At 41.7% G+C, this 71,370-nt stretch overlaps 1 protein-coding gene, 2 non-coding genes and 2 pseudogenes across 5 annotated transcripts; 2 read left to right on the top strand and 3 right to left on the bottom strand.

Moving 5' to 3' along the window:
• Positions 1 to 3,339: 3,339 nt before the first annotated feature.
• On the top strand, positions 3,340 to 4,754 carry LOC138083060 (elongation factor 1-alpha 1 pseudogene; annotated as a pseudogene).
• Positions 4,755 to 31,649: 26,895 nt separating this feature from the next.
• Positions 31,650 to 57,334, top strand: MFSD1 (major facilitator superfamily domain containing 1). Of its 3 annotated transcripts, XM_068970154.1 has the most exons (16): positions 31,650 to 31,881; positions 33,944 to 33,996; positions 34,896 to 35,008; positions 36,608 to 36,650; positions 36,954 to 37,021; positions 39,234 to 39,342; positions 44,654 to 44,756; positions 46,880 to 46,978; positions 47,505 to 47,616; positions 48,962 to 49,018; positions 49,351 to 49,507; positions 50,710 to 50,807; positions 51,402 to 51,514; positions 53,131 to 53,178; positions 54,150 to 54,207; positions 56,649 to 57,334. In XM_068970154.1, the coding sequence occupies exons 1-16, from the start codon at positions 31,710 to 31,712 to the stop codon at positions 56,650 to 56,652; spliced, it is 1,407 nt and encodes a 468-aa protein (XP_068826255.1). In that variant the 5' UTR covers positions 31,650 to 31,709; the 3' UTR covers positions 56,653 to 57,334. The 3 variants fall into 3 exon arrangements, with proteins under 3 accessions (XP_068826255.1, XP_068826263.1, XP_068826273.1); XM_068970162.1 differs by lacking the exon at positions 56,649 to 57,334 and having other exon boundaries at positions 54,150 to 54,211; XM_068970172.1 differs by lacking the exons at positions 34,896 to 35,008; positions 56,649 to 57,334 and having other exon boundaries at positions 33,948 to 33,996; positions 54,150 to 54,211.
• Positions 39,877 to 39,949, bottom strand: TRNAW-CCA (transfer RNA tryptophan (anticodon CCA)). Its single transcript has one exon. It is a non-coding gene; the product is annotated as a tRNA-Trp (tRNA).
• Positions 57,335 to 62,351: 5,017 nt separating the features above from the next.
• Positions 62,352 to 62,424, bottom strand: TRNAG-CCC (transfer RNA glycine (anticodon CCC)). Its single transcript has one exon. It is a non-coding gene; the product is annotated as a tRNA-Gly (tRNA).
• A 4,608-nt stretch (positions 62,425 to 67,032) lies between these two features.
• Positions 67,033 to 68,110, bottom strand: LOC138076715 (P2Y purinoceptor 3-like; annotated as a pseudogene).
• Between the last annotated feature and the right edge of the window lie 3,260 nt (positions 68,111 to 71,370).

Here is a 71,370-nt window from a genome sequence, read left to right as displayed (position 1 = left end):
TTCAGTCAGTGTATCCTCCTTCACTCCCCTGGCTTCCTTTTCTGTACTCTATCTCAGCAATAGTGCCACCTCCTACCAGGTTGCCAAGCCGAGAACCTGGGCATCAGCTTCAGCTTCCCCCATTTCTCATCTCTTTTTATCAGCAACTCTGACTGCCCTGCATCTTGAAGGCCCCTCACATCCATCCACACCTCTCCACACTGTCTCCACCCCTCCCCCGGTCTTTTGTATCACCCAGCCGCAGAACACTGCCTAATGACTGAATTTGCTACATGAATGCTCACAGAAGCAACAGTTTAGGACAAACAGCTACCACCCTTTTGCCATATCAATTAGCCTCTTTTCAGATAGGAAAGAGCCCACCAGGGGCTGAGGGCTACGGGAAGACCTGCTAGGCAGGAAGGACTACTAACAAAGAGCACTACAAAGGATCTATGATTTCACTCCCAGTGAGTCCCATACTAGCCAGTAAGTGCTTCTCTCCTCACATTGGGAAATAGAAATGCTCTCCCTGGAGGTCATGGCGACCTAAGTGAGTAAAACTCTGAAAGCCAGTTTTCAATTCCCAAGTGTACTGACTATCTGGAATTTTCAGGGGACTTGATGGATCAGAGTAATGCAAAAAAGCAAGACCTCCAGCCCCAGGGTTTTATGGCATCTATAAAACATGTTTTACAGTTTCTGCTCAATTTTATGCTGTTAAGCTAAACATTTGATATCATATGGCACTTTAAGCACATTGATTTATTGTAAGTCAGCAATTGCATCTGTAATAAAAAACCCAAAGTATGGGTTTAAAAAGTAATCTACTGTATTTATTATTGACATAAACGGTTACCTGCAGTCCATTTGAACATCATCTTAGATTTAACTCGTGTATTAAAGATATTATGTTTCCCACTCAGCAAGGTCATTGCCAAGGTGAAAACTATATATGGTTGGAAATGAAAAAGATCAAATGCGTAATGATAAATATTTTTCAAATAAATGATATATAGGACTTCATCTCTCTATATTCCTGATTAATAATCACATTCTGTTTATTTTTTATACTCACCTCTTTCCCCCAGCCCCCAAGTCCAGCAGCCACTAATCTTTTCTTCATCTCTATAGTTTTTTTATTTCAAGAATGCTGTGTGTAAATGAAATCAGGCAGTTTGTAAACATTTGAGACTGGCTTTTTTCCCCATTCAATATAACTCCCTTAAGGTCTGTTTAGTTTTATGTGGGTTGTCTGGTGCTTATTTTGGCAGCATGGATACAACAAGGGTGGCATAATTCAGTTAATTTGAAAACTACTTCAATACAAACCAAAGTAAAAGTGTCTAAGTTCAAAGTACTTTCATAACAGGGAAATAATTTTGTCCATTTTAATGAAGGAAAAATGTTAATTTCTAGACAGTGTTAGAGCAAGTTTGGACTAAAATGCATTTAGTTCATTTAAGAGGTGGCTGGCAGCATATTAAAACAAAACAAAACAACACTGATATCCCTAAGGCTAATTTAAGAGATGTTTTAAACATCACACTGTATACTTTAAATAAATACAATTTCAATTTGTCAATCACATCAAAATTAAGCTGGGAAGAAAAATAAGGAAACTGAAGCACAAGGAGGTGAAGCTGACTTTTCCAAGGTGACAGAGAAGTCTGTGGTAGTGTTAGCTGCTCAGTCATGTCCAACTCTGCGACCCCATGGACTGCAGCCCATCAGTCTCCTCTGTCCATGGGATAATCCAGGCAAGTATACTGGAGTAGGTACCATTCCCTTCTCCAGGGGATCTTTCCAACCCGGGTTTCCTTCATTGCAGGCAGATTCTTTACCATCTGAGCCACCAGGGAAACCCACATAAGTGGTAGGATTAGGCTAGAAACAGCTTCATCTGTGAGCCAAGCAGGAGTGTCTGACGAGATCTAGCAGGCCTGGGAGTCACAGTTCTTTTGGAGGAAACAGTGAATGAGCTACGTTTCTCCTTATCTCTGTTTCTCCTGTGTCATCTTGCCCTGGTAGCTTCTTTTGAATTTTCTTCTTAAGAGAACTGGGCTGCCATAGCTTGCTTCATTCATCTGGAGAGGGGTTGGGAACTATACCCGGTCCCTCCTCTGGTAGGTGACTTTACCTTACACGGGACACTGGTTAGACATTGGCCAGGATTACAACTGCTCAGAACTGTGTCATTAGTGCATTATTAGGCATTCTTTTACTCCTTTCCAGGTTAGCTGACTGGAATTGAGAAGAACTAAAATTAGTCAGGAGCATCAGTAGTAATAATCCCTTATAACCCTTATAATAATAGCTTCCCCAGCTATTAAATTATATTCCTCCACACAGTATCAACTGGTTATTGCTTAAAACCACTAAATTTGGGGTAGTTTCTATAACCAGAAAAAAAATAGATAAAACTATTAATTTTGTCCAATAATAAAAAGAGAATCCAATTAAAAATGAGCAAAGGATCTGAGTAGATATTTCTCTAGAGAAGATTTACAAAGTCTAATCAGCACATGAGAAGATTTCCAATATCATCAGCCATCAGAAAACACAAAGCAAAGAAATATGACTTCACACACACCTACTAGGATGGCTATCATAAAAAAGACAAGACAATAACAAGTATTGGCAAGGATGTGGAGAATGAAATCCCTAGTGAGAACTAAAAACATACATCCACAAGAACTTGTATAAGAGTGCTCATAGCAGTTTCATTCATAATCGCCAAAAAGTAGAAACAATTCCAGTGTCCATCAAGTGATGAAGAGATAAAAAAAAATGTATATTCACACAGTGGATTATTATTTGACATTTACAAGGAATGAAATACTGATACACGCTACAACATAGATGAAACTTGAAAACATTTTATGAAATGAAAGGAGCTAATCATAATATACCACATGTGTAACTCCTTTTAAATGAAATGTTCCAAATAGGCAAATCTACAGAGAAAAATCTTGGGAAAGATTGAAGGCAAAAGGAGAAGGGGGTGACAGAGGATAAGATTGTCAGATAGCATCACTGACTCAGTGAACATGAATCTCAGCAAACTCTGGGAGATAATGAAGGACAGGGAAGCCTGGCATGCAACAGTCCATGGAGCCTCAAAGAGTCGGACATGACTAAGCGACTGAACAATAACAGCAGGGGCTGAAAATATAGTAGTGGTTTCTGAAGCCTGGGTGGATGGGGGATTCTAGGGGGTAAAGAAGAGTGAAAGGTAATGGGTATAGGGTTTCCTTCTGGAGTGTGGAAATGTGCTAAAATTAGATGGTGGTCCTTTTTCGCAACGGTTTGCCGCCAGGACACAGGTGTCGTGAAAACCACCGTTAAACCTAAGCCAAAATGGGAAAGGAGAAGACCCACATCAACATCGTTGTCATTGGGCACGTAGATTCAGGGAAGTCTACCACGACTGGCCATCTGATCTACAAATGTGGTGGGATCGACAAGAGAACAATTGAAAAGTTCGAGAAGGAGGCTGCCGAGATGGGAAAGGGCTCCTTCAAATATGCTGAAAGCATAAACTGGAAGCTAAACGTGAGCGTGGTATTACCATTGATATCTCCCTGTGGAAATTTGAGACCAGCAAGTACTATGTTACCATCACTGATGCCCCAGGACACAGAGACTTCATCAAAAACATGATTACAGGCACATCCCAGGCTGACTGTGCTGTCCTGATTGTTGCTGCTGGTGTTGGCGAATTTGAAGCCGGTATCTCCAAGAATGGGCAGACCCGTGAGCATGCCCTTCTGGCTTACACCCTGGGTGTGAAACAACTAATTGTTGGCGTTAACAAAATGGATTCTACTGAGCCACCCTATAGCCAGAAGAGATACGAGGAAATTGTTAAGGAAGTCAGCATCTACATTAAGAAAATTGGCTACAACCCTGACACAGTAGCATTTGTGCCAATTTCTGGCTGGAATGGTGACAACATGCTGGAGCCAAGTGCTAATATGCCATGGTTCAAGGGATGGAAAGTCACCCGTAAGGACGGCAATGCCAGTGGGACCACCCTGCTTGAAGCTCAGGATTGCATCCTGCCACCAACTCGCCCAACTGACAAACCCTTGCGTTTGCCTCTCCAGGATGTCTATAAAATTGGTGGTATTGGTACTGTCCCTGTGGGTCGTGTGGAGACTGGTGTTCTCAAACCTGGCATGGTGGTCACCTTTGCTCCAGTCAATGTAACAACTGAGGTGAAGTCTGTAGAAATGCACCATGAAGCACTGAGTGAAGCCCTTCCTGGGGACAATGTGGGCTTCAATGTCAAGAACGTGTCTGTCAAAGATGTCTGTCGTGGCAATGTGGCTGGTGACAGCAAAAATGATCCACCCATGGAAGCTGCTGGCTTCACAGCTCAGGTGATTGTTTTGAACCATCCAGGCCAAATCAGTGCTGGATATGCACCTCTGCTGGATTGTCACACAGCTCACATTGCTTGCAAGTTTGCTGAGCTGAAGGAGAAGATTGATCGTCGTTCTGGGAAAAAGCTGGAAGATGGCCCTAAATTCTTGAAATCTGGTGACGCTGCCATCGTTGATATGGTTCCTGGCAAGCCTATGTGTGTCGAGAGCTTTTCTGATTATCCTCCCCTGGGCCGTTTTGCTGTGCGTGACATGAGACAGACAGTTGCTGTGGGTGTCATCAAAGCAGTGGACAAGAAGGCAGCTGGAGCTGGCAAGGTCACCAAGTCTGCCCAGAAAGCTCAGAAGGCTAAATGAATATTATCCCCGATACCTGCCACCCCAGTCTTAATCAGTGGTGGAAGAACGGTCTCAGAACTGTTTGTCTCAATTGGCCACTTAAGTTTAATAGTAAAAGACTGGTTAATGATAACAATGCATTGTAAAACCTTCAGAAGGAAAGGAGAATGTTTTTGTGGACCATATGTTTCGTGTGTGGCAGTTTAAGTTATTAGTTTTTAAAATCAGTACTTTTTAATGAAAAAACTTGACCAAAAATCTGTCACAGAATTTGAGACCCATTAAAAAAAGTTTAATGAGAAAATAAATAAATAAATAAAATTAGATGGTGGTGATAGTCGCACAACTCTATGAATATACTGGGGTGGCCAAAAAGTCTGGGCTTTTCTGAAAAGCCCTGATGTTACAGAAAGACCTGAACTTTTTGGCCAACCCAATACTGAAATGCATTGAATTGTACATATTAAATGGTTTAATTGATGGGATATGAGTGGTATCTCAATAAAGAAAATAAAAATGAAAGCCATAGGCTGGGAAACATTATTTACAAAATATAATCTGATTTAAAAAGTAACAACTCAAATATATATTACAACTAAATATTGGGAACACAAACAAAAAAATAGGGCAAAGATCTGAATAGACAGTTCACCAAAGAAGATACATGAATGCTAAATAAACATAAAAAGTTGTTCAATCAACATCATTAGTCATCAGGGAAATGTAAACTGAAACTAGCCAGAGCTATTACTACATATCCATTAGAACGGCTAAAATCAAAGAAAAAAACTTGACAATATATAGTGTCCATGAGCATGTGGTAATACTGGATCCTTCATACATTTCTGTGGGAATGCAAAACGGCACAGCCAGTTTGCATAGTAGTTTGGCAGTTTCTTAAAAACTTAGGTATATACTTAAACCATTCCACTGACCAAGCCTACACATAGGTATTCACTCAAGAGAAATAAACAATTTATGTTTTTACAAAGACTTATGCATGATTGTCTTTAGCAATTTTATTCATAATAGCTCAAACTGGAAGGAACTCAAGGTTTCATCAACAAGCAACTACACAGACAAACCATTCTAAATCCCTTCAGTGCAAGAAAAGAACTAACTACCAGTGCATACAATATGGATGCGGGGCAGATGGTTTATGTTATATGAAAGGAGAGAGACCACAATGACTATATATTCTCTGATTCCACTTATATCCCAGGGATTGAACCTGCCTTGCAGGCAGACACTTTAGCCTCTGAGCCACCAGGGAAACCCATATAAAAGTCTAGAGAAGGAAAACTGTAATGAAGGGAATCAGATCAGGGGGTATCTGGGGATAAGGGGAGAGGAAAGGATTAACTGTAATGGACCAAGAAGGAATTTGGGGGGGCAATGTCTATTTTATGTTTTGATTTGGGTGGTGGTTACATAATAATATACATTTCTCATGAATTACTGACTTGTACAATGACAAAGTACACATTTTACTGAATGTAAGCCATACCTCTATAAAGGTGACTACATTTTTTAGACAAATAATCAAAGAAACATGTGGTTTATGGAAGTAGGGAATTACTACAGGCTGAAATGTTTGTTTTCCCCCTCAAATTCAAGGTTAAAACCTAATCCCCAACATGATTATTAGAAGGTGGAGCCTTTGGGAGGTGGAGTTAGTGCCCTTAGAAGCCAGAGAGCTCCCTCATCCCTTCTGCCACATATGATGCAGGAAAAAATGAACAAACCAGAAAGCAGGTTCTCACCAGATACAACCCCAGCTGGCACCCAGATCTTGCACTGATCAGCCTCCAGAACTGTGAGAAATACATTTCTGTCATTTATAAGCGACTCAGGCTATGGCGCTCTGTTTTAGCAGTCTGAATGGACTAAAACAGGAATAACAAGGGATTATTGTTGATAACAAACTGAAATCTACCATGTGAGTCAGTCCTTAAGTGAGGCATGTACAGATAGAAGTTAGGGTTCTTAATTCCTAGAACAGGGATCGAGCCACTCTACCATGTGTTCAGTTCTTTTCAGTTTGTATAGTATCACCTGATATGAATCCAAAGCACTGTGAAAATGGGAGAAACATGAAGGAGTTTTAAAACCAAATATGTTGACTTTGTGACACAATTCCTGGATGGTGCCCTCCGAGGAGGGGCATGTTCCAGGATTAGATTGGGTTAAGTGAACCCGGAGGCAGGGATCTTGGGGGTGGAGAAAAGCACATGAAGGTCTGGGACTGCTATCCTGGGGCCCTTGGCTGGCATCTGAGAACCTGGATTTGGAGAAGGATCCTAAAACCCTTCTGAGAATGGCACACTGTGCCTAAACTGTGCAAATAATGTGGGTCGTGCTTTCCTTCTAGAATTAGGGCACAGGCCAGGGAGAGGGTATCTCTGTGAACACCTCTCCAGAAAGACACTGGTGAGACTTTCCTGGTGGTTCAGAGGCTAAGACTCTGTGCTCCCAATGCAGGGAGCCCAGGTTTGATCCCTGGCCAAGGAACTAGATCCCACATGCCGCAACTAAGAGTTAGAATGCCACAACGAAGATCAAAGATCCTGTGTGCTGCAACTAAGACCCAGTGCAGCCAAAAAAAAAAAAAAGAGAGAGAGAGACAGAGACAGAGACACTGGGCACTGAGTTTCTCAAGAGCTCCCTGGCAGATGGCATTTCTCACAGGCTTTAACAACTTGTTGCGGGGGGAAGGAACAACATCCCGTTTGACTCACTGGGAAAGAATTCTTAGGAGCATGTTCCTGGTCCTCTGGACTTCATCCTATGTGCCTGTTCCCTTTGCTGAGTTGGCTCTGTGTTCTCTAGCTATAATCAGTCATGCCCACAAGTACGACTATATGCTGAGTTGTACGAATCCTTCTACAGAATCATTGAACATGGGGGTGATCCCAGGAGACACAAAGAAGGGCATATGATGGCCTTAAAGGCATATACTGTCAAATAAGTTACCTAAGTGTGTAAATGGGGCAAAATTATTCTGGGGAAATTGGAACAAGTGCAGAACATGTACATGTGTGGCAAAGGGGATATAATATTTATCCACCAACTCCTGAGTTGGTATTAATTGTCTGTAACTTCCAGCCTACCCTGTGCATGGGCCCAGTGGGCACAGGAGGAGGGCCACAGCCAGCCCTGAAGGCAAGAGCTGCAGCTGGAAGCTGGGCTTGCACGTGCAGAAATGCTATGTGCCTGCAGAGGATAAGGGGGCCGCTTCTGCCACAGCCCCTGAAAGGCATTAAATGAAACATGAAGTAGGACTATTGCCCAGTCTTTCCCAAGCTGCTCATCGCCTTCTCTAGGAACACAGGGAGGATGGATTACTTGTGCCTCATTCCCACCAGGAAGCCCCTGCCTCCCAGGAGAGGCCACCCCAGGGCACCATGGACACAGGGGGAGGTTGTCTTATAACTGAAGACAGAGGTGTGGGCCTTCTCCTTCCCTCTCTGCCCTCAAGTCCTGGGCGTAGGAAGCCCTGCTTTGGTTTACTGTTCTGTGTCTCACCTCTTTACTCAGTCTGATAAAAAGGTCAGCAAGAGGCTGTCCCACTCACAGAAGGGGCAGCTCCCCGATCAGGCTACACACTGACTGATGCTCTCTCTGTCTGGGTATTGTGCGCATCCACTGGGGCTGATCCGCCCTGCTTGCCCTTGGTGGAGTTCCCACACTCCCCAGAACTCTCTGGCTTACTTAACAGTTTCCTCATTTTGTCTTTTTCTACTTAGATGGCTAGAAGTTCATCACGCATAACATGGGGATATTAGGAGTACCTACCTCAGAGAGTTGCTATGAGTATTATGTCAGATATCACAAGTAAAGTGCTTCAAACAGTGCCTGGTACACAGGAAACACACAATAAAGTTAACTATTATTATTAGGTGTTTATAACCAGGGGCTTCCAGGTGGTAAAGAACCCACCTGCCAATGCAGGAGACCTAAGAGATGCTGGTTTGATTCTTGGGTCAGGAAGATCTCTGGAGGAGGGCATGGGAACCCACTCCGGTATTCTCGCCTGGTGAATCCCACAGAGAGAGGAGCCTGGTAGGCTCTAATTTAGAGGGTTGCAAACAGTCGGAAACGACTGAAGCGACTGAGCACACACACCTATAACTAATTGGCAGATGCATATTTATTGGAAGAAATAGAATGCCCAGATTGCTTCAACCTGCTGATTGCAATGCATCAGCAGACTCGAATGATGATGGATTCTTCAGGAATGCTTAGCCAATTTTCAATTTCAGCTTTTGCAAAACTGTCAGAAATTCTAGGTAAAACACTATCCCTCTCAAACAGCAGTGAGTGATTTACATGTTCAGCTCCTAAAATCAAGGTTGCTAGGCAGACTGAGTGAAATTCCTGCTCAAGGAATGGAAGGTAATAAAGTGGGAACTCTCTTAAATTCACCATCACCCTCTACTATCCACATAGTTTAATCTATCCTTAAAAAAAAAAAAAAGCCCAATATTTACAGAACTGATTTGCAAACTCTTTCCCTAACAATTTGTGGGAAGAACAGAGAGGCCATGGCCAGAAAATTTAGAATGCTCAAATGAGAAACACACAGAAGCCACAGGGCCTCATGAGCAGAATGAGACAGACAGCCCCGTGGTCACACGTGGTGAACAACGAATGCTTAGCAAGCACAGTGGAAGGAAGAGGGCGATTCTGAGAACTCCCTCATGAAGACTGCACTTCTGGCGACCTTGGAAGAAGAGTCTAAGCAAGAACCCCAGATGGCCCGGCAACTGGAACCAAGGCCCAAACTGGACGAAGCCAGCAGGTGACAACCTGTGGCAGGACTTGCCCTGTGTGGAGGGAGAGATTCAGAATGGAGGCAACCTGTCGGCCACACCTGGCTAAGGTCTGTCATCCTGAGGGATCTAACTATGGATGTCAGAACTCAGTGTGCGTCATCTGTTGTCAGTTTCATTAACCGTAATTATGTTTTCTGAATACTGAGCTTATGCTAGAAATGAGGAGTTGGGCTAAACCAACGAGAGGTTGTGGTCTTTAAGACTCTCAGAACATTTTGTGAGGTATCCTAATTTGTGTATGCTACCATTTTTCTGCTGGGACTCTCCTGATAAAATATCTATTTAAAAATAACAAGTACATTTAATTAATTTTGATAACAAATATGTCTGATTGATGATGATTAACACAGCTCTAACCTCTGAGGTTAACTTTTTCTTTCTCTTGGATTTGAAAATTACCTGGTTTTCTGAAGTAAACAATGATGAATATTAAAGAAGAATGATAATGAATATTAAAGAGAAACAATAATTAATATTAAACTGCCACAGGCTAGATAAGATTTTTCTTTCCCTTTAATGAAAAAAGTAACCAGTTCAAGGATGCCCCAGTTTTTAAGATCAATCTTCAGTTCAGTCAGTTCAGTTCAGTCGCTCAGTCATGTCCAACTCTTTTCGACCCCATGGACTGTAGCACGCCAGGCTTCCCTGTCCATCACTAACTCCCGAAGTTTGTTCAAACTCGTCCATCGAGTTGGTGATGCCATCCAACCATCTTATCCTCTGTTGTCCCCATTCTCCTCCCACCTTCAATCTTTCCCAGCATCAGAGTCTTTTCCAACGAATCAGTTCTTCACATCAGGTGGCCAAAGTATTAGAGCTTCAGCATCAGTATCAGTCCTTCCAATGAATATTCAGGACTGATTTCCTTTAGGATTGACTGGTTGGATCTCCTTGCAGTCCAAGGGACTCTCAAGAGTCTTCTCCAACACCACAGTTCAAAAGCATCAATTCTTCAGCGCTCAACTTTCTTTATGGTCCAACCCTCACAACCATATATGACTACTGGAAAAACCATAGCTTTGACTAGACAGACCTTTGTTGGCAAAGTAATGTCTCAGCTTTTTAATATGCTGTCTAGGTTGGTCATAGCTTTTCTCCCAAGGAGCAAGTGTCTTTTATTTACATGGCTGAAGTTACCATCTGCAGTGATTTTGGAGCCCAAGAAAATAGTCTATCACTGTTTCCATTGTTTCCCCATCTGTTTGCCATGAAATGATGAGACCAGATGCCGTGATATGATGAGACCAGATGCCATGATCTTAGTTTTTTAAATGTTGGGTTTTAAGCCAGCTTTTTCACTCTTCTCTTTCACCTCCATCAAGTGGCTGTTCAGTTCCTCTTCACTTTCTGCCATAAAGGTGGTGTCATCTGTGTATCTGAGGTTATTGATACTTCCCCTGGCAATCTTGATTCCAGCTTGTGCTTCATCCAGTCTGGCATTTCACATGATGTACTCTGCATAGAAGTTAAATTAGCAGGGTGACAATAGACTGCCTTGACATACTCCTTTCCCAAATTGGAACCAGTCTGTTGTTCCATGTCCAATTCTAATTGGTGATTCTTGACCTGCATACAGATTTCTCAAGAGGCAGCTCAGGTGGTCTGGTATTCCCATCTCTTGAAGAATTTTCCACAGTTTGTTGTGATCCACACAGTCAAGGCTTTAGCATAATCAATGAAGCAGAAGTAGATATTTTTCTGGAATTCTCTTGCTTTTTCTATGATCCAGTGGATTTTGGCAATTTGATCTCTGGTTCATCCGCCTTTTCTAAATACAGCTTGAACATCTGGAAGTTCTCAGTTCACAAAGTGTTGAAGCCTAGGTTGGAGAATTTTGAGCATTACTTTGCTAGTATGTGATATGAGTGCAAATGTGTGGTAGTTTGAACATTCTTTGGCATTGCCTTTCTTTGAGATTGGAATGAAAACTGGTCTTTCCAATTAAAAAATGCATAAATGCTTTAGGAATTAATTTAAAGATGGATTTTATGAAGGTAGTGTTAGGAGAGAGACTGCAAGAGTTAAAAGATTTTCATTTCATGTTTAGAGATTGTCCATTGCCCTGGGCTGGAGAGGGGTCTGTAGAAGTGCAGGTAAACACCCTCCCTCTAGTTCTCTGATCCCTCACAGGACATTTCACCAAGGACAAAAATACCAAACTGTTAATGTTTACATACACCAAAGAGCCATACGATCAAGGTTTAGTTCTCACTGCTCATTAATTTTGTCCTTACTTTGGCTGATTTTAGGTATCAGCTCACATCTATTATACAGTTTAAATCAGAACATGCTGATTTTAGCCCTTCAAAAAGTTCCCTCCCATTAAGCATATTAATCTTAGGCTTTTCAAAAATAACTTGTTCCTTGGAAACTCTTGCATTGTTTATCTAATGAACACATGGAGTGGATTTTTAAAGAGAGCTATTGTCCTATTCCTTAAAGTAGTACAAGGGTGACATCCACTGGTCAAATAGCTTTAGTGACAAGTGACAAAAAAAGAGAACATGCCAAAACAGATGCTCTACATAGCTGAATGTGCTCAGTTGCTAAGTCATGTCGACTCTTTTGTGAGCCCATGGACTGTAGCCCTCCAGTCTCCTCTGTACTTGGGATTTTCCAGGCAAGAACATTAGAGTAGGTTGCCATTTCCTTCTCCAGAAGATATTCCCTACCCAGGGATTGAAACTGCGTCTCCTGCATTGGCAGGCAGTTTCTTTACTCCTGAGCCACATAGGTGAATGCTGCTGCTGCTGCTGCTAAGTCGCTTCAGTCATGTCCGACTCTGTGCAACCCCATAGACAGAAGCCCACCAGGCTCCCGCATCCCTGGGATTCTCCAGGCAAGAACACTGGAGTGGATTGCCATTTCCTTCTCCAATGCATGAAAGTGAAATTGAAAAGTGAAAGTGAAGTCACTCAGTTGTGTCCTACTCTTAGCGACCCCATGGACTGCAGCCCACCAGCCTCCTCCGTTCATGGGATTTTCCAGGCAAGAGTACTGGAGTGGGGTGCCATTGCCTTCTCCGGCATAGGTGAATACATCTATCCTAAAGCAAATATATTTAAATTTAAAAAATTATATCCACTATTGTATACACTTCTTAACATTAGTTTTACAAATTTATGCTGCATATGCCAAACCACGCTGGCAAAAATTCAAAAGCTTGACAATGTACTCCCTTGGTCAGGCTGAGGGAAAACAGGTATTTTCTTTTTTTTCCTACTTTACAATATTGTATTAGTTTTGCCATACATTGACATGAATCAGCCATGGGTGTACATGTGTTCTCCATCCTGAACCCCCCTCCCACCTCCCTCCCCATACCATCCCTCTGGGTCATCCCAGGGCACCAGCCCCGAATGCACTGTATCATGCATCGAACCTGGACTGGTGATTCATTTCACATATGATATTATACATGTTTCAATGCCATTCTCCCAAGTCATCCCACCCTTGCCCTCTCCCAAAGAGTCCAAAAGACTTCTATACATCTGTGTATTTTTTTCTGTCTCACATACAGGGTTATTGTTACCATCTTTTTAAAATTCCATATACATGTGTTATTATACTGTATTGGTGTTTTTTCTTTCTGGCTTACTTCACTCTGTATAATAGGCTCCAGTTTCATCCACCTCATTAGAACTGATCCACATGTATTCTTTTCAATGGCTGAGTAATACTCCATTGTGTATATGTACCACAGCTTTCTTATACATTCATCTGCTGATGGACATCTAGGTTGCTTCCATGTTCTGGCTATTATAAACAGTGCTGTGATGAACATTGGGGTACACGTGTCTCTTTCAATTCTGGTTTCCTCGGTGTGTATGCCCAGTAGTGGGATTGCTGGGTCTATGGCAATTCTATTTCCAGTTTTTAAAGGACTCTCCACATTGTTCTCCATAGTGGCTGTACTAGTTTGCATTCCCACCAACAGCGTAAGAGGCTTCCCTTTTCTCCACACCATCTCCAGCATTTATTGCTTGTAGACTTTTGGATAGCAGCCATTCTGACTGGCATGAAATAATACCTCATTGTGATTTTGATTTGCATTTCTCTGATAATGAGTGATGTTGAGCATCTTTTCATGTGTTTGTTAGCCATCTGTATGTCTTCTTTGGAGAAATGTCTGTTAGTTCTTTGGCCCATTTTTTGATTGGGTCGTTTATTTTTCTGGAATGGAGCTGCAGGGGTTGCTTGTATATTTTTGAGATTAATTCTTTATCAGTTGCTTCATTTGCTATTATTTTCTCCCTTTCTGAAGGCTGTCTTTTCACCTTACTTATAGTTTCCTTTGTTGTGCAAAAGCTTTTAAGTTTAATTAGGTGCCATTTGTTTATTTTTGCTTTTATTTCCAATATTCTGGGAGGTGGGTCATAGAGGATCCTGCTGTGATTTATGTGAGAGAGTGTTTTGCCTATGTTCTCCTCTAGGAGTTTTATAGTTTCTGGTCTTACATTTAGATCTTTAATCTATTTTAAGTTTATTTTTCTGTATTGTGCCAGAAAGTGTTCTAGTTTCATTCTTTTACAAGTGGTTGACCAGTTTTCCCAGCACCACTTGTTAAAGAGATTGTCTTTTCTCCATTGTATATTCTTGCCTCCTTTGTCAAAGATAAGGTGTCCATATGTGTGTGGACTTATCTCTGGGCTTTCTATTTTGTTCCATTGGTCTATATTTCTGTCTTTGTGCCAGTACCATACTGTCTTGATGACTGTGGCTTTGTAGTAGAGCCTGAAGTCAGGCAGGTTGATTCCTCCAGTTCCATTCTTCTTTCTCAAGATTGCTTTGGCTATTCGAGGTTCTTTGTATTTCCATACAAATTGTGAAATTATATGTTCTAGCTCTGTGAAAAATACCTTTGGTAGCTTGATAGGGATTGCCCTGAATCTATAGATTGCTTTGGGTAGTATACTCATTTTCACTATATTGATTCTTCTGATCCATGAACATGGTATATTTCTCCATCTATTATTGTCCTCTGATTTCTTTCACCAGTGTTTTATAGGTTTCTATATATAGGTCTTCAGTTTCTTTCAGTCAGTTCAGTTCAGTCACTCAGTTGTGTCCGACTCTTTGCAACCCCATGAATTGCAGCATGCCAGGCCTCCCTGTCCATGACCATCTCCCGGAGTTCACTCAGACTCATGTCCATCAAGTCCATGATGCCATCCAGCCATGTCATCCTCTGTCGTCCCCTTCTCCTCCTGCCCCCAATCCCTCCCAGCATCAGAGTCTTTTCCAATGAGTCAACTCTTCGCATGAGGTGGCCAAAGTACTGGAGTTTCAGCTTTAGCATCATTCCTTCCAAAGAAATCCCAGGGCTGATCTCCTTCAAAATGGACTGGTTGGATCTCCTTGCAGTCCAAGGGACTCTCAAGAGTCTTCTCCAACACCACAGTTCAAAAGCATCAATTCTTTGGCGCTCAGCCTTCTTCACAGTCCAACTCTCACATCCATACATGACCACAGGGAAAACCATCGCCTTGACTAGACAGACCTTAGTTGGCAAAGTAATGTCTCTGTTTTTGAATATACTATCTAGGTTGGTCATAACTTTTCTTCCAAGGAGTAAGTGTCTTTTAATTTCATGGCTGCAGTCATCATCTGCAGTGATTTTGGAGCCCCCAAAATTGTCACCCTGCTTATTTAACTTCTATGCAGAGTACATCATGAGAAATGCTGGACTGGAAGAAACCCAAGCTGGAATCAAGATTGCTGGGAGAAATATCAATAACCTCAGATATGCAGATGACACCACCCTTATGGCAGAAAGTGAAGAGGAGCTAAAAAGCCTCTTGATGAAAGTGAAAGAGGAGAGTGAAAAAGTTGGCTTAAAGCTCAACATTCAGAAAACGAAGATCATGGCCTCTGGTCCCATCACTTCATGGGAAATAGATGGGGAAACAGTGGAAACAGTTTCTTTAGGTAGATCTATTTGTAAGTATTTTATTCTTTTCGTTGCGATGGTGAATGGAATTGTTTCCTTAATTTCTCTATTTTCTCATTATTAGTGTATAGGAATGCAAGGGATTTCTGTGTGTTGATTTTATATCCTGCTACTTTACTATATTCATTGATTAGCTCTAGTAATTTTCTGTGGAGTCTTTAGGGTTTTCTATGTAGAGGATCATGTCATCTGCAAACAGAGAGTTTTACTTCTTTTCCAATCTGGATTCCTTTTCTTTTTCTGCTCTGATTGCTGTGGCCCAAACTTGCAAAACTATGTTGAATAGTAGTGGTGAGAGTGGGCACCCTTGTCTTGTTCCTGACTTTAGGGGAAATGCTTTCAATTTTTCACCATTGAGGATCATGTTTGCTGTGGGTTTATCATATATAGCTTTTATTATGTTGAGGTATGTTCCTTCTATGCCTGCTTTCTGGAGGGTTTTTATCATAAATGGATGTTGAATTTTGTCAAAGGCTTTCTCTGCATCTATTTAGATAATCATATGGTTTTATTTTTCAATTTGTTAATGTGGTATATTACAGTGATTGATTTGCAGATATTGAAGAATCCTTGCGTCCCTGGGATAAAGCCCACTTGGTCATGATGTATGATCTTTTTAATGTGTTGTTGGATTCTGATTGCTAGAATTTTGTTGAGGATTTTTACATCTATGTTCATCAGTGATATTGGCCAGTAGTTTTCTTTTTTTGTGGCATCTTTGTCAGGTTTTGGTAGTAGGGTGATGGTGGCCTCATAGAATGAGTTTGGAAGTTTATCTTCCTCTGCAATTTTCTGGAAGAGTTTGAGTAGGATAGGTGTTAGCTCTTCTCTAAATTTTTGGTAGAATTCAGCTGTGAAGCCATCTGGACCTGGGCTTTTGTTTGCTGGAAGATTGCTGATTAAAATTTCAATTTCCATGCTTGTGATGGGTCTGTTAAGATTTTCCATTTCTTCCTGGTTTAGTTTTGGAAAGTTGTACTTTTCTAAGAATTTGTCCATTTCTTCCAAATTGTTCATTTTATTGGCATATAGTTGCTGATAGTAGTCTCTTATGATCCTTTGTATTTCTGTGTTGTCTGCTGTGATCTCCCCGTTTTCATTTCTAATTTTATTGATTTGATTTTTCTCCCTTTGTTTCTTGATGAGTCTGGCTAATGGTTTGTCAATTTTATTTATCCTCTCAAAGAACCAGCTTTTGGCTTTGTTGATTGACTGATTTTGGCTTTTGTTGATTTTTGCTATGGTCTCTTTTGTTTCTTTTGCATTTATTTCTGCCTTAATTTTTAAGATTTCTTTCCTTCTACTAACCCTGGAGTTTTTCATTTCTTCCTTTTCCAGTTGCTTTAGGTGTACAGTTAGGTTATTTATTTGACTTTTTTCTTGTTTCATGAGGTATGCCTGTATTGCTATGAACCTTCCTCTTAGCACTGCTTTTACAGTGTCCCACAGGTTTTGGGTTGTTGTTTTCATTTTCATTCATTTCTATGCATATTTTGATTTCTTTTTTGATTTCTTCTGTGATTTGTTGGTTATTCAGCAGTGTGTTTTTCAGCTTCCATATGTTGGAACTTTTAATAATTTTTCTCCTGTAATTGAGATTTAATCTTACTGCCTTGTGGTCAGAAAAGATGCTTGGAATGATTTCAATTTTTTTGAATTTACCAAGGCTAGATTTATGGCCCAGGGTGTGATCTATCCTGGAGAAGGTTCCGTGTGTGCTTGAGAAAAAGGTGAAATTCATTGTTTTGGGTTGAAATGCCCTATAGATATCAATTAGGTCTAACTGGTCTATCATATCATTTAAAGTTTGTATTTCCTTGTTAATTTTCTGTTTAGTTGATCTATCCACAGGTGTGAGTGGGGTATTAAAGTCTCCTACTATTATTGTGTTATTGTTAATTTCCCTGTTCATACTTGTTAGCATTTGTCTTACATATTGCAGTGCTCCTATGTTGGGTGCATATATATTTATAATTGTTATATCTTCTTCTTGGATTTATCCTTTGATCATTATGTAGTGTCCTTCTTTGTCTCTTTTCACAGCCTTTGTTTTAAAGTCTATTTTATCTGCTATGAGTATTGCTACTCCTGGTTTCTTTTGGTCTCTATCTGCATGGAATATCTTATTCCAGCCCTTCACTTTCAGTCTGTATGTGTCCCTTGTTTTGAGGTGGGTCTCTTGTAGACAACATATGTAGGGGTCTTGTTTTTGTATCCATTCAGCCAGTCTTTGTCTTTTGGTTGGGGCATTCAACCCATTTACATTTAAGGTAATTATTGGTAAGTAATAATTGATAAGTATGATCCTGTTGCCATTTACTTTATGTTTTGGGTTTGAGTTTATACACCCTTTCTGTGTTTCCTGTCTAGAGAAGATCCTTTAGCATGTGTTGGAGAGCTGGTTTGATGGTGTGCTGAATTCTCTCAGTGTTTGCTTGTCTGTAAAGCTTTTGATTTCTCCTTCATATTTGAATGAGATCCTTGCTGGGTACAGTAATCTGGGCTTTAGCTTATTTTCTTTCATCACTTTAAGTATGTCCTGTCATTCCCTCCTGGCCTGAAGAGTTTCTATTGAAAGATCAGCTGTTATCCTTATGGGAATCCCATTGTGTGTTATTTGTTGTTTTTCCCTTGCTGCTTTTAATATTTGTTCTTTGTGTTTGATCTTTGTTAATTTGATTAATATGTGTCTTGGGGTGTTTCGCCTTTGGTTTATCCTGTCTTTAGGGAAGTTTTCAACTATTATCTCAAGTATTTTCTCATGGTCTTTCTTTTTGTCTTCTTCTTCTGGGACCCCTATGATTCGAATGTTGGGACATTTAACATTGTCCCAGAGGTCTCTGAGATTGTCCTCATTTCTTTTAATTCGTTTTTCTTTTTTCCTCTCTGTTTCACTTATTTCTAGTATTCTATCTTCTATCTCACTTATCCTATCTTCTCCCTCCGTTATTCTACTGTTGGTTCCCTCCAGAGTGTTTTTGATCTCATTTATTGAATTATTCATTATATATTGATTCTTTTTTTTTCTTCTGAAGTGAAGTGAAGTGAAGTTGCTCAGTTGTGTCTGGCTCTTTGCGACCCCATGGACTGTAGCCTACCAGGCTCCTCCGTCCATGGGATTTTCCAGGCAAGAGTACTGGAGTGGGTTGCCATTTCCTTCTCCTAGGTCCTTGTTAAACCTTTCTTGCGTCTTCTCGATCCTTGTCTCCAGGCTATTTATCTGTAACTCCATTTTGTTTTCAAGATTTTGGATCATTTTCACTATCATTATTCAGAATTCTTTATCAGGTACATTCCCTATCTCTTCTTCTTTTGTTTGGTTTGGTGGGCATTTATCCTGTTCGTTTACCTGTTGGGTATTTCTCTGCCTTTTCATCTTGTTTATATTGCTGTGTTTGGGGTGGCTTTTCTGTAGTCTGGCAGTTTGTGGTTCCTCTTTATTGTGGAGGTTCCTCACTGTGGGTGGGGTTGGACGGGTTGGCTTGTCAAGGTTTCCTGGTTAGGGAAGTTTGTGTCAGTGTTCTGGTGGGTGGAGCTGGTTTCTTCTCTCTGGAGTGCTATGAAGTGTCCAGTAATGAGTTATGAGATGTCAATGGGTTTAGAATGACTTTGGGCAGCCTATATATTGAAGCTCAGGGCTATGTTCCTGTGTTGCTAGAGAATCTGCGTGGTATGTCTTGCTCTGGAGCTTGTTGGCCCTTGGGTGGTACTTGGTTTCAGTGTAGGTATGGAGGCATTTGATGAGCTCCTATCAATTAATGTTCCCTGGAGTCAGGAGTTTTCTGATGTTCTCAGGATTTGGACTTAAGCCTCCTACCTCTAGTTTTCAGTCTTATTCTTACAGTAGCCTCAAGACTTCACCATCTGTCACTTCCAAGATGGTCCCCTCTGTTTTAGCTTCTTCTGTTTGCTGGTCTCTCAAGGGTGTGGTGGTGGACACTTTTTTAGGCTCACTTGTTCAGTTGTGCTATGGGGAGGGAGAGACGCTGCAAACAAGTAACACTGGTGTGTGTGCGCAGTTTCTCATCCACACTGGGTTTTCCCCCACTCACGGCATGTGTGCTTTCCCTCTCTACACTGCTTAGGCTGTAGGTTGCTCTGCCTGGAACTGTCTGAGGCCAGCCCTGGGTTGTATGCACTTCCCAGGTCTAAGCCCCTCAGGTTCAGGTATTTGGCTAGTCCTCAGAGGTGCAGACTAGGTTGGGCCTGCGTTTTGTGCCCTTCCCAGGTCCGAGCAGCTCAGGTGACCAGGTGTTTGGCGAGCGTGGTCACTGTGACCTATTGCCTCCCCCGTCCCTGCCACTCGGTTTTCTGGGTGTATAACCAGTGCACCTTCTCAGGCGGATGTCGACCATTCAGAATCCCAAGAAGTCTTGGTTAGCAACGAAGCCTGCTTGCAGTTTGGTAGATGATGCCTCTCTGGGGCCGCGATTGCCCCCTTCCGGCTCTGGCTGCCCTCACCTGCGTGTCTCCAGCTGGGGATGGCCTGGTCCACAGCCGGCTAGCTCTACTCAGTCCTTTGGTCTGTGAGCAGGCCTGGCGGTGTCTTAAATTAGGGCTTTTCGGGGGTAGCTATCCCACAGTCTGGTTTGCTATCTCAAGTTACCTCAGATTGTTGAAGCGACTTAGCAGCAGCAGCAGCAGCAGCCCTCGCGGTATTCAGGCCTGTTCTTACCCTAAGCAATGCAGCCCGCGCCTCCCTGCCCAGCCCCCGCTTGCTAGTGGCGGATGCGGGTGTCTGTGCTGCTGCTCTGCTGGGAGTTACCACTGGGCACAGAATCTGTGGGTTTTAATTATTTATTTTTCTTCCCAGTTATGTTGCCCTCTGAGGTTCCAAGGCTTGCCAAAGACTTGCCAGTGAGAGTGTTTCCTGGTTTTTAGAAACCTCTCTTTTTTAAGACTCCCTTCCCACGATGGATCTTTGTCCCTACCTCTTTCGTCTCTCTTTTTATCTTTTATATTTTTTCCTACCTCCTTTTGATGACAATGGGCTGCTTTTCTGGGTGCCTGATGTCCTCTGCCGGCATTCAGAAGTTGTTTTGTGGAATTTACTCAGTGTTCAAATGTTCTTTTGATGAATTTATGGGGGAGAGAGCAGTCTCCCCGTCCTATTCCTCTGCCATCTTAGGATCGCCCCTCAAAAACAGGTATTTTCATGACATAAAATGTTACAAACCCTTTAAAGGGAAATTGGGCAACATCCAACAGAACCATGCATGCATTTATCTGTTGACCCAGCAATCCCACTTTAGACTGAGACACTTCTGACAATATAAAATACATATGCATGAAATTATTTATTGTGACATGATTTATAATTGCAAAGTATTGAATACTTAATAAATGCCCCAATATAGGAGAGTGGCTGAATAAATGATGGTGCATACATATGACACAGTGCTATGCAGTTAAGAGAAAGAAGAGAAAGATTAAGATCTATATGAACTGATATGGAGAGTTTTTCAGGATAGATCATTAGGCAGAGAGAAACCACTCAATGACTGACATAGGTAACAATACAGTTTTTTTTTTTTAACCTAAGCCAGGAGATAATTAAAAATTTTATTGTACTATAAATGTGTGGTGAATCAGGCACAGCAGAGATGGATGAGAAAGGCATTTCAAGTCAGATATGATACCTGTGATACTTGTCTTTGTCTTTCATGGGCCAGCCTCCTGATATACACACTGATACAATCTATCGGGGCAGTCATTTCTACAGATAGATACAGACGTACCATACATCTATATGTATAGGTAGAGATATATGCTGCTGCTGCTGCTGCTGCTAAGTCACTTCAGTCATGTCTGACTCTGTCCAACCCCATAGACGGCAGCCCACCAGGCTCCCCTGTCCCTGGGATTCTCCAGGCAAGAACACTGGAGTGGGTTGCCATTTCCTTCTCCAATGCATGAAAGTGAAAAGTAAAAGTGAAGTCGCTCAGTCATGTCCGACTCTTAGCGACTCCATGGACTGCAGCCCACCAGGGTCTTCTGCCCATGGGATTTTCCAGGCAAGAGTACTAGAGTGGGGTGCCATTGCCTTCTCCAGAGATATATACACATATACATATGTAGGTATATAGATATCTGAAACAGATAATTAAAATGTGTGGGTTTACATGTATGAATTGAATCATACATTGACTCTGCAGTATTTACAGACAAATCATGCTTGAACAGATGACAATAGGTGAACCAGAATCTAGTAAGATTGTTTACTTCAAGATTTGACATGGGTGTGTGCTGACTTAAATTTCAAGATTAGAGTAGGGAAGAATTACCGCTTCCCAGGTTGTAAAATCTGCCTTTGCTTCGGTAGAGGTATGCTCATATTTCTCTTTCTGTTGTTCTTCCAGCAAGCTGGTCACTGAAATTTAATTTAATTTAATCTAATCTAATTTAATTTTGTCTCATCCTTTTCTCTTTCCTCGTCTCACTTTGAATGGCATGAGGCAGTTTTATTGTATGGTTTTGCAGTAGTACTCATTTTATAGTATTCTATTTCTTTCTTCTATTAAAATTGTAGTTTTCTTAACATTTTTCCTTAAAAAAAGAAAAACACCAACCAAACACAGTACTGCAGAACTGGGAGCTGGAGTGCCTGGGCACTCACAGGAAACTCTGGATGGAGCACAGAAGGACTGAAGGGGAAACCTTTTCCATCTGAGATGTCTCTCCTTTGCCATCTACTGACAAAACTTAACCAGGGCCACTTGGCAAAGGAAGCATATTTAAATTATCACAGAAGAGGGGAAAAGGATGAGCTGGAGGTCAGACAGTAAATCTGTAATGGGCATAAGGAGTGTCCACACACATGTCCTATGGCTGTTCCTCTAGCAGCTTAATTCTTTCTTAATATATTTGCTCATCCTTTGTCTTTCTCTTTCTCAGCATGTAATTCATAAATATGTGAACATATTTCATTGTTTGTATTCATATATACACACATATATGTATATGTGCATATATATATATATTTAACCAAGAGAGGGAGAGTTTCTTTATATTTCTCCAATTAGAAGATGTAACATTACTTATTCTTTCACCTGTTATTAAGGAGGAAAAATACGATGAATTTATTTTTGCAATTAGACAGTAACACAGACTTCCACAACTATAGTAGACAAATAGGCAGATAAATATATAGATATATGGATGAATGAATATAGACACATAAAGAGAAAAACAGAAATAAGTTGAAAGAAGAATTCATACACAGATAACACATAGTAAGAGAGAGATGTGTGTGCTTAGTCGCTCAGTTGCGTCCAACTCTTTGCAACCTTTTGAACTATAGTCCACCAGGTTACTCTGTCCATTGGATTTTTCAGGCAAGAATACTGGAGTGGGTTGCCATTTCCTTCTCCATGGGATCTTCCCAACCCAGGAACTGAATCTGCATCTCCTGTGTCTCCTGCATTGTAGGCAGATTCTAACTTTATTAAAAATTGAAGTCTGCAAGGCATAAATTCAACCATTGGTGTTAGAAATTGGGGGCAACTGTGGATAGCATCTCTTAAGGCATTGTACATATCTTTGTTCCCCCATAAGCCAGCCTTTTCTTTTCTTCATCCTTACAAATTCACCAATTTAGTATCTTTGGGGCAGGTCCCGTCTCTTCAACTGGTTTTCAAAACAGATAGTAATGTATCAGTCTGGGGGTCTGTGTATGAATGGAAACACACGTATTTACTCTTACACTTTACACTCATGTACTTACAGCCCTAACAGTCATGCTGGGATCTGAGAGTCAGAGGCTCTGAGTTCTAAGGTGTAAGAACTTTCCCCTTCCCATTTTTCACTCTTCCCACTGGGGAACCTTGTGTGCTTCTGTACTAGCGCACTCAGATTTACTTTCTAGAGCAGCTTTTTCAAGGGGCTGGTTTTGGTGTTATCTTGTTTGTTTTTATCTTTTGCTTCTCATTTCTAAAGTCTGTATTATGTATCTTTTTAGTTTTTTTTGGTCATACTGCCTCATATATTTTTTATACTTTTATAGGTTTTTGCATTTAAAAAAATAATTTAAAAAAATGTTTTAGGCTGTGCCGCAAGGCATGTGGGATCTTGATTTTCCAATGAAGGATTGCACCTGTGCCCCCTGCAGTGGAAGCTCAGAGATTTAACCACCAGACCATCAGGGAAGTCCCAATTTTTGCATTTTTAATGAATTTTTCCATTCAGTGGAATAGTCACATACAGAAATAATGCAATATCTTTTACAATCCCTTTCAGACCCAGGTTCAATCCCTGGGTTGGGAAGATTTCCTGGAGAAGGAAATGGCAACCGACTCCAGTATTCTTGCCTGGAAAATCCCATGGATGGAGGAGCCTGGTGGGCTACAGTCTGTGGCGTCGCAAAGAGTCGAACACAACTGAGTGACTTCACTTTCACTTTTGTTCCTTCTTTTAGCCAGAGGTTTGAAGTAAGTTATATGGTACTTTACTGTTTAATCTTTGTTCATGCACTAATTTGTATTGCAACAAACTATGTTCCTTCAAGACTTGAGTTTGCCATAAACAAATGAGGAAAACTATAAAATTATTCCATTGGAAGTGTGTAAAATAGATCTAAATAGTTCTTGTGTATTTTGCTATACAATTAAAAGCATTATTTATTGAGCATGCAAACATTTGTTCAGACTTTTTAAAAAAAGTTTGGCTGCAGAGGCTCTGACCCATAAAGACTGCTCTTTGGCTTTAATTATTTTAGATTCGAGGCTTTGTTCCCAAAAGACATTAAGACTAGTATTTTTTGTTCATATATTTTTTCCATATGAGGACATGGACATGCTTAAAAATTCCACTGTTACTTTGCTATCCCAATAAAGTATGCAAGTCACAAATATGATTTTTACTGATGGAAAGTTCAGTTCAGTCGCTCAGTCGTATCTGACTCTGCTACCCCATGAACCGCAGCACACCAGGCCTCCCTGTCCATCACCAACTCCCAGAGTTTCCTAAACCCATGTCCATTGAGTCAGTGATGCCATCCAGCCATCTCATCCTCTGTCGTCCCCTTCTCCTCCTGCCCTCAATCCCTCCCAGCATCACAGTCTTTTCCAAAGAGTCAGTTCTTTGCATCAGGTGGCCAAAGTATTGGAGTTTCAGCTTCAACATCAGTCCTTCCACTGAACACCCAGGACTGATTTCCTTTAGGATGGACTGGTTGGATCTCCTTGCAGTCCAAGGGACTCTCAAGAGTCTTCTCCAACACCACAGTTCAAAAGCATCAATTCTTCAGTGCTCAGCTTTCTTCATAGTCCAACTCTCACATCCATATATGACTACTGGAAAAACTATAGCCTTGACTAGACGGACCTTTGTAGGCAAAATAATGTCTCTGCTTTTGAATATGCTGTCTAGGTTGGTCATAACTTTCCTTCCAAGGAGTAAGCATCTTTTGATTAACTGATGGGAAAATTACAGTGCTAAAATCTGAAATAAGTCTAAATCATTTAATCTTATGATTATAGTCATATAGTATGACTATAGTCACATGGTATCTTTCCTTTTTGCAAAAGCACTTGTGTTTCAAGAGACTTTTAAAATTAGGCTTTTTGAGGACATCATTTCAAGCTTATGTCATGCTATTGTTCCTTATAAATGAGTGAATTTGATATTTTGGGCAGAGGAAGTAGATATTCAGAGTGGACTTCCTTGCAAATATATTGCTGAGAGAAATGTTAACAAATGAACAGGAACATTACCTAAGTCCCAGAGCTGAGAGGTGAAGAGCGTGGTCCACACCAGTGACAGTCAAAGGCAAGGTACCAGGCAAAATGTGTGAAAGACATAGGTTCTCAGGTCATGGTGCTAATGCCAAAAGAAAAGGTAAAGGAAAAGAAAGCATTTAAAGAATGATTAGTAGGTGAACTAGCCAAGGCTACCCAGACCTTCTAGAGGATGACTTTTCATGATCTGGCCCATGAGCTTTGTCAGTTAAATACCAAAATGGAAGGGCAACCTTATCTTATACTACTATACTACTTCCCAGAAGGTGCAGGTTCCATCCTTTGTTCAGCAAGATCCCCTGGAGTAGGAATGGCAGCCCACTCCAGTATTCTTGCCTGGGAAATCCCACGGACAGAGGAGTCTGGCAGGTTACAGTCCATGGGGCTGCAAAGAGTCAGACACAACCGAGCATGCACACACACACACACACACACACACACACACTACTAAAACACATATTTTTTTTCTTAAAATTGGTGCCTCATTCAAGAATCTACAGAATTTTCATTCTGATTATATAAACTTGACTAGAGACTATAAAATATCCATTATGAGTTGATAAATGGAAAAATCTTAACTCCGGGATTTTAATTGATTTGAAAATAATTTTTGGCAGACATCCAACACTTTCCTTCACACACGTTCAATTTTGAATCTCTAAGTCTTTGCATATGATGTTGCTTCTGCCTGAAAAACCTTCACTCTTCTCCTCCTCAACCTTCTCCATTCTTTGAGATCAAGCTCACTTATCACTGCTCCTGGACTCCCAAGTAGAACCCAACACTCCTCTCTCTTGTCCCATGTTAACATCTCACCCTGCTGGTGGAGAGGTGGGGCTGGGGCACATCCCAGCAGGAAGACACTGAAGAGGACTGAGTGGTTTCCAGCTTGGCTTCTGAGTAGGAGGGAGACAGTGAAAAGTTCTGACCCACACAGCCCTCAGGATGAGTGGTAGGAAGTAAAAGTAGGTGAAGGCTGAATCTAGAAATTTGATTTTTGAGAGAATCCAACCCTCTTCTCTGCCTACAGGGCTAACTTTGCTCCAGAGGCTGCAGCCATCTCCACACCAATGAAACCAGCTGGTCAACCCAATGGCCTTTGATCCCAGCCAGATGATAAAATCACACCTATACCCTCATTCCTATAAGTGATTTGCTTGACTTATAAGAGGTCAAGGAAGGTAGAATGAGCATGTTTATTGTGTAGGCAGGAATGGGTTTTTCCAAGTCCATATGTTTTCCTTGTTACACCTTGAGCTGGAGCAACACTCCTTGGGTTTAATGGCGTCATCCCTCCACTTTAGTGTTTTTTCAAGCTGGGTCCTGTACAAGGTGTTTTAGATACCAGAACGCACAAGGCACTTAGGGCAGGTCAATGTCTGGTAGATATCATTTCAGACTTCCATGAAAGTAAGACTAGTTCACAGAATTCCCATATATTCTATACCCAGATCCCCTAAACATCAATGTTTTTGGCATTTGATTTCTTTTCCTCCCTCTGCGTGCATGCATGCATGCATACATATATACACATGTGTAAGCATGCACACAGACACATTTTTTGGAACTATTTGAAAGTTAAGTTGCCGGTTAAGTTGGTACTAAATATTTCAGTGTGTTTTCTAAAATGATGTATTTTCTCTTTCATAACCACAGTGTGATAGTCAAAGCAAGTGACACTGATAGGGTATAAATTATCTAATCATAGGCCTTATGCGGATTTTGTCAACTAACCTGATAATGCTCCTTACAACTGAAGAAATTCTGGATCACATGTTGTAGTCAATGATTATGTCCCTTTAGTCTGCTAAATCCTATTTTTCATGACAATGACTTCTTGAAGGTGTACAGGGTAGTTATTTTGTAAAATGTCTCTTGATTTGGGTTTGTCTGGCATTTCCTCATGATTAGATCTAGGCATGAGCTTTGGTAGGGCTACTACAGAGGGCTGTGTCCATTTCAGTGCATAATATCAGCAGGCACATGATGTCAGTTTATCTCAGTACTGGTAATATTAACTTTGATCACTTGGTTAAGGTGGTGTGCACTTACCTACGTACCCACTCACACAGTTTTCCCTTACAAAGAGTACACAACAACTCCAGTTTTGTCTTTTTTAGTTCACATATTGGATGGTTGTCTCATTACCTTTTGACAGGCCAAAGCCTAAAACTAACCAAAAATATCATTCTGACTTGCTGTGTGGTCCACATATCATAGAAATGTAACAGTGGAAGTAGGAAACCCACTTAAGACTGTTGAAATCTTGTGTGAGATCCCCAGAGTCACACACAAAAAAATTTATACTAAAAAACTATATGAAAAAATACACTATAAACATAGTCAAAGGAAATTATCTCACAAACAGCCAATTTAATCAGTGATAGAAAGCAAGGACTCATCTGAAAATATAAACAAAGTATATGAAGAGAATTCCTGAAAATGTAAGTGACTATTAATCATATAAAGAGGTTGAACCTGCAACTTGCACAGAAATGTAATTTGAGACAACACTATGAGAACTGTTTTTCACTTATTAGATTTGCAAACACCAAAATTCTGATCACAAGGCTGATTAGGGATAGTGCTGGTGGAGTGTAAACTAGTATGACTTTAATCAGAACAATTTGACACTATGTAGCAGAAGAACTAAAGAGCCTCTTGATGAAAGTGAAACAGGAGAGTGAAAAAGTTGGCTTAAAGATCAACATTCAGAAAACTAAAATCATGGCATCTGGTCCCGTCACTTCATGGCAAATAGATGGGGAAACAGTGGCTGACTTTATTTTGGTGGGCTCCAAAATCACTGCAGATGGTGACTGCAGCCATGAAATTAAAAGATGCTTACTCCTTGGAAGGAAAGTTATGACCAACCTAGACAGCTTATTAAAAAGCAGAGACATTACTTTGTCAACAAAGGTCCGTCTAGTCAAGGCTATGGTTTTTCCAGTAGTCATGTATGGATGTGAGAGTTGGACTATAAAGAAAGCTGAGCACTTAAGAATTGATGCTTTTGAACTGTGGTGTTGGAGAAGACTCTTGAGAGTCCCTTGGACTGCAAGGAGATCAGTCCTGGGTGTTCATTGGAAGGACTGATGCTGAAGCTGAAACTCCAGTACTTTGGCCATCTGATGCGAAGAGCTGACTCATTTGAAAAGGGGACCTTGATGCTGGGAAACATTGAAGGCAGGAGGAGAAGGGGACGACAGAGGATGAGATGGTTGGATGGCATCACTGACTCAGTGGACATGAGTTTGGATAAACTCTGGGAGTTGGTGATAGACAGAGAGGTCTGGAGTGCTGTGGTTCATGGGGTTGCAAAGAGTTGGACATAACTGAGTGAATGAACTGAACTGAGCAGCATTTTAAAAGTATACCCCTTTGACCCAGCAATCTACTTTCAAGAATTTATCCTACAGGTAAATGTGAAATGAACATTGTCCAGACAATTCACAGCAGGACTGTGTACAGTAGTTTGGAAACAACTTAAGTGTCCATCAATGGAGGACTTGCTAAGTATAACATATTTATAGGACAGAATCCTTTGCATCTGTTACACAAAATGAAGCCATTCTTGTTGTTATATTGCTCTGTTGAAAGAAAAAAAAAACTGTGGGATATCTCTGGAAAGATACAAAGGAATCTAGAAAAGGTGATTGCTTCCCAGGAGAACTGGGGAGAGGCAAAAAAGTCTTGCCTTGAGCTCAATTCTCTTTGGTACTGTTTGAATGTCATACTAGGTGTGTTTCTCATGAAAACTGAGCAAAATTTAAAAAAGAATTTAAACGTCTGTTGCAGTACACCATTGCAAGCATCAGTCTTTTAAGAACAGTAGTGGTGGAGCTCATGCATGGATTCAGGTTATGTTTTGGAGGAAAGCTGACAACTGCAAAGATGGCGAGCAGATATTGGCGCTGAGGTAAGTAAGCCATTAGGATGTTAGGCTCGTGGCTGGCAACAGGTGGGGAGATGTGCCATTTACTGTGCTGGGAGCAGCTAGGGAGGAACAGGTAGAACGTTTGAGAGAACTCAAGGATTCTGTTTTGGATATGTAAGATTTGAAATGCCTATTAGTCATCCATGCAGAGATGTTATATAGGCAGTTGAAATAGGAGTCATTGTTTAAGAAAGGAGTCTGGAATGCAGGTTATTTAGAAGGCATCAGCGTATAAATCAGCACCAACAGAAATATGTAAGCCACACACATAATTTAAAGTCTTCTAGCTGTCAGATTAAAAAGTCAAAGCAGGTGAAATTAACTTTAACATTTTATTTGACCCAATATACATAAATATTATAAATTCAAAATGTAATCAGTATAAAAATTAATGAGATTTTCTTTTTGGTTGCATCTTGAGGCATGTGGGATCTTAGTTCCCCAACCAGGGATCGAACCTGTGTTCCCTGCAGTGCAAGTGTGGAGTCCTAACCACTGGACCACCAGGGAATTCCCAGAGATATATATATATATTTTTTCATATTGTTTTGAAATCTGGTGTGTGTTTTATACTTATAGCACACCTCAAATAGGACTAACCACATTTCAAGTGTCAACTTGTCACATGTGGTGATGACTACCTATTGGACAGTACAGAACAGTGATGATATTTAAAGCTATGGAACTGCAGGAGTGGAGGAGAGTCCAGGACTGGATTCTGGAGCACTTGAACATGAGTTCAGGTAGAACAGGAGGAGCTGACAAATGAGATAGCAAATGAGAGCCCACTAAACCAGCAGGAAAACAAGGCAAGAGTATGTCAAAGGAGCCATGAAGAAGGGGCTGTCAACTGCATCAACTGATGTTGAGAAGTGGAGTAAGATAGAGAAGTGACCACTGAGATTGGGAAGATGACATTGTTAATAATCTTGGCAAGACAGCTTTATTAGACTGGGGGACTCCTCCTTCGGAGCTGGAGAATGGGAGGTGGAAGGTGGAGTCGTCTTGTGCAGACATCTCAAAGGCAACATGTTTCAAACTGATCTCTCTTCTCTGGCATCCTCCCTCACTCCCCTCTCCCTGCATTCTGATCTCTACTGGGGAGCCCACGCTAGAAACCTGGGAGAGGTTCTCAAGTCCAGCCTTTCTCTCAGACCTCATAAGCTATTATTCACAAAGTCATCCATTTCACCTGTAAAACAATCATCTGTTTCCCTTGCCTGCAGACAAGTTGCTTCACTCCTGTCTGACGCTTTTCGACTCTATGGACTGCAGCATACCTGCCGCCTCTATCCATGGAATTCTCCAGGCAAGAATACTGAATAGAGTGGTTTGCCATGCACTCCTCCAGGGGATCTTCACAACCCAGGGATCGATTTCATGTCTCTGCGGTCTCCTGCACTGGCAGGCAGGTACTTTACCACTGGCGCCACCTGGGAAGCCCGTTTCCCTTGCTCCATCCAGGATAGGCCTTCATCACCTCTAATCTTCCTAATATCTAGTAATCCTCATTGTTATTCAATCTCTAGCTTTGTCACCCTCAAGAGTTCTGTCATGAAGCTTGGCAACCACCACAGGTCTGGCGTCCTTGCTGCTCTGCTAGAAATTTCTACCTTGCATGGCTCCTCGTGAAACAAGCTTCGTTGTTCCTACTCTGGAGTTCCCGCTCTCATTCCCAGATCAACTCACTCACTCACTCAGTTGTTTCATGCTTGCATCTTTATTATCCGTAACGCTCCCCTCACCTCTATAACCCACTCCTTCATAAAGAACCAAGACTGACTCATTCTTATTAATTCTAGTTTAGGTATGAACTTTAAGGATCTTTAGTACTCCTTACCCCCTCGCCGTCACTTTCCCCTACAGCTGGTTAAACGGTACACTTACTCTCCGTTTCCCAAACGCCTTTCCCTGACATTCCGCTAGAATTCAGTGCTCATTTCAGCCGCAGTTCTCACTACACTCATTCATTCGCCATACTGTTCTCTAAGGTATTAGTTTCTGCCGCTCTCTCCAATTGAACTGTGAACTCTTTGAGGTCCGAGAGCTTGTCACATTCCACTTAGTTTCCCCAGTACCTGAAACGCAACTTGACACATCATAAGGTGCTCAATCAACTGTGTGTTATTAAGAGCAGCCAAAGAAGCTGCGGAGGGCAGTGCTGAGAGGAGCGCTGCGCGCGTTCTCGCGTCCTTCGCGCAGGTGGGATCGCGCAGGAGGAGCCTGGCGTCGGGCCGGACGGGAGGCCCGCACTTTCTCCGGGGGAGAGGCACGGAGTCGGCAGCAGGAGCAAAGCAGGAAAAGAGAGGACAGCGCCCCCCGCCTAGAAAGTTCCGAGTGAAAAACTCACGCCGCCGTTACCCTTCGTGCCCCGCCGGCCCGGCCCACCGAGTGACCACGCCCACTCACATGAGCGTAGCCCTGCGTGATCTGCCGCGGCGTCACGTGAGCGGCTGCGGTCACGTGAGCACAGTTTGCTCTGGGCTCCGGCAGCGGCTTCCTCCTGGAGTTGCACTCGCTGTCATCTCTCGGTCTCCCGCGGGCTCGATGGAGGACGAGGATGAGGAAGCGAGGGCGCTGCTGCCAGGCGGCTCGGACGAGGCGGGCAGAGAAAGCCGGGCTGCCCCCGCTGCCTCCGGGGCGCTGCAGGCCCTCTGCGACCCCAGTCGCCTAGCGCACCGGCTTGTGGTTCTCTTGCTGATGTGCTTCCTTGGCTTCGGTGAGCCGGCCGGCCTGGTGGGGTGGGACTGGTAATCAAGGAATTCCAGACTGTGTCGGAGTTGCGTTGAACTCCTAGGTCCTCCCGCTCTTCCCCCACCACCTTCGCGACCCCATTCAAGCCTGTTGCTGGCTCTTCAGTGTCCCGAAGGTGGGGGGTCAAGGGACTGAGCCGAGCGACTTTTGTCCCACTCATTTGCTCTCGCAAGAAGTTCCGAAAGCTAGCAATTTGCCTTCTGGGGCTATAGATACGAGAGAATCCTTAGATGTCAAGGTTCCTCTCATGATACTTTGTTTAGAGGGAATTCAGAAAGATGTAATCCCCTCCCCCAAAGAAGCCTCCAAAAATACTTTAAAGTATTTAAAGAATACTTTAAATATTTTGATTGAAGAATTCGTTGGCAGCCGTTTATGTATCTCTTCCTCTTTGGTAGAAGGTATGAGTGTGTCTTGTTGATTGCTTCAGTGGGTAGATGTATTCTCGTACTCCTCCCCTCTGCTAATCTGAAGCAATCCTCCTGGACTGGGCTTGTGCTGTTTGGTTTCAGTTACGAAATTTGGTGACTGTGAAAGCAGTTTCTGGAGATTTTAAAATATCTGCTTCTTATGTCCCAGCAACTAATTTTTCCAGTAACATTCTGTGTCAGTATCAGCTTGGTGTGAAAGTAATAATGTATTTTTCGTGGACTCGCTGGATTTGGTGTAATCAACAGGTTTATGGTGGATACCTTTCTGCTACTGCTGGAATATATAAGTAGGCATGGAGGCTGCTTTGTGCTTTAGTTTCTTTGCATCTCTTTTTATTTCCCCTTCTTTTCACTTTGTGGAAAGATGGTGCCCATTCATTAACTTTGAAGCCTGACATTGATATTCCTTTGATAAGATATGATTCCTTTTACATTGATATGCCATTAAAGCAGGATTCATAAAATTCTGAGTTTAGGAACAAAAAATCAAGAACAACACAAAATACTTAAAATTGCCCCTACTTTAACAATTTATTTTTAGTGATTTTTATGTTTACCTTCAGTGGGTTTCAGAAGCCAGAGTCATAACTTTTCTAATGACAATTTTATTTCGTTTGAACTGGTTGTTTCTCGTGTATACTTCTAGATGGAGTTAGTGGAGAAACAGAGGCAGCATTATCTCGTGGCTTATCAAAACTCTGTTGATTTTATTACTGTAAAAAGTCCAACCTCTCTCCACTTCTTTCTTTCTGACCCTCCAGAAGATGTTACTATGTTTTAATTTAACCTTTTAGAACTCTATTTTATTTTTCTTCATTCCTGGCTGTGTATCTGCTGAGTTATTTGATCTTGGAGATACTGTTTGTGAAATTAGAATTCTTATTTTGAAAACAGATCTAGTCAGAGTAGTTAAACTCCTTTCCTGTGTGCTCAAGTGGTGGCTTTAGGTAACATTGCTAGGAAACTACTGAGGATGTTTTGACATTTGTGTGTGTGTGTGTGTGTGTGTGTGTGTGTGTGTGTGTGTGTGTGTGTGTTGGTAGCTTTAAGGAAAATATAGCTATTTCATGAAGATGCTAATAAAACAATAGACATAGGAAACAGGATGAAAGTAAGGTGGAAAAGGGTCTTCCCTGGTGGCTCATCTGGTAAAGAATCTGCCTGCAATGTGGGAGACCTGGGTTTGATCCCTGGGTTGGGAAGATCCTCTGTAGAAGGGAATGGCAACCCACTCCAGCATTCTGGCCTGGAGAACTCCATGGACTGTATAGTCCATGGGTGGCAAAGAGTCAGACACAGCTAAGTGACTTTCACTTTCAAGGTGGAAAAACAGTTGTTGATTAACTTCTTAATCCAGGTTCCCAGTGTTTGCTGTGTATGGAGGCTAATAATTTGTAAATCACTTGGTATGTTTTCTCTGGGTTATTTGGCTGCAACTTAGAAAGTATTAGTGGACAAGGAAGCAGTCCAAAAAGTTTCCAGTTTCTTTGAGTCCCTAGTATAAACATTTAAAATCACCATTGGAGTAGTAACTGCAACTTGAAACTTTTATATGGAAAGTATTACTAAAAAGAAATTTGCCTTTCCTTTTTCTAGGCAGCTACTTTTGCTATGATAATCCTGCTGCCCTTCAGATTCAAGTTAAACGGGTAAGTTGACTTTTCACCTGTTTCTTTTGTTGTCTCTGGAGCAGATATATTGCTGAAGCATCAACTCTCAGATTGCATGGTCCGAAACATTGTCTAACGAATCCATTTGAACATCTGTTGTCACCAAATCTGTGTAGGCAAGGAGTATTCTTGACTTGGAATGAGTGGCCACAAAGAATTCACTTATGGCACTTATGATCTAGTATTGTTTCATGCCTTAGATAAATAACTACTATTTCCACAGTGCAGCCCAAAAAGTATTGCAAATTTTTGTTGGCATTTCTCTCTCCCACTGTGTAATCATCAGAATGACAGATGATTTGGTAAGAGAGCATTTTGCTTTCTTAAATATGTTATTGTTATTTCATTTTTAAAATGTGGATACTGATTCCAGAGGATGGTCTGTGTCAGTATTTTTGATGTTTACAGTTTCCTATGTATTTAGATTTTTTTTTCCTTTGTAAGTTTTTTTTTTTTTTTTACATTTGGACAGGGAGAAACAACACAGATTGGCCCTTCACATTCTAGAATGAGTGAGAAAGAGCAAGAATTAGTGAGGTAGGGGGAAAGGATATGCTAAAGATTGTTCTTTTTCATGTGGGTGAAGCCCCACAGCCGGTAGTACACAGGGAGTAGAAAGGTAGAAGATACAAGCAGATGTAGGCAGAGGTGACCCCCATAGTGCAAGAGCTGATGGATGCTGAACCCCACGAAGCCTCTGAAATCACTGCAGACTCAAGAAGTTCCCAGGTGTGACCGTTTTTCTGGAGGTAGAGGCCAAAGCTGTTAGTAACAGTAAATGATTAAGAAGTGCCTCCACTACCAGAAAGAATGTTTTGACTGTTAGTTGCTACATTTAACTGCTTTGAAAAAAATCGTTTTGTTTTCTTTCCGTATAGGATATGCAGGTGAATACCACGAAATTCATGCTGCTGTATGCCTGGTATTCTTGGCCCAATGTAGTTTTGTGTTTCTTTGGTGGCTTTTTGATAGACCGAGTATTTGGAATACGGTAAGCTTGGGAAAAATCTCACTTATGGGTAAAGATGATTATTAAGAAAACACAAAACTAGATTAAGTATTTCTAGAAAGAACTGAATAAACTTTTATATTGAGTGTGTGAATCTGCATTTGTGTGTGTGTGTGTGTGATTTTGGTTTTTGAAACTTGGTTGGTATTTAAGTTAAATGCTGCTCATGGCATATGGTAACTCAGTTATCTAAAGGTAAATTATACCCTCACTTGGAATCAGCAAGCCAGGTCTGATGTCTGTTGCTGCTACTTGCTCAGCTTCTTAGTTCTTCTGAGCTGTTCCTAGATTCCTGAGCCTCAGTTTTCTCATTGGTAAAATATGGATAGTATTTCCTGCCTTGCAAGGTGGTTATAAGGATTTGAGGGAGATGGATGCACAGTATTTGGCAAGTATTTACTGTTTACCTCTCCCAGCCCCAGTGAGATTTTCTCTTCTGCCTTTCTTTAGGCATTAAACTCTTTGTGACCACAGTTAGATGCTGAGGAAGGCATCACATTATTAGCTTTGTCAGTCTTCATTCTGATGATTGTGTGCTGTTTGTGGAGACTTTAGGAGGGATGTAGTCTGGAATATTTTCAGAAGGCAGAGGGCAAAATGACGATGGGCTTTCCAGCCGTGTGTGGTGAAAAAGAATTGAAGAAACTATATGTGTTTAAGCTTGGGGACTAACTTTTAAACACTCTGATGAGTGTATAAAGGAGGACTTTAATTTGCTTGGTCTAAAGGGGTAGAATTTGCTTGAACTTGAAGGAAACAGGTGCCATTTATGTGTGATGAAGATTTTGCTTGATCAGGATAACAGGAGAGGCCACGAGTTACTTCGGGAAAACTTTCAGTAGACTGTGGTATGACCATTTCACAAGGATTTTTGGAGACACTTGGATTTCAGAAAGATGGTTTACTCGTATGATCTTTAATGACTCTCCTAATACTGGTATTTTATTACGCTGGGGAAACATTAATGAGCTATTCAGAGTATGGAATGTTAGAGTAAGCAGATTTATATCATTTCTCATGGTCCCTGTTTTTCCTTTTAAAAATAGCTTTTAGTTATACAGAATTAATGGAGAAGGCAATGGCAACCCACTCTAGTACCCTTGCCTGGAAAATCCCATGGATGACGGAGCCTGGTGGGCTGCCGTCTATCAGGTCGCACAGAGTTGGACACGACTGAAGCAACTTAGCAGCAGCAGCAGCATACAGAATTAAAACCACTTAAAATTATTTAATATAGAATCCCTTGGAATCAACCCTAAACTCAGTAAAAAATTTGTGAAGAATGTCCATTTTTAAATGGGAACCCTGGGAACTTCTTGAACATTATTTAACAAGTTTTGTTTAAGAGATGATAATGGCTTAAACATGCCCTTACCAAAGCCTCTGGAATCCCTTTGGGATTAGAGACCTCTATGGATTAGCATTCAGCCTCGGAAAGCTGCTGATTTCAGAGGCCAACCAGAACCTCATTTTTCTTCCTTTGGAGGGAATGCAGAGGAGTCTCAAGAAATCCAAAGTGAATTATTACTGAAGGATTTGGTGATAAACTCTTAATTCACTCTCTCTCTCTTTTTCTAACAGATGGGGCACCATCATTTTTAGTTGCTTTGTTTGCGTTGGGCAGGTAAGACAAATTGTTCACTGATTCACTGTGAACACTGTCTCTTGAATTCTTGTCTACTTCACCAGCATGGATGTGTTTGGTGGAAGCCTAACTTAAGTAAACAGAGTTCACAAATGCCCATGCGACATAATGCACAGTCCATTTTAAGCCTTGAGACAAATGAACATTGATAATTAAATTTCACAGATTTACTAAGAAGAAACACTAAAATCATTGTAGAAGTTGTGTTTCATCATATGTTACTTATTTTGGATTCCTTGAATTTTCTTTTTCATTGATCCTACATTATATTCCATGTTATAGGTTGTTTTTGCCCTGGGTGGAATATTTAATGCTTTTTGGCTGATGGAATTGGGAAGGTTTGTATTTGGGTAAGTTATGCATAATTTCATTTGTCTTAACAAATTACTGTTTTGGGGGCTTCCCAAGTGGCTCAGTGGTAAAAAATCCGCCTGCAGTGTAGGAGAATTGCAGGAGATATGGGTTTGGTCCCTGGGTGAGGATGATCCTCTGGAGGTGGAAATGGCAACCCACTCCAGTATTCTTGCCTGGAAAATTGCATGGGCAGAGGAGCCTAGTGGGCTATAGTCCATGGAGCAAAGCACTGGACACGACTGAGCGACTGAACACACGCACACATTACTGTTCATCAATTTATTAAAGATTTGCCAGAATATATTATTGTATCTTCTGGAGAATTACTTCAAATCCTTGAAATCTACCTCTCTTTCTCTTTCTTTCTCTCTCTCTATGTGTGTGTATGCATATATACACACACGGACACATACAACTGCTCAGTTGTCGTCTTAATTTTCCTTTCCAGTAAGCAACAATTTTGAGTGGTAATAGTTAACTCTGTATAGGGTTTGAATATTAAATAGTTTTCCAGAGATGATGTTTTTCTTAGGTGTTTTGCTTTTCTGTTGTATTGAAGACTGTGATTTAAACCTCATGTAGAGAAGTATAGACTGTCAATTTCTAGCTTGGTGATTAATGGACATTTTGCTGTTTCTTATTGGGTAATGTGTAGGTCCTTTTGAATCATGTTGAAGAGACTTTAATGAGCAGATTACTAAAAGACCAATAGCTGTCGGTGAATTTCAGTGTCTGTTCTATAAGCTCATTCTCGATTCAGCCTTGGGCTTCCTGCCTGGAGGGATGCAGACAACCTAACTTAGGCTTTTTACAGGTACGAGGGACATGTAGCCACAGGTAACACATCCCCAAAAGTGCTCTAAGTGAGGGAGAAGGGAAAAGTGGTTTATTAAAATGTGAAAGGGACTCAGAGATAGATGTGTGATCAGAAATGGCCATCCACATAGGATTTGGATTCATAGAAGAGAGGAAATATTTTTAGATGAGGACAGTGGTGAGGAGGACTCAGTGTTTGGATGCAGAGAAGAGGAATCTCTTAACTGAAGGTCAATATTTAGAACCTGCAGAAGGAAAATTAGAATCTGGAAAGTAGGAGAATGTCAAATATGGAAGATACTGGCCTAAAAAGTGTGAATCTATGTGTTTTCACAAAGTATGGACCACTCTTCCCAGATGAACATTATATACAGCGTAGATGATGTGGTAGCTCGAACCCCTTTTATTGCCAGGCAGGGTTGTCATTGCAGTATATTAAATTCCCTGTACTTAGCAGTATAAAACTATTAAACACAGGTTTGTGTGCCTGATGCACAGTGAGGTACAGTGAAATGTAGCTGTTTAGAGCAGAGAAAGGCATATTGCAGAGCTATGCAAGGAGACGAGGTGGCTCATGACTTAAAAAGCTTCATGCTCCAGGAAGGGTTTTGGCAAAGCATTTTAAAAGACAGATGAAGTGAGGATGTGTCAGGGTACCTGATCAGCTCATGCACAATTCTGTTATTGGCTGATGATGGGTGGTGGTGATGGGAGGAGTAGGCTGGTGTCACAGGGGTTAGCTGTATCAGCCCTTAGGCTCCCGGAGGCCTGGGCTGTGTGCTCATGGTCATCAAGTAGGTCTTCCTTTTGGTGGGGCCAGTTTTCACATCTGCAACACAACTCAGGAAATTCGTACCAAATACTGTTATCTGTGTACTTTAGAGAGGAGCTGCAGCAGAGGATACGGGCAAAGGCCTGTCCCAGGAAGGCCCCATAGATCCTGGTCGGTTACAAAACCACCCTTACATCGTGGACTTCGTGGGTCAGGAATTCGGACTGGGTACAGTGTGGACAGTGTGTCTGCACCTGACATCTGGAGCCTGGACCGGGGTGACTTGAGGACTGGCACTGCTGACTGGAGCACCTACACGTGGCCTCTCTGTGTGGCTTGGCTTTCTCATAGTGTGGTGGACTCAGGGTGCTTGGCCTTCTTACACAGTGGCTCAGGATTCTAAGTGTGAACGTTTGCGTGGAAAGGCAGATACCCCCTTTTCTATCCCAGCCCCACCTCCACCACCTTCTACTCATTGAAGCAATCACAAGTCCATCTAGATTCAGAGGAGGGGCATAGACACTACCTCTTGACAGGAGGAGTGTCAAAATATTACACCTGCTGCATTGCTAACTGTGGTATTTCTTTTAAAAGCTGTGACTTTTCTTTCCTTGTTTTAGGATTGGTGGGGAGTCCTTAGCAGTTGCCCAGAATACATACGCTGTGAGCTGGTTTAAAGGCAAAGAGTTAAACCTGGTGTTTGGACTCCAGCTTAGCATGGCGAGAATTGTAAGTATGACAGATAACAAAGCCAAATAGGAAGCAAAAGATTGACTCTTGTAACCCTGTCTTAAAGATTACAGGGTGAAATATAATTGTGTATAAGTTGTGTTGATTTTTTTATATACTTTTCTAGACCATAATGTAGCATTTACCTTTAGTGAAGGCATTTCTAATCTTATTTCACCTAAGAGGAAGCAGTTTCAAATGCTAATTGAGCATTCATTAGTTCAGAGATTCTGAGCATTGGGACAGACGGATCACAGAGGTTTTATTCTTTACCCATTTTCGCATTACTGCAGTGAAGGTCTTTATGTATGGTCATCCCGGCTCTGCTTGCACATTTCTAGTGATAAGAAGCTCTGACTCATCTACTACAGTTAACTTTTTGTTTTTTAAACAAATTCTCAGAGTCATGTCCCTTTATAAAAAGCATCCAAATACATTATTATTATTTATTTGGCTGCCCTGGGTCTTAGTTGTGGCATATGGGTTCTTTACTTGCAGCACGTGAACTCTTAAGTTGCAGCATGTGGATCTTAGTTCCCCAGCCAGGGATTGAACCTGGGTCCCCTGCATTGGAAGCATGGAGTCTTAGCCACTGGACTACCAGGGAAGTTCCAACTACAATTAACTTAGTGAAGCTCAGTCTCCCATAGAGATGAGATATGCCTGCACAAGTAGCTTTTACTGGTTGTTGGACTTTTGCCTTCTAGTGAGTGTTTATTTTCTGTCAGGCACTAGCATTTTGCTTACAAAGACAGATCTGAGGGTCTTGGCCAGACATACTCATTTCCTGTGCTTGTCTAAACCATGTGGCCTGGGTTTCAGTTCCCTGACTGTGGTGCTCCTGCCTCTCTGGACTTCACTGTGGTTGGTCATGCTTCTTCCAGCATTTGGAACCTGGAAATGATCATGGTGTTTCATGATAGATGATCTGGTAGAGGGTACCCAGGGGAGCAAAGTTCAGTTCAATCGCTCAGTCGTGTCCGACTCTTTGCGACCCCATGAATTGCAGCATGCCAGGCTTCCCTGTCCATCACCAACTCCCGGAGTTCACTCAAACTTACGTCCATCGAGTCAGTGATGCCATCCAGCCATCTCATCCTCTGTCGTCCCCTTCTCTTCTTGCCCCCAATCCCTCCCAGCATCAGAGTCTTTTCCAATGAGTCAACTCTTTGCATGAGGTGGCCAAAGTACTGGAGTTTCAGCTTTAGCATCATTCCTTCCAAAGAACACCCAGGACTGATCTTCAGAATGGACTGGTTGGATCTCCTTGCAGTCCAAAGGACTCTCAAGAGTCTTCTCCAACACCACAGTTCAAAAGCATCAATTCTTTGGCGCTCAGCCTTCTTCACAGTCCAACTCTCACATCCATACATGACCACTGGAAAAACCATAGCCTTGACTAGACGGACCTTTGTTGGCAAAGTAATGTCTCTGCTTTTAAATATGCTATCTAGGTTGGTCATAACTTTCCTTCCAAGGAGTAAGCGTCTTTTAATTTCATGGCTGCAGTCACCATCTGCAGTGATTTTGGATTCCCCCAAAATAAAGTCTGATACTGTTTCCACTGTTTCCCCATCTATTTCTCATGAAGTGATGGGACCAGATGCCATGATCTTCGTTTTCTGAATGTTGAGCTTTAAGCCAACTTTTTCACTCTTCTCTTTCACTTTCATCAAGAGGCTCTTTAGTTCCTCTTCACTTTCTGCCATAAGGGTGGTGTCATCTGCATATCTGAGGTTATTGATATTTCTCCTTGCAATCTTGATTCCAGCTGTGCTTCTTCCAGCCCAGCATTTCTCATGGTATACTCTGCATATAACTTAAATAAGCAGGGTGTCAATATACAGCCTTTATGCACTCCTTTTCCTATTTGGAATCAGTCTGTTGTTCCATGTCCAGTTCTAACTGTTGCTTCCTGACCTGCATATAGGTTTCTCAAGAGGCAGGTCAGGTGGTCTGGTATTCCCATCTCTTTCAGAATTTTCCGCAGTTAATTGTGATCCACACAGTCAGAGACTTTAGCAAGTTGTTATAAACTCAACCTGGAAGGTGCTTTAGCCGTCCCAAACCCTGTTAGGTTTTTTTTCTCATGAACTCCCATGAATAGAGGTTTTTAAAAAGATTCTTGCCATTAAAAGTCAAGATTTTAAAGACTGTAAATGGCATGAAAATCCTTGGAACATAGTCTTAGGGAAGAAATCCAGTACAAAAAAAATGCAGTACAAATGAAATAGTTTTAATGTAATGCTTCATCTTATGAGATATATTACACATATGTGTGTTGTATGTATATAAAACATTTCTAATTTTTGTACACGTAAGCTTTTTCTAGTTTTCCAACATAAATAGAGCTGTTGTGCAGCAACACTCCAAAACTTGTCTGTATCTCTGATTGTTCCTGAGGCTAGATTGCTTGGAATGGAATTATTACTGAGTCAGAGGGTTTGTTTGGGTTTCTTAGGACTGTTGAGACATATTTCCACCTTATCTTTTCAGAGATGTTTCTATCTCTGTCTTTGGGATATGAGAGGATCCTTCTTATTGTAGCTTTGATAGTGGAGGCTATTATTTTTAAAAAGTCATTTTGTCAATTGGATAGGAAACACCCAGATATTATTTTAACTTTTTACCTTTGATAACTTCCATGTTTTCCAAATTTTATCCACAGAGACATTCTGGGTGCTTCATAATGTATCTTGTGCAAATCAAGACATGTCTAGCAGTTGGTGAATCTCATCATCCAGTAACTCCTAAAAGAAGGAAATAGAGCAGTTGAGCAAGACTCATTCTCAGTGATGCCATTGTGATTACTAGTGATCTTCAGGTTCTTTTGTTTGTGGTCACAAACTAGTTAATAATCCATTCACCTTAGTCCTGAGGAGCCCTAAGTTTCTCAAAAGGTGTCTCAGGGGCTTCTGTGATGCAGGGCTCATCAGATGGTAAGGGACCTGAGCTGGACGTGGAATGAAACAGAGCTCAGGCAGCCACCTCTGCAACAGCGAGGGTGGCTCGGCTCTGGTCTGGATGGTGTATTTAGGGTCCTTGTGAGACGCGTGAGGCCAGAGGAGTCCATCACAGAGCTGCTGGGATAGATGGAGGTTCAGTCTCTTTTGTGTGTTTCTCGTGTCCCTGCACTTACTCAGAAGGATCGTGGAGGTTCTGGCTTTACCTCGTCATGATTTTTTTGTTGGCTGAGTTGGGAGTTTGTCTGATTTTAGACACTTAGGCTGTTACCATTACCCTTCAGGCAGTGGACTTCTCACTTCTATTATTTTTCATGCCTTACCTGGGGGTTGGAAGTCCAGTGGCCTTTTGGTTCTTCTTTGTTACTTTTAAAATTTCCTTATTTTGAGAAATATTTATTGAGTACTTGCTAAGCCAGGTCACGTTAGGCATTTTAGATTTAAAGGGTTATTAAGACAACATGTCTTTGAGAGGCTTGTGTTTTTGATGATATTGGGGAAAGTTTCTGGTAGGTCTTCATTTATACCTTCACGTTTATCTGAGTAGCGCCACTGGCTACCGTTTTGTGAGAAATAGCCATTTGTGCGATTTGCTATGAGAATCTGGTTGAGGACCCATTCATTTCTCAATCTCCGGTGTCTGACCTTAGCAGTAGTGTTTAGAACACTTCCTTGATTTCTTCTCTTGGCTTCAGGGACCCTACAGTCTCATCGTTTTCTTCTTGCTCCTGTACCTCTTTTTCTGCGTCCATCTCAGTCTTCTCAACCTGTAGTGTGGGCTGGGTCTTTGGACACCTTCTCATTTCTTTTGACACTTAACTTCCTTGGTAATCGTATCTGGTTTTGAAGTTTTAAATAGCATATCTTTGCTCCTGAAGTTGTATTGTCCAGTCCTTTCCTTTGAATTCCATCCCTTAGGTGTAGCTTTCTCGCTGACATTTCCATGTTGATGTCTCGTAGGTGTATCAGACTCAACACAGCCAAAGCCCAGTTCTTGCTATTCCACCTACCATCACCCAAACCAGCTCATGCTAAAGGTTTCTCATCTTCATTTATGAGCAGCTCTTATCTTCCAGTTTCTCAGGCAAAAACTTTGATGTCACTGTGAGCCACTCCTTACCACTCACTCAACTCTCCACATATTTTCCAGCAGCAAATCCTGTCAGCTTTACCATCAGAATGTATCTGTAATCTGATCGCTTCTCACTGTGTCCTCTGCCAGTCTCCCCAGTCCCAGACCATCATCTCTCTTCTTCATTATGGCAGCATCCCCCAGGCAATGTCCTGGCTTCTGTGTCATCCTCACTTGTAGGGTGTTTTGAGTATAGCAGCCAGAGTGAGTCTGTTAAAATGTAAGGGATTGTACCAGTTCTCTACTTAGAATCCCAGTGGCTTCCCATCTCATACAGTAAAAGCCAGAAGTTCTTTTGTTACCAGTAGCCTGCCTTCCCCCCAGTTCCTCCCTGAGGACCTCATCTCTTCCTGTCTCTCCTTTGCAGACACTGCTCTAGACTCTGTGCTCTTTGCCTTGGGCACGCCGGGTGGCCTCCCTCCCGGGCCCGGTCACTGGCTGTTCTCCGATCTGGAATGCTGTGCTTTTCCCTGGGGCGATCTGACAGCTTCCTTTAAGTTCTTAATCCACAGTCACATTCTCAGCAAGGTGTCCACCCCTTTCTGTTGTCCTTCCATGCTTTATTTGTTCCTTGTTTTTTAAGGAAACATGTATTGCTATTTGATATGGGCTTCCCAGGTAGCTCAGCGGTAAAGAATCAGTCTGCAATGCAAGAGACTTGTAGGAGACTCGGGTTCAATCCCTGGGTTGGGAAGATCCCCTGGAAAAGGAAATGGCAACCCACTCTAGTAAGCTTGCCTAGGAAATCCCATGGACAGAGGAGCCTGGCAGGGTACAGTCCATGGGGCCACAGAGAGTCAGACACGACTGAGCATGCTGCGCCAAGGACAATCAGGATGAATTTTTCCCCCAGATGTCACTATCAGGAAAAGCTGTGCTTTTTCTGAGCCAGAGTTTATTATTGTCTTGGGTACCCTGTGAATTTTGTAACTTGTGTTTTATTTTTGTTTGGGCTACTAGGAAGTTCTAGATGTACTGTGCTGTTTTGAATACTAGCATTTTCTATAAATTGCTATTTTTGTGTAGTAATCTTGGCTGTGGCTTTATCTTAGGTTGTTACTTTTCCTTGTAGTGTTTTTTTTTTAAAATTATCTGTTGTTTAATGATCCCTGTTATATCTATTTCTCTAAGCTACTCACATCTTTTTTTTTTTCTTCCAAGCAGGACAGATACAAATGAAAATTATGATGATTTTTTTTTTTTATTTCTCTTCCAGGGAAGCACAGTAAACATGATCCTCATGGGATGGCTGTATTCTAAGGTTGAAGCTTCCTTGGGTTCTGCTGGTCACACAACCCTTGGGGTCACACTTATGATCGGTTAGTGAAAGCTGAAGTCCCACGTTTTGTCTCTTTTGAAAGCTTGTTACACAAAGTGGCGTGACAGAGAGGGGAACCCGGGTTAGACCCCTTGGTTATAGTTGTGCCTGCACAGTTCACTAGGTCTTGGACCTAATTAGACACAGTGAACGTAGTAACATCATTCATCCCATTTGTGTTTTTTTCCCCACTTTCTTAAAATGAGGATCTTGTCCCATGTGTGCTTCAGTGTTGTTGTGAAGAGCAAGTGAGAGTATCTGTGAGAACTCTGAAAGCAGTCAGGGAGTTTATACCTCCCTGTAAGGTGTTCATTAATAGTCTGAAGCAAAAGGGAGAATTGTTCCCTTTGATCAAATTCAGTTTGCTTATGGAACTTAGATTTTGTAGATGTCAGAGGTGATAGGATGTGATTAGAAACCTACCAGGTTGGGAGCCCAGGTCTGGATTCTGGTCCTGACTTATCTTTGACAAGGAAGTTAACCTCCATGTCTTAGTTTTCTGTAAAAGTGTGGCTGTTTGACTAAGCCATATGATCACTTCTGGCTCCAAGCTCTGTTGGCTAAGGCTGGGTTGTGCTGGTAGCCAGCTGGGTCAGTGAGAAGCGGCTGAGGCTCTCTGGACTCGCCAGCTGTGCTCCTCTGTGTGGTAAATGTGTCTAACCGAGCCCCATGGGGTGTGGAGGACTGCTTGCAGAGCCCTAGGGAGACTTGTGGGTGGCGAGCTGCAGGTCTGTACCATCTTTTATTCCTTATAATTCCTTCATACAGGTGGGTAAAGGGAGGACTGGGCTGTGCTTAGTTGCTCAGTCATGTCTGACTCTTTGCAACCGCATGGACTGTAGCCCCCGCCAGGCTCCTCTGTCCATGGAGATCCAGGCAAGAATACTGGAATGGGTTGCTATATCCTCCTCCAGGGGATCTTCCTGATGCAGGGATCAAACCCAGGTCTCCCTCATTGCAGGCAGATTCTTTACGATCTGAGCCACCAGGGAAGCCCAAGAATACTGGAGTGGTTAGCCTATCCCTTCTCCAGGGGATCTTCTCAACCCAGGAATTGAACTGGGGGGTAGTGAGAGGTAACGCTAGACAGGCAGCTTGTTTCTAGAGACCCCTCCTCCCTTCCCTTCCCTCTCAAATCCTTTGACTCTCAAAAGCTTTTTCTTACTCGCAAATGCTCTTCAGTATTCCTTCTAGTTCCCTTCACGATGGAGAATTCGAGAATAAATTTTAAAGAATTTTAGAGCCAGGAAGGATCTGTGCCATCAAGTGAAAGCTTCTTATTGGGAAAATTGAAGCTCAGAGAGGTTAAATTCCTTGCCCAAGATCAATCGGCTTGTTAGTGCCAGAAGCAGAACCCATGTCTCCTGACTCTGCAGTCTTTCATATTATGTCGTATTGCATCAGCCAATTAAAGATTCATTAGCTTTACTAAACTTCTGTTTATTAAAATCTTGAGAAGCGTAAACTTTCTTCACTCTCTGTCCTGATTCACTTTAATGATATGAGTCAGCGTCGGTGAGTAATGCTGACTGCACGGAGGAGAGAGTGAGTGGGCTGTGCTGTGGGAGGACTCATGCCCTTGGGGCCACCACGAGGTGGGGGCAAGGGTTAGACTTGGGAAGGGGTCAGAAGTATCTTGAGCTGGTGCCCTTGGGGTCACCACGGGTTGGGGACAGGGGTAGACTTGGGAAGGGGTCAGAAAGAACATGAGCCGATCATAGGATCAGACTTTGCTTTTGCAATTTTCTCCTCTTCTGCTTCCATCAATAATGGGTGCTTAGACTGAATTAAGAAATTCGGACTAATTTGCTAGCTGGTCATCAGCTTTCTTTAATCTGTATTCTGATTATAAGACTAGACTAGTTCCTTCGAGCCTTTTCCTTCTAAATCTCCAACCTTCTACTGGGATATAATTAATGTATAGTAATAGCAACTGTTATGTGTTGAGTGCTTCCCATATTCACTTCTTTTCCTTCTGTCCTGATTTAGTAATTATAATTTTTTCATATATGCATCCAGATGCCATCCTTTTCCGTGGCTAAGTTTTCTGCTGTTAATATAATGTGCTGCCTTTGAGGAACCTTCAGTTTGGTTCTCTAAAAACTCTCTCTCTTTTTTTTATAGGGGGTATAACATGCATTCTTTCACTTGTCTGTGCCTTGGCCCTTGCTTACTTGGATCAGAGAGCAGAACGAATCCTTCATAAAGAACAAGGAAAAACAGGTTAGTCTGAATGCAAGAAAACTTAGGCTTTTGGGAATTATGGCCTTTTTGAGATAATTTACAGTGAGGTAAGTTCTTAATAGTAATGTTGTGAACCCAGCGAAGCTTATTAATACATGCTTATTAAATCTTTTTCTTCCACTTAAATTTTTTTTAAATTTTATTCTGATGTATATTCAGTTTAAATCTTTTATTTCCAAATCTATTTCCACTTGTCTGAAGTTTTGGATACATTTTTTTTCCCCCTGTAAGTAGTTTTGGCAGAATTTACCTTCTTGATTGTACTTTGTATATTTGCAAAGTGATAAGTGTTCCTGGAGGAGAGGAAGAAGGTAGATACTAATCTGAGATTTTATATTTTTCTATTGTCTTTTAAAATTATCCCCAAGCTGTGTTCTAGTAATTTACTGAGAAAAGTTTTTTTTTTTTAACTGAACTGCAAAAGTTAATCAGGTGATAAAAGAAAAAGAATCTTGACTTAGAAATGCAGAATTGCACTGACAGCATCTTTCTTTTCTCCTCTCAGGTGAAGTGATCAAGTTAACTGACGTGAAGGACTTCTCCTTACCCCTGTGGCTTATATTTATCATCTGTGTCTGCTACTATGTCGCCATCTTCCCTTTCATTGGACTTGGAAAGTAAGTAATTTCTAGTCTTCCATTTTTGTTGGCTAAATTATAGTGAGAATTTAATCATATAAGTGTAAATTTTTAAGCTGTAAATTTTGCTTCTCTGGTTGTTAGTATGTTCATAGAAATTGTTTTACATCCTGGCATGCAACTGTTTTTCTTAGCTTGAGGTTTGTTTGCTCAGTCACTCAGTTGTGTCCGACTCTTTTTCGACTCTGTGGACTGTAGTCCGCCAAGCTCCTCTGTCTGTGGGATTATCCAGGCAAGAATACTGTAGTGGGTTGCCATGCCCTCCTCCAGGGGATCGTCCTGACCTAGGGATAAAACCCACTTCTCTTGCATCTCCTGCATCGACAGGCAGATTCTTTTCTACTGAGCCACCCAGGAAGCTGAAGCTTAAGGTTTAGTATTGGTTTAATACTTGTATCAGGTTTTTGAGGAAATACCTAAGTACAGTTTTTGATTCATGATACTGATTTATTTTAATGCTTGATTTTGGATTTGTATTCTTTGTTTCCTCTTTATTCTTTTGCTAGGAAGTCTCTTACTGAGAATGGAGACAGTGCATTAGCTCATAGTGACAAGGCACATCTCCATTTGTTAGAACTGCAGTTCTACCAGACTCAAATTCAGGGTTTAAATCAAATTCTTTGCTTTATCTCCTACCTCCTCTGTGTTTCTGTGGCCACCTACTTAAACAGAGTGGGCTTCCCTTGTGGCTCAGCTGGTAAAGAATCTGCCTGCAGTGCAGGAGACCTGGGTTCTATCCCTGGGTTGGGAAGATCCCCTGGAGAAGGGAAAGGCTACCCATTCCAGTATTCTGGCCTGGAGAATTCCATGAACTGTATAGTCCATGGGGTTGCAGAGAGTCAGACACGACTGAGCAATTTTCACTGTCACTTAAACAGAGCAGTGTGTGTGTGTGTGTTTGTGGGAAACATCTTTGTAATCATAATCCTTAAATTCAGTCTTTCATTTTACAGTTTAAGAGAGGAACCTTACACATTATTTAGCAAAGGACGCATCCAGTGTTACTTTTAAGGAAAAGAAGCCATCTTGGTTTCATATAGTAATACATTTAGGTTTCTGAAAATTTGTGTGTATTATTTTCTGTATAAGTAAAAGAAGAAAAATTAGGCATCAGTGTATTTTATTTAGTTGGTGAAGTACATACATAAATACTAAAGCTTCAGCAAGTTGCTCGAAGATGAATACCAAATAAGATGGGAAAAGAGTTTAGAAAGAAGGGGAAGTTGACTATTTTATTGAGTATTATTTTGCTTTTATTTTTACAAAAACAGAATAATTCTCTCTAAAGGGTTTATTTTTTTTCCCCCCTCTCTCTCTATTTTAGAGTGTTCTTTACAGAGAAATTTGGATTTTCTTCCCAGGCAGCCAGTGCTATTAACAGGTATTCCATTAATTCTGGAAATGCTTACTGTGTGCTTACTGCGGGTCTTTAATTATAACCCCGTGTTAGAGCCAGGAAAGACTTATGTGAGCTAACGTCTATAGTGTGAAACCAAGTCTGTCTTGGGTCTTGATCCTGAAAATGGCCATCTTTACATTAATGGAAAACCAGCGAAGTCTTGGATCACTTTTATATCTTTATATTTCTATTTACTGATGAACATTTTAGAAGAATGTTAAATGAGCTAGGAACTTTAGAATTAAGGACTTTTGGTTTTTTTTTTTTTTTGCTGTGATATCGTTTATTAAATATCTTTTGTATTTTCTGGGCAGTATCGTATATGTAATATCAGCTCCCATGTCCCCAATATTTGGGCTTCTGGTGGATAAAACAGGAAAGAACCTCATCTGGGTTTTGTGTGCAGTGGTGACCACACTTGCTTCCCACATCATGCTGGCCTTCACACTGTGGAACCCCTGGATTGCTATGGTAATGTGGCTGCTGACACTCAGGGGCTCAGGGAGGACTGTACAGCCTGGAGCAGAAGCCGTGCTTGGCTCTTCTGATCCCAGTGCTCATGATAGTGGGGAAAACAATGAGTTGATTTCAGTTTCCACAGGATAACTATTTTTAAAGTATATAAATAATAGTCATTAATACATAAAGTCTTTTTGATTTCATTTGGCTGTAAAATACTCTCAATGTTAATGGAGAATTTGAAATAAAATAATCGTATAAAAGCCAAAATGCCTATTAGTTCCATTTATTTTTCATTAAGAGAAGTCATTCCATCATTTAGCCCAGTATCTATGATTTTACATTTTTTGGTCTTTGACTCTAAGTAGGTCAAAGAGTAATGATGAATTCATCAAGTTTTTGTTATTATTCATCAAAAATGTCATTTTTTAAGACCACAGGCTGAAGTGCTATATTTCTTAACTGTTAATAAAAGAATATTGTGAATATATATATTTGCGCCCTTGGTGAGAAATCTGTGGGATGGATTCCTAGAAATAGAAATGCTAGAGCAGAGGTTTTGCACATTGAACATCTTGGTGGATGCTGTGAAACCTCTTCTGTAATAACTTTCTACCCATTTAGAACTTCACCAATAATATATGAACGTGTTTGTTTTTTTTTATTAATAGTGTCCTTGCTATGTTGGACACTGGCATTGTTTTAATTGTTGCCAATTTGATAGGGATAAATGATGAGTGATCTCATTTTAACTTAAATCATAAAGCCTCTTCTTTAATTGGAGAAAAAGTTAGCAGTAGGTGCTGTTTAACGAGCAGTGGTTGTTTCTGGTTCTGTGCTTGGCTCTCTAGATGGGTGGTGATGACCCAGAGGTAAGATAATAGACTACTGGCATAATGTTCCCATGATTGCTTAATTTGTAATTCCTAATGAATACTGGAAAATTAGCTTTCCTGAGACATTGGTAATGACTTTTTGCAAGTTAGCTTTATTTTCTTACTTGGTGTATTTTGTCACTGGAGGAATACTGTTGGAGAGCAGTCAGGACCTTTCTGTATTGAATGTGAATTTTTAGCCTAATTATTTTGTAACGCAATTTGTGTGGATATGCATGTGTTAGTTATTATGTCACTGTTGCTAATCTGCATCAAAGGAAAAATCACCTTTTGGTAAATATAAGAGTTGTTTACTCTTTTCTGTGTTGCTTTCTGTAGTGTCTCCTGGGACTCTCCTACTCATTACTTGCCTGTGCCTTGTGGCCAATGGTGGCGTTTGTAGTTCCTGAACATCAACTGGGAACTGCATATGGCTTGTAAGTGTTTGCACATGGATCATATGTCTCTCCCTGCTGTATTGATTTAAAATCCAGACCTCTTGAATCTAGTCATCTTCAGGCTTTTGAGACAGCTCTGAACCTCGAAATAACCAGAAAAGTCCGTTAATCTATTTGTGTTATTATTGTGGCAAAAAAATGCACCAAGTCCCTAATAGGAGAATTAGCGATAAGCCATCCCGTAAAAGGGCGTTGCTTGCTGACCATCCTGCTGCCTGTTTATCTGTAGACTTCTCAGTGAGACGCTGCGTTCCTGTTGTCTCTGGTGGAAAAGGCCAAAGCGGGGAACCACATCTATGGTTGGCATTCGCTTAGCCTTTTGTCTCCTTCAGCAGGAAAGTGTCACGTTCATCCTGCCCTTGCTGAGGCAGATTCCCTTACCTGTGAGCCTAAAGTTAAGAAGTGGAAACAGTCATGGGAAAAAAAAAAATCTAATCAGATCATTCCTGGTTGAAAACATCTCTTAGCATTAATAATATGTGGTTTATAGATATGGTTATTCATAGTGACTTGCTTTTTGTGTATGATGACTTTAGAATTGATATATATATTTTTTGATTTCTTAAATTGTAGCATGCAGTCCATTCAGAATCTTGGGTTGGCGGTCATTTCCATCATTGCTGGAATGATCTTGGATACTCGGGGATACTTGTTTTTAGAAGTTTTCTTCATTGCCTGTGTTTCCTGTAAGTGCGCCACCTGGCAACATTTAGTTTCTTCTAATATGTGGCAGAATGTCCTTGTTTATTGGAGAAGGAGATGGCAGCCTGCTCCAGTATTCTTGCCTGGAGAATCCCATGGACAGAAGAACCTGAAGGGGCCCTGGCGGGCTACAGTCCATGCAGTTGCAGAATCAGACATGACTGAAGTGACTTACCATGCACACGTTGTCATTTATACTTCTAGGTTTTTGTTATTGTTCTTTTCCTCGCTTTTAAAAACCAAATCCCTAAAGTGTTGCACTCAGATTTGCCTAATTCTTAGCCTGTGCATCTGTTTTCCAGCTAGTAATTTTTTTTCTTGGGTATTATTAATTTTTTTTTGATCTCTCAGGTTTTAAAATTATTTTTAATTGGAGATAATTGTTTTACAATGTTTTTTTGGTTTCTGCCGTATGACTGTGTGAATCACCCATAAGTATACATATGTCCCCTCCCCCTTGAACCTCCTTCCCCCAAAACCCACAGAGCATGAGGCTGAGCTCCCTGTGTTCCTACTCCAACTAGTGACTTTTTAGTTCTGTGAAGATTCATTGGCACTTTTCAGAAGATTCCTATCCATAAAGGTAGCAACAGAATCTACTTTCTATTCTGTTCTAAATATTTGTGTTTTTTTTTACTGGTAAAAGTTATGTTATATATTTTTAATTACAGTGCAAAGAAGAATGTAGTACAGATATATGTTACAGCGTGAATGAACATTAAAAACATTCTCAGTGAAAAAGTTACACAGAAAAAGTCACCCAGATCCTATACTCATCTTGTCTGTTTCATAAAGACTTAAAATTAAAAAAAAAACCAAAAAACACTTTCCCCTTTAGAGTAGAACTATTTGAAGGGTCCTGAGTATGTCCCTAGTGTGAAGGTGTGGACATTAGTGTGGCTTGGGGCTGAGCACTCATGGTTTATTCATTAGTCTGTTTTGAATTATTTTTATTGTTGGTCCTGTTATTTAATTTTACCAATAAATCATTTATTTAATGATTCATTGGTTAAAAATAGGAAGCATTAGGAAACTGCTGAAAACTGCAAACATAAATCAGTATTTTTCCACTAATGTGGTCACCTTACACATAAATTGTGTTCATCTGAAGAAAATGTCACATAACATAGCAAGATGTCTTTTATACTTCAGTAAGTTGTATTTAAAATGGTATACTCTAGTGATAATTTTATCTGACTTCATTTACAGGAATAAAGACTACTTAAAGTGTGGTATTTGCAGATGATTGCTATGACTAGCCTGAATGCATTTTATTATCTCAAAATTAGCAGAAATTAGCACATCACATTTTAAAAATATATTGTTTCTTGTTAAATAGTGGGCTGTATATGAATTAATGGATTTCCCTGGTTTGGTGGCTCAGATGGTAAAGAATCCACCCATCTTCCAGATCCCTGAGTTGGGAAGATCTCATGGGAAAGGAAATGGCAAACCACTCCAGCGTTCTTGCCTGGGAAATCCCATGAGCAGATGAGCCAGGCGGGCTACATACAGTCCATGGGGTTGCAATTATGATTACATAGGAACCACTGGGGAAAAGTACATGTTTTTAAGGACACTATGTTCTTTTCACTTCCAGTGTCACTTTTATCTGTCGTCTTACTCTACATGGTGAATCGTGCCCAAGGTAAGAGAAGTTGAGGTATTTTCTTAAATTAAGTTATTTTTTAATCGAAGGATAATTGCTTTACAGAATTTTATTGTTTTCTGTCAAATATCAACCACAATGGACAATTGTTTGGGGCCCTTGGATTGTCTCCATGCCCCTGTAGAGGCCAGTGCTTTAGTTCATGTAATAACATTCTGTTTATAGTGTTGAAACACATTTTCCTTCATAGCATATAATTATGTATTCTGGACCTTCACATTTATTTATTGAAATTGTTCTGTTGTTGCTGCTCAGTTCAGTTTGTTTTGTGTTAGATGTTATTTTTATATTACCATAAAGAAGTATGACTTTTAAAAAAAGTGACCTGAAGTCCTTCCTACATACTTACTTTAAAGTACAATTGTGAGGACTGTTTTAGCCTGTGTCTTATATTTTTAAAAAATGAGAAGTAAACACATTTATGGCTGAAGTTCGCAGTTTAAGGTTGAAAGTGTTTGATACTTTCATGTGAATGAGAAGTTACAGATTTTTTTCATTTGCTTATATTTGTTTCTGTATTTTTTGTCCTTAATAAAATTTTTATATTACCTTTATTAATTTTTCTAAACTGGCTTGCCCCCTAAGGGTTGTCATGTATTTAAAAAGATGAGTATATATGATGTTTAAATAATTTTAGGTCATGTCTTTTAATGTCTCTTAATTTTTACTACTTATTAATAGTACAGTGTCCCAAAACCTTGAGCAATACATAAGTCCAAATTTCTTAAAAAATGCTAACATTAAGGAGTGATTATTTGTATCGTATAAGGGTTCTTAAAAAACACTTTTTCCGCCTTGGGAAGTTTTCAGGAGATAAACTATCTGTCACCTTCCATAGATTTTTTTGTTACTTTAAGATGGATGTGTGCACATGCACATTGGCATGTGAATGTTTGAATTTTACTTCTGATAGTTATATTGAAAAAATTTCACACTTGTATGTATTTTAGGTGGGAACCTAAATTATTCTGCAAAAAAAAGGGAAGAAGTGAAACTTTCTCATGAAGAGTAAGTATTGAAAGAGAAAAGTCTTTATTTTGAAAATCTTGAAGCATTAGTAGTTTATTTTAAGATTGGGTTTAGACTTTTAAGAAATTAGTCTCTTGAGTTTTGAGAGCTAACATTTATCTTTGGGACTACTGTAACATAATTCTTGTTTATACTAGAAAATTTTTAAAGGGTGGATATCAAAGGTTAAAATGAAGGGAATAAAAAGCAAATTGGGCTTTAACTTTCCTTCTGAGAGGAGAGAGAGAGAGAGAGGCCTGCAGTATTTGTAATTTATTGGGGGAAAGGGCTTTGTCCTCACTTCTGTGCTAGGCTTATCCTTTCATTCTTTCTCATATTTTCTTTTTCTTAACTAATTGTTGTTGTTCAGTTGTTCAGTCCTGTCCGACTCTTTGTGATGGTTGAGATAATCTTTTATTATCTAGTTGAGATAAGCTGGTTGACATTAACTAGTTAAGATAATCTTTTATTTCCTCCTGGTACTAACATGCTATTCTGTATTCTCTTACTTGGAACAGATTAAAGTATATAGTGTGGAACTCAAGTTGTATCAGTTTTTTCCATGAGTGTATGCTGAACCACAGTAGTAATTCTATTTTTTTTAAAACTTTTTATTTTATACTGGCATATAGCCAATTAACAATGTTGTGATAGTTTCAGGTGAACAGTGAAGGGACCCACCATAAATATACAAGCATCCCTTCTGTTTTAAACCCCCATCTTATCCAGGCTGCCACATAACACTGAGCAGAGTTCGACGTGCTATGCAGTAGTTCCTTGGTGGTTATCCATCTTAAACACAGCCGTGTGTACCGGTTCATCCCAGACTCCCTAACTGTCCCTACCCACCCCAGCAGCTATGTTGGTTTCCTATGTCTGTGAGTTTCTCTGTGTCCTGCAAGTTCATTTGCATAATTTCTTTTTAGATTCCACATATAAGGGATGTCATACGGTGCTTCTCTTTCTCTGTCTGACCTACTTCACTCAGCATGACACACTCTAGTTCCATCCTTGTTGCTGAAAACGGCGTTATTTCATTCCTTTTAATGACTGAGTGTTATTCCATTGTATATGTGTACCACATCCGCTTTATCCATTCCTCTGTCAATGGACATTTAGGTTGCTTCCATGTCTTGGCTATTGTAGGCAATGCTGCAGTGATCATTGGGGTGCATGTATCCTTTTGGATCATGTTTTTCTCTGGATATATGCCCAGGAGTGGGATTGCAGGGTCATATGGTAGCTCTGTTTTTAGTTTTTTTAAAAGGTACCTGCATATTGATCTCCATAGTGGCTATACCAATTTACGTTCCCACCAACAGTATAGGAGGGTTCCCTTCTCTCCACACCCTCCCCAGTATTTATTGTTTGTGGATTTTTTGACGGTAGCCATTCTGATGGGTTTGAGATGATGTCTCATTGTAGTTTTGATTTGCATTTCTCTCATAATTATCAATATTGATAATTATCAGTGTTGAATAATTTTTCATGTACCTAATGGCCATCTGTATGTCTTCTTTGGAGAACTGTCTATTTAGGTCTCCTGCCCATTTTTTGATTGGGTTGTTTTGGTGCTGTTAAGCATCATAAGCTGTTGGTAAATTTTGGAGACTAATCCCTTTCCAGTCACATCATTTGCAAATACTTTCTCCTGATGATTCTTTTTCTTGTTATTTCTAGTTTTTTAGATATTGAATTTTTTATGATTTAAAAAATTTACTTGTAAATATATACCATGTACGTTTTATGAATTTTGAGTAGGCTGAAATAGGATAGAACAAAGCTGTGTTTTCTGGAGATTGATTCTTGCTTGTCTCAAATTCCCTTTTTTTCTGGCCATACCTTGAGGCTTATGGGATCTTAGTTCCCCAACCAGGGATTGAACCTAGGGCCTCAACAGTGAAAGTGTGGAGTCTTAACCAGTGGACTGCCAGGGAACTCCCTCAAATCCCCTTTTAACATGGTAATTCTACTTCTGTAAATAGTTGTTGTTGTTAAAATCATATTTTAGAAGGATTTTTAAAGTCAGAGATACTCAACATTACCATATGTTAAGTAAACAAAAGGTGAAAATGCAAATATATCCTAATTTTATTCAAGAAAAAGTATGCAGGCATATGTATTTCTTAAATCCATTACTTGTATATAATGGAAAAAAGGCTGAAAGAAAAATCTCCAAATATTACCAATTCCATTTGAATGGTAGGGTTAGAAGAGTTTATTTTTTTTCTTGGCTTTTGTATATTTTCTGAATTTTCTACATTGATCCTGTGTTACTTTTATGGTCAAAAGGAGTGAAAAGATTATCCAGCAAAATGTGTAACTTAATACCTGACACTGCATGTTTTTTATAGTGGTTATGGTTTTTATTTTCTAATGATAGAGTTTTATGGGTTTTTCTCCTTCCCTTTTTTGATAATGTATTATATTGTGTTTTACAGATGAGAAGTTTAAATGACTGTGTCATGAGAATGGGCTGCACACATCATTGGTTTGAAAACCTCCATTTTTTTTTTTTTAAATTTAGAGTTTAGTCATTAGGAAAAATAATTTGGAGAGATTTTATATTTATATTTTTAATATACCTATTCAAAAGCATAACTGTGAGGACTGTGTCTTCTGTATTGCTGAAAAATTCTGCTTTGGAATAGATTTATCTGTGGTGAAGTTTACAAAATTGCACCTGGTACATGCAGGTGATTTTGAGTAAGGACAGTAAATAATGGAAATCTTTGGATATTGTATTGACATAATTTTCACAAAATCTATCTTAAGGATTTGGCCCTTTTTTTTTAACCTTAAAAAAAAAAGCTTTTGAAGTGATTGAAAGGATGTTTTATATAGAATAAATAATGGCATTTTAATAGGCATTCCCTTTTGTAATAGGGGATATTTGAAAGATACTTTTGTGAAGTCTCATTTCCACATATAACAGATTCTGTTCTCTCTTTAGTTATGAGAGGTTGCTGACCCTTTTGAGCTTCTATATTTCTCTGTTACTGAGAACCCTAATCCCTTAGGGACATGATTTTGTGGTACAAACTTTCTGTATGATTTTTCCTATAGTCCAGTTAATTACTAAAAGTTATATAACTATAAATTATGATAATTGTATATCTACACAGATAAATAAAAGCGCTGCAAAAGAAATACTTGATGTCTTTAACTTTTGACTTAAAAAAACATTAAAACACTGATTTTAACTCTTATTTATGGGGAAAATTATTTCTATAAAAAGAAAGTCTAAGTTGGAATATGGAAAATTTGCCTAGTTACTGTCATTGAAAGATTATGGGAGTAGTTTTTTCCTCCAGAGTAGGACCTTAAGTAACATTTATGTCTTTTGCATTAAATAAAGCATGGATATGGAAATTTTCTGTCAAACTGAAATACTCTTTAGCTTACCTGGTGGTCAGATAGTTAAGAATCTGCCTGCAGTGCAGGAGACACAGGTTCAGTCCCTGGGTCAGGAAGAATCCCTGGAGAAGGAAATGGTAATTTACTCCAGTATTCTTACCTGGATAATCCCATGGACAGAGGAGCCTGGTGGGCTACATTGTCCATAGGAATTGCAAAGAGTCAGACACAACTGAGCAATTAACACTGGTCTTGTCATATTATATATTAAAGTCAAGGAATTTTTTTGTATCGCATTCTCTGGACATGCAGATGTTTTAGACAACATTTAACATATTTAGCTGATTATATTGTTTGATGTACATGGCATAACATTGTAAGTTTAAAATTCCTAGAACAGCTTGAAAGTGTATCACTTAGGGTAAGTTTATTTCTTCAGCACATCCGTTTTTCTGGTTTATTGTATCATCACTCAGTTGTTATTTCTTTAGGCTTTGACTGCCATGTGACCGTTCTAGTCTATGGCTACTGAAAGTTGGCCTTACCAGTTGGGAAAAGCTGCACTGGGGCTCAGGTTTCTGTTGTAAATTCTGTGAAACCAGGTTGTAGAGAATCTTGGATAAAATAGTCTTAAGAAAAGGGAGCAGTATGGATGGAGCCCCTGAGAAGGGATGGAACATGACCAATTAAAAAAAAAAAACAAACGTAAGCTGCTAACTGCAGCTGAGGCACAGAGGAAGTGTAAGGCGGCTGCGAGACCACACACGCCCTGCACAGCAGCAGACTTGCCTTCTTTGCAGAGTCTGGTTCAGTTTCCCAAGGAAAATCTGATTATTGTCCAGATTCTGTGTTTTACCATGTTCAGGCAGTTTTTAACCATTCAAAGCAGACCCTATCTGCTCTGAGTAAATATTAATAAATATTTAAATAGTAAATAATCAGGACAGAAGGAGAATTCCTCTCCCCCTTGTGCACCCCAGTAGAGCCCAGACTTTGTAGGGTACAGTGGACAAGAGTTGAGAGAGTGAAGTGGGAGGAGGGTGAGAGAGGAGAAAAGATATGCAAGGTACCAGTTCAAGGTTGTTGAACTGGCAGGAACAGGGGTGGGAGAGCAGGGATGAGGGAATCAGCTGCAAGGGGTGTTGGCTGCAGGAGGAGCAGGGCTTATGTGAGTGGCGGGAAGCCTGGCCTGAGATGTGGAGGTGTGGGGAGGTGGGCCCGGACACGGGCCATCTCCAATTTCAGAGTCATTGCTCAGGGGCTGGAGTGAGAGTGTAAGTGAGAAGTAAGTGTCCTCTTTGGGTTCTGATGGGGTTGTGGAGGTGCAGTCCAGGCTTGGGGGAGAGGAGAGGCAAGGAATAGGCCATATTTAATGGAGATTTAAAAATGTTTCCCATGACTTTCATTTTATTTTCTGTGAATTTTAATGGATTACATGAATTTAATGGTTCTATGAATTTTAATGGATGTAGATTTGTGTTTGGCTACCACAATCAGAATACAGAACAAACAGTTCTTTAATGAACATTTCAAAGGAAAAATGTTGTATGTAACATTTTAAGATAACATACATGTGTTCTTTTCACTTAAGAGTTATTTTATAAAGTTTTGGGTTATTTTCCAGCACTTGGATTTTTTTAAAATGTCTTTTTAGTGTGATGACTATAAAGTTTTTATAATCATGTAACTTAATATGCTGTATTCTGTAGACTGTAGTATTTCACCTCTTAACATCTCTGAAATTGGGATATGTCTTTGACAGCATCTTCAGTTCAGTTCAGTCGCTCAGTCGTGTCCGACTCTTTGCGACCCCATGAAACGCAGCACGCCAGGCCTCCCTGTCCATCACCAACTCCCAGAGTTCACTCAAACTCACGTCCATTGCGTCAGTGATGCCATCCAGCCATCTCATCCTCGGTCGTCCCCTTCTCCTCCTGCCCCCGATCCTCCCAGCATCAGAGTCTTCTCCAGTGAGTCAACTCTTCGCATGAGGTGTCCAAAGTACTGGAGTTTCAGCTTCAGCATCATTCCCTCCAAAGAAATCCCAGGGTTGATCTCCTTCAGAATGGACTGGTTGGATCTCCTTGCAGTCCAAGGGACTCTCAAGAGTCTTCTCCAACACCACAGTTCAAAAGCATCAATTTTTCGGCGATCAGCTTTCTTCACAGTCCAACTCTGACATCCATACATGACCACTGGAAAAACCATAGCCTTGACTTAGACGGACCTTTGTTGGCAAAGTAATGTCTCTGCTTTTAAGTATGCTATCTAGGTTGGTCATAACTTTTCTTCCAAGGAGTAAGCGACAGCATCTTATGATTCAAAGAGATATAGTAGTGAGGAAAACCAAGCCATAATACTGTAACAATAGATGATACTTGATGATATGCACAGACTTCTGTATCATCATTCATTTCTGGGAGCACTGAACCTAAGGCTCTTTACTAGAGGTGGTGATTCAGAAATGTGAAAATTGTGGACCATCTGCCACACATCGATGAGCGAGGGAAACAAACGAAAGATCAGTGATTCTGAGATGGTGATGTGGTGCCAAGAGCACTGTCATAGAGCAATGACTGATGGGGGTTAGGGACCCTAGACGACTACTGAGGTTCCAGAGGAAGATGGTCTTTGAGCTGCATGACAAAGGATGAATAAGATGACTTACCTAAGCAGTGGAGGAGCGAGGTATGAATGAGGAGGTATGAGCGAGGTGTGAATGAGTTTCTGGAGCTAATCTTGGAACCTGCTGATTGATGAAGATGGAGTGAAGGAGGCAAGTGTAGAGTTTGCGTTGGAAGCTTTTTTTTTTTTTAAAGATTTTTTTTAATGTGGACCACTTTTAAAGTCTTTTTTGAATTTGTTTCAACATTGCATCTGTTTTATGTATTTTGGCTTTTTGGCCCAAAGGCATGTGAGATCTTACCTCCCCAAGCAGGGATTGAATTCACACCCCCTGCATTGGAAGGTGAAGTCCCAAACACTGAATCACCAGGGAAATCCCAGGTTGGAAGCCTTGATAGGAGATGAGATTGATGAAGGATTGTTGTTATATGTTCAACATTTTGATCTTAAGCCTGAAGGCATTTGGGCGATTTTGGAAGATACACATTTTGGGAATTAAGATTTACATCTTACAAAGATGACTGTAGAAGCAGAAGGAAGGGAATGAATTAGAGGATGAGGGGAACAAATCTAGGGGTCAGAGAATGATAAATCGGTTGGAGCAGTGAAGCCCACAAGAAGTGATAGAATTTGAACCAAGGCAGTGGTGGAGCAGATGAACAGGAGAAAACACATTCCTGTGATGCTAGGGAGGCCGATCTGACCACGTGATCATGACAGTTTGAAGTGTGGGAAGAGGCTGGAGTTAAGCACGACTCCCAGATCTCTGGCTTGGATGGATGGTGGTGCCATTGAGCTGAAAGCAGGTTTGGGAGGAAAACGATTTCAGTTTTGACTTTATGGAACTTGCCATGCCCGAGGAACTGTTGTATGTACAGGAGCATGGGTTTGCAATGCAAGAGGCTTTCCCTGGAGAGGGGTTTGCGGGTCATCACTGGGGCCCTCAGGGAGTCAGTGAGGTTGTCCGGGAGGAGAGAGGGGTAGAATAGGAAGTGTGCGAGGGCGGAACCCTGGGGCCTCCCACCCACACTTACAGGGTGGAAACAGGAGAGGGTGCAGTGTGTGCAGTCAGTTTAATGAGGAAGTGGGTGACTGACAAATGGCATGGAAGCCCAAGCAGGACAGGGCATGACCGTTTGGTTTGTAACTGGAAACCGCTGGTGTGTTGTGAAGAGCAGTTACAGTGCACTGGGACGGTGAGATGGGCAGTAGCCAGCTTGCGATGATTTGGCACTGTGAATTCAAGGTAGAAACTGCAATAAAAAGCATTGCCTACTCTTGCAGGAAACTAGGCTATAAAAGGAGAGACCATAAGGAGTGTTCAGTGACTGTGTCTTTGATTGTTGGGTTAATGCTTTCTAAAGGTCTCTTGGCTAATGTGTTTTTCTACCTGTAGAGTGGAACTTTCTCAGACTCAATGATTCTTTAATTTGCTTGAAGTGGCACTTTTTGCTTTTTGTTCATGATTTAACACTATAATAATGCCCAGCTAGAGCTTGCTGCAGGAATATGAGTTCCATCTTATCATGGAATTCTTGAGGCCATTACCTTTGAAGTTGTTCGGTACATTAACAAACAAATAAACAGAAAACATTAACAAAACAGAAAGTTGAGAAGTTGAAATACTAAGGAGATTGAGCTTGTTTACAAAAAAGTAAAAGACAATGAGAATACGCAACTTTATAAGCTTAGGTTATGCTTAATTGCAAACAACTTGATGAAAAATTTCCCTTCTTTATTGTTGTTGAAAATGGGCTAAGAAGTGAGAATGCTTGCAGGTATTGTGTGTCCTGGAATTGCTTTGAATTGTAGTTGGTGAGTGTGAGAACAAATAAATCCCAAACGATTTGTGATTTAGCTTTATAGGCACACACTCATAAACTGGATTCAGGCAGTAATTCCGGAAAGCATACACAGGAGAATTAGTTGCTGTATGTTCATTTACTGCACAAAGATTAGCGAGTACCCATATGTTGAAATCTCTGTTAGATCCTGTAGGATAGGAAATAGGGGACTTAAATAATGCTGCTCATACTTGGTCCAAGGGAGATGTGGATGAGGGGTCAGAGAAGAGAGAAAGCCTTCTCTTTTTTTTTTAATATTTATTTTTAGTATTTATTTATTTGACTGCACCAGGTCTTAGTTGCAGCATGTGGATCTAGTTCCCTAACCAGGGATCGAACCAGGGCCCCCTGCCTTGGGAGTGCAGAGTCTTAGCCACTGGACCACCAGGGAAGTCCCGAGAAAGGGCCTTCTGATGGGTGATCAGGGGAGGCTTCTTGGAAGAGGTGGCATTTGAACTGTATGCTGAGAGACAACTGTTCATTCATTCTCTTTGGTGTGTCTGTTTCATGCGATACCCTTGACTACTCTCTTTCTTGAAACTGTCCTGGTTTGGTTTTCCCACACTGTTATCAGCACCACCTACGGCCTCTGTGTTCCCTGTCAACCCTTTTTATGGTTCCTGCATCTCCTAGGTCCTCTGTTCTTTCTCTTCCCTTCTTCCTCAGAGATAGAATTTCCATCTGCAGCTTGGGAGAGTTGCCTGAATAGATAACTCTAAACCCAGAGCTTGCGCCTAAACTTTCTCTGGCCCTCCATCCTACATTTCCAAGTTGAGGCCTCACTAACAGCTCGCATTTCAGTTGTCTGAACTGTCCCTCATGATGCACCGCCTGTGCCTTCCCTCCTTTACGTCCTTCCTTTTGCTTTCCTATCGAGCAACTATGGAGGGTCCCTGTGTGCTCAGTACTAGTTGATCATTCTTTTGATTCCTCAGGCTTGGAGTCTCAGAGCCAGTTTTTTTCTGTCCCCCTTACCACCTATGTCTCAATAATTTTTTTCATTCATCTTCATTCTTTCCAGTATGTTTTGAAATCTTTTTGGTTCTACTAAAAGATTTAGTTCTTCATGCACATTATCTGTATGCCTGGATCACTGCAGTGGCCTCGTAAATGGTGATCACCTTCCTCTACCACCTCTTGGTTGTCAACATCGCCATTGCTTACTGAGTGTCCGTCATGTTTGAAATGTTGCTCAGTTCAGTTCAGTCGCTCAGTCAGGTCTGACTCTTTGCGACCCCATGGACTGCAGCACGCCAGGCTTCCCTGTCCATCACCAACTCCCGGAGCTTGCTCAAACTCATGTCCATTGAGTCAGTGATGCCATCCAACTATCTCATCCTCTGTCATCCCCTTCTCCTCCTAGGAATGTTGGTAGGGTACCATAGTCTATACGTTGAAAAATGGAGTAGAAGGAGAGACAAAACAGACCTGAATGATAAAGAAGTCCATCACCAAGTCCAAGGCGATAGGCCCAGAGGCTGAGTCAGCAGTGCAGTGAGACTGGAGGAAGTGGACCCCAAGATCTGGGGAGATGGGTATCGAGGCACGTGGAGAAGGTTTGGGGCAGGGTGTCGAGTGGTGGATGGTGGCCCTCTGGTGAACATGTGAGAGGGGGACAGCCATGTGGTGCGGTATAAGACCTGTGAGTTGAAAAGTTCAGCTAGGCCTGGACTGTGATGGATCTAGTAGACCAGGAAGAGATATCTGGTCTTTATCCTGTAGAAGTAAGTTTGTAGGGAGGCAATGGGCAGAAATAGGGAGAGTGTGACCTATGAAAAGTGTTCTTTAAGAAGTACCTGGACGTGGTGTGTAGGCTGAGTTTGAAGCCAGTTAGGAGATATCACAGAAGTCTTCTGTAACATTTTGTTTCTTATCTCTAAACACAACGACTGTCAGATTAAGTTTCTCAGTCGAAGTTTTGGTCCTGTGACCTTCCCAGATGCCCTTGGTGGGTTCCACGCCTTGAGGAGCAGTTCTTTTGCTGGCTTTGGGTAGCCTTTGTAGTCACACTTCAGCCTACCCTTCCAGCATTGTCTCTGCCTCCTACTCTTCAGTAACCAACCGTTGGCCCCCACACAAATTTTCCATTCTTTCCAATGCTTGAGAAATTCTAACTGCAGTTTCACCCAGCTTTCAGCATACACATGACACCTTTCATGGCCCCCGAAGCCCCTGTCCCCTGACAAAGCTTCCCTCGTGCTTACACTGTGTTGTTTGCTTTCAATTAATCACCAACTGACATTACTTTTTTCTGTAGCTGCTGAAGTTGTTAATTAGTGCTCATATTGTTTGTCTGGGTTTGTTTTTCCAACAGTCTGGAACCTCCTCAAGAGCTGGCACCGTGCTTGCCCCTTGTAGGTGGCTACAGCCATCACATTTGCATCCAGTACTGTCCCAGTGCTGGTATTTCAAACATAATATTTGCTGACCTTCCGAGCAGCCAGGCGGATTACACAGATGCTCAGAGCCCAGGGTGATAACACATTTGAGGACACAATCTTTCACTCGGGTGGTGGGCATTGAATGAGGAGATTGAGGAAGAACTTTTGTTCCTTTTTGTCTCCTCCTCCCCTGGTGTTGATGCGTGTTTGCTAACCAAAGGGGAGTCAGGAATATCCCCTTGACTTTTGTTGGGCAGTGGGTTCCCAGCTCCCCTTTCAATGGAGCCCTTTCTCTAAAGGGGAATAGTCTACTTTGATTCTCATATCTTGAGATAACTACCCTTGAAAACTAGGATATGATGACAACTAGGTGAAACTTTCTTGATCCCAGTGACAGAGAAGTAAGTTAAAAGTGGATGCTTATTCTTTGCTATTAGATAGGTCAAAAGATTCTGCAGAAGCAAAATTAGCATTATATGGATCAGAGAAATAATTGTAAGCATGTAAGTTAGCAAGGACTTAAGACTGGAAAACTTTGGCCAGGGGTATAAAGCACTTGGGCTTCCCTGGTGGCTCAGATGGTAAAGAATCTGCCTGCAATGCAGGAGACCCAGGTTTGATCCTTGGATCGGGAAGATCCCCTGGAGAAGGGAATGGCTACTTCAGTATTCTTGCCTTGAGAATTTCATGGACAAAGGAGCCTGGCTAGCCACAATCCATGGAGTTGGAAAGAGTCAGACACGATTGAGTGACTGACACTTAATATTTAAAAACTACTTTTTAGATAAAAGTGATGCATCCTGAAAATTCTAGATTAGTTTTCTTTCCATTTCCAGGGTTGGCAGGCTGGTGGGCATTAGAAATAATGTCTAAGTGGGATGTAGGGTGGCTTTAAGCATTTACTGGGGAGCCAACTCTCCAGGAATGTTAAACCTTGCTCATTTGTAAGAGGTGATAGTTGAGACTGTAGGTCAGCTGAGTGTTTCCTTTGTGTTTGTGAGAAGAAAGGGACAAAAAGTAATAATATAAGCAAGACAACTGAGAGAATGTTCAAAAGAGCAGTTTTAAGCTCTCTCAGCTACTATAGAAGCACTTATTTATATAGAAACAGCTGACCTGCTAATTAGAAAACATCCTTGCCTATTCATTAAACTAATTATCTGAAGGAATTCTGCTAGGCAACACTTAGTCTAGTTCTAATTACTGTGTGCCCTTGAAAGCAATAAATGGCACTTTCAGAATAACATTTTATGATTTAGACATGTATGTGGTTTAGTCAGACGTTCCCTGTAAATAGAGTCGGGGTAGTAATGAGGGGTTACAGTTTAGCTTTTATGAAAAAGGTTTATCCACCTCTTCATAGAGAGATTATAAGGCATTATTAAATCACGCATGTTTAGACCTGAGAGCCCCTTGGAGATCATTACTGTTTAAATATGAGTTTTTTTTTTAAAGGTCTTTCTGTTTTTGTATTACTTTTTTTTTAAGAAAATGAGCATCATCTTGTGATTTAAGACAGTGGTAGACTTTTCTGTCATAAACTGAGACATTATGTTCACATATGAATAAGGTGGATCATCACTTCTGCAGCCACTTTAGCCTGCAGAGCCTTTTCTGACTTTAACCAGAACACCGGTTAAGAAGCATAATAAAACAGCACATACTATGTACCGGGGGTCCCCAACCTCTAGGATCTAATCATGCCTGATGATCTGAGGTAGAGCTGATGTAATAATCATGGAAATAAAGTGCACAATAAATGCACGTGAATCACCCTGAAACCATCCCTTCCTACCCCTGCTCCATGGAAAAATTGACTTCCATGAAACCAGTCCCTGGTGCCAAAAAGGTTGGGGACTGCTACAGTTGTCTTCAGGTCACAGCAGTTACGTAAACAGATGAGCTGATACTGTCAACGAAAACTCAGCCAGCTCTTGAGTATTTGGATTGGGCCATCTGCTTCAATCTTAGGGCTGTGTTCCTCAGAGCCAGTGCCTGGGTTCAGAGCTCCCACCCAGCACTATGATTTGGGCGTTTTCCAGCTGGGTGACCTTGGATAAGCTACTTTAAGCTCTGTGCTTCAGTTTCCTGACCTGTCAGAGGGACTAACAATAGCTCCTGCATCCAGGGACTGATGGGAGGATTAAATGAGTTGTTTCTTATAAAGTGCTCTTACATATTAAGGGCTCCATCTATCCAGCCAGCCACCCACTTCTTCATTCAGCCCCTACTGTACTCTCACTGTGTGCTGGGCCCTGCTGTGGAGGCTGTTGTTAGGGGACAGCACTCAGATGAGGTCCCTGTCCTATTGGAGCCTCCATTCTAGGGGGAAGAGACCATGAATAAGCAAGCAAACAAGTCCAGGTCCTAATAAGTGTTACAATAATGACAACAAATCGGGAAATATAATAGAGATTGATTGGTTTCAGGGGAGAGAGGTCAACATTGGCTAGGGTGGCAGGAGTGACTTTGGAGAAGGTGACGTGTGAGCTGAAATCTGAATGAAAAGAGAGAAATGTCAGCTTCATTAAAAAAGTTTTCCTTTGTGTTGGTAGCTCTTTCCATATTCTTATTTTAAAATCACTTAACATCAAAATTAAAATTCTTTCAGGACCCCACTAGCTCGTGACTCTGTTCAGACAAGTCATTGTCAGCATCTTGGAGCTTTCCCCCTGAACTTCATCTTGGCAGGACCCAGACCTGCCCACCCCTGGGTCTCTGTCCCTTGGCTCCAGCTGGGTGCTCACCCACCTTGTTGTGCGCCAGTTCCCGGAGGAGCCTGACTCTGTTCCCACCTGACAGAAAGTAGAGGACTGGGTTGAGGCAGCTGCTCAGGCTCACCAGAGGCCTCCATACCTTATAGGCCAGGCTGACCACCGTCAGCAGCTGGCAGTTGTCTGAGGACAGGAAGCGGAGCGTGAAGTAGAGGGAGCGTGAGACGTGGAAGGGCACGAAGCAGAGGGTGAAGAGGCCACACACCAGCAGGATGGTCCGGATGGACTTGGCCCGGGCTGCGCCACCCACCCTCGTGAGGGTCTCCACTGGCGTGGCCAGGCTCCTGACCATCAGTGAGTAGCACACCACGATGACCAAGGAGGGCAGGACAAAGCTGGACAACATCAGGACCATGCTGTAGACGAAAAACTTGTCAAAGTGATCCGCACTGGTCGAGTCGTAGCAGATCATCTGGCCGTCGATGTTGTCTGTGTGGGAGAAGATCAGGGTGGGCAGCAGCTGGATGACCACCAGAGCCCATGTGGCGGTGGCGCCCAGCAGGGCGTGCCGGCGGGTCCGGTAGGGCAGCGAGCGCAGTGGGTGGCACACACCCAGGAAGCGGTGCACGGAGATGCAGGTCAGCAGCAGGACGCTGCTGTAGAGGTTGGCGTAGAACAGGAAGCGCACCAGCTTGCAGAGCAGCTCCCCGAAGGGCCAGGTGTCATCCAGGGAGTAGGTGACGATGAGGAAGGGCAGCGTCGATATATACAGCAGATCCGCCACCATCAGGTTCGCCAGGTAGATGGTGGCACAGCCCCAGCGCTTGGTTTGGCGCCAGGAGAGCCATAGGACGGCGCCATTCAGGGGCAGCCCCAGCACAAAGATGACGCTGTAGGTCAGGGAGAGGTAGATTTGCTTGTAGTGCTCCGAGAGATGGCAGGATCTTCCTTCCTCTGAGATGTTGGTGTCCAGCTTCTCCATCTCCCCGGGGGAGCACAGCTCTTCGTGCTCCTCCTTCCCCGGGGAGGAAACGGAGTGGCTAGAAGAGCATCACGGCCTCAGCTGAGTGTTAGTTTCTGCCTTGACTTGGCATTAACTCCTGAAGTCTGGTCAGAGTCCTTGTTTGAGAGAGACCAGTGCTAGTAAAAAAAAAAAAAAAAATTAGAGCTAGCACCAAGGGCAAAGCAGATTTTAAAGGAGGGCTTTTCAACTTACCAGGTCCACAGGGCCTTCCTTACCCTGACTTGTGTGCTCTTGGCTCCAGGCTGGGTTGATAGGAAGCTCCGATACCCATGGTGGCAGGAAAATGTGCTGCTGTGATTTAAGCAGGGCATACCACCTCAAGCGCTGTGACTTGTTCTTTGGCTAGACTACTTTGCATAGAGTTAGGAAACCTCCAAGAGGATCTCTTCCAGCCGAAGATGATGGTGCATCCGTAGAGGGCAGTATTTCCTGCAACCTGGCCCTAACCCCACTTACATGCCTTGGTGGGAGTGGAAAGTGATCCTTGGGGGTTAGGGAGGTTTAGGGAAAGTATAGGTTTTGCCTACAGGCTCTGCGAGAGGATTTTAATTTGTATCTCTATCAAGATTTATTAACTGCATATTTGAATCCCAAGGCTAATTTGCTTGTTAAACACCTCAGCATCCTGGACATCCAAGAAAACACATCTGAGGTGTTTCACCTCAGTGAAACCTGGTGAAGCCAGGTGCAGCTTCTTTCTTACCCTCGTCCCCGCTGACAAAGCAGATCCAACAGGCAGAGCCGCAGAGCCGAGGCAGCTGTGTGTGGAGCCTGATGCACTGGGAAATCAGCCAGCACAAGACCTACAGGGGTGCCTGAGATGAAGCCTGAACTTCCCAAGAAGTTGGTTTCTAGGGGTTCATCTTCAGAAAGATGAGTTAATACAGGGAAAGAGGGGAAAGTGTACGTTGGGTAATTTGGGGGTAAACTGCAATGGATAGATCTTTACTCACAGCGGAAGGAACAGGGACCTCGTGCATTCTATCAGTCAACAAGCACTTACGGAGCATCTGTTGGTCAGGCACTATGGAGAAAACATGGGTAGAGCACTTGCTCTCCAGGCTCTCTCAGTCTGGTGGGGAAGACAAGCAGATACAGCTGATTGCATTGCAGTGTAGGAAATGGTCACCAAGCGCTGCAAAAACCAGCAGGGTGCTGAGGGAGTCGAGTGAAGACTTGGGTTGGGTGCCACCGGAGCTGCTTGGGAGAACCGAGAGGAGCTTGCTGGGAAAGAAGGGTGAAGGGCATTTGAAGGGTGGGGTTGGAGGCATAGCACACGCAAGGAGACAGAGCTGAAGAGTCCTGGGATGGCGGGATGACCTTTCTGGGGGCGGAACTCCAAGGATGCTTTAAGGAGGATGGATGTGCTTAAGCAGGACAGTGATGGGTAAGGCAGTGTGGGAGGAAGGCCTGGCAGCAGCCCAGAAGCGAGCCTGGAGCAGTCAGACTGTAAGGGGGCCCGGGCAGTGCCTGAAGGTGAGAGATGCTCAGGACCCCCGCGAGGCCATGTGGGTCGATGAGGAGAGAGGACCTGATCCAGAGGCACTTCTGAGGCAGGAACAGTGGGACCCATTGAACATGGGGCGTGAGCCAGAGGAGGAGTTGAGGGTATACCTGAGGCTGGGGGTGGGGGGCAGGTGAGGCCAGTGCCTGAGCTGAAGCCTGAAGCTTGAAGGCTGGGACCGATGTTCTGAGGCAAGGGGCCTGTTGACCAACTTTAAGATCCACCTGACTGGGAGAGCAAAGCTTTTTGGCTGGGTGAGTATTCATAGAAAGAATGACATTTTCATTCATTTTGTCCCCTATCGTCTTCCACATGGAGGGCTGGCCAATGCTTAGTTATCTTCAGCAAAGCTGCCTTCCCAGCACAATGTGGGCTCTCAGAGGGATGCTGAGGAGTGGTACCAGCCTGGTTCGGTGCTGGCTTGGCCCCGCCAGTTCACACTGATTTCGTTTAGTCTCCTGAGCAACCCTGGGGATGAAGCACTAGCTCTGTTTTACTGTGAGGAAGCCTCGAGTCGGAGGAGACACCCCTGCAGGGCTGGCTAGGCCCTCCAGTGTGGAGGGCTTGCTCCTGAGGTGGGCTGTGGGTTTCTGCCCCCTCACGACTGTGGTAAGAAGCCGTCCAATCCCAGCTCAGCAGGGACTGTGAGTACAGGGTGAAGGAGCAAGTCATCTTCTCTCTCCAAGCCACAGTCTCCACAGCTGTAACCTGGTGAGGTTGCTGGGAGAATCAGCTGGAAGAAAGGCACACTGCAAAGGGGGTGACCCAACAGGTTCTGGTTCTGTTCCCACCTTTCCTTTTCCTCCTAGAGACTACGGTGATCTGACTAAGCTCTTTGGCTTATGTGGGAGGGTGAGCAGGTGAGTCTGGCATTACCACTTCATAACAGACAAGGTCACTTTTCTTCCTGGCTATCACCTTCTGCTGTGGTCTGAAATGTGTCACCTACTAATTCATATGTGTGTCCTCAGTCGCTTCAGTCCTTTTGACTCTTTGTGACCCCATGGACTGCAGCACGCCAGGCTTCCCTGTCCATTACTAACACCCGGACCTTGCTCAAACTTATGTCCATCAAGTCGGTGATGCCGTCCAGCCATCTCATCCTCTGTTGTCCCCTTCTCCTCTTGCCTTCAATCTTTCCCAGCATCTGGGTCTTTTCCAGTGAGTCAGTTCTTTGCATCAGGTGGCCAAAGTACTGGAGTTTCAGCTTCAACATCAGTCCTTCCAATGAATATGCAGGACTGATATCCTTTAGGATTGACTGGTTGGATCTCCTTGTAGTCCAAGGGACTCTCAAGAGTCTTCTCCAACACCACAGTTCAAAAACATCAATTCTTCAGTGCTCAGCTTTCTTTATAGTCCAACTCTCACATCCATACATGACTACTGGAAAAACCATAGCCTTGACTAGATGAACCTTTGCCAGCAAAGTAATGTCTCTGCTTTTTAATATGCTGTCTATGTTGGCCACAGCTTTACTTCCAAGGAGCAAGCATCTTTTAATTTCATGGCTGCAGTCACCATCTTCAGTGATTTTGGAGCCAAAATAATAAAGTCTGTCACTGTTTCCATTGTTTCCCCATCTATTTGCCATAAAGTGATGGGAACAGGTGTCATGATCTTAGTTTTTTGAATGTTGAATTTTAAACCAACTTTTTCATTCTCCTCTTTCACTTTCATCAAGAGGCTCTTTAGTTCTTCTTCTTCCATGGGA

The sequence above is a fragment of the Capricornis sumatraensis genome, chromosome 1, assembly GCF_032405125.1.
Source record: "Capricornis sumatraensis isolate serow.1 chromosome 1, serow.2, whole genome shotgun sequence".
Lineage (NCBI taxonomy): Eukaryota > Metazoa > Chordata > Mammalia > Artiodactyla > Bovidae > Capricornis > Capricornis sumatraensis.
This window is presented reverse-complemented; position numbering and strand designations above follow the sequence as displayed.

Coding starts and splice junctions, on each gene's coding strand:
- MFSD1 (XM_068970154.1), top strand. CDS start 31,710: ATGGAGGACGAGGATGAGGAAGCGAGGGCGCTGCTGCCAGGCGGCTCG. Junction 33,997..34,895: donor TTCAGATTCAAGTTAAACGG/GTAAGTTGACTT, acceptor CTTTCCGTATAG/GATATGCAGGTGAATACCAC. Junction 53,179..54,149: donor CATGGTGAATCGTGCCCAAG/GTAAGAGAAGTT, acceptor TATGTATTTTAG/GTGGGAACCTAAATTATTCT.